At 33.7% G+C, this 51,693-nt stretch overlaps 3 protein-coding genes and 1 long non-coding RNA gene across 6 annotated transcripts; 3 read left to right on the top strand and 1 right to left on the bottom strand.

The window, feature by feature from the left end:
* Positions 1–10,285: 10,285 nt before the first annotated feature.
* On the top strand, positions 10,286–13,473 carry LOC110274485 (uncharacterized). Its single transcript, XR_002366498.2, has 4 exons — positions 10,286–10,670; positions 11,196–13,031; positions 13,132–13,202; positions 13,296–13,473. It is a non-coding gene; the product is annotated as an uncharacterized LOC110274485 (long non-coding RNA).
* Positions 13,474–20,350: 6,877 nt separating this feature from the next.
* Positions 20,351–30,802, top strand: LOC107460800 (probable beta-D-xylosidase 7). Its single transcript, XM_016079200.3, has 6 exons — positions 20,351–20,848; positions 21,145–21,444; positions 21,914–22,083; positions 22,164–22,261; positions 29,145–29,918; positions 30,009–30,802. The coding sequence occupies exons 1-6, from the start codon at positions 20,435–20,437 to the stop codon at positions 30,599–30,601; spliced, it is 2,349 nt and encodes a 782-aa protein (XP_015934686.1). The 5' UTR covers positions 20,351–20,434; the 3' UTR covers positions 30,602–30,802.
* A 1,359-nt stretch (positions 30,803–32,161) lies between these two features.
* LOC107460806 (uncharacterized) lies at positions 32,162–34,964 on the top strand. 2 transcript variants are annotated; one of them, XM_016079210.2, is made up of 6 exons: positions 32,162–32,475; positions 33,123–33,222; positions 33,346–33,522; positions 33,903–34,001; positions 34,150–34,395; positions 34,492–34,964. In XM_016079210.2, exons 2-6 carry the CDS (start codon positions 33,136–33,138, stop codon positions 34,798–34,800), a joined length of 918 nt encoding a protein of 305 aa, XP_015934696.1. In that variant the 5' UTR covers positions 32,162–32,475; positions 33,123–33,135; the 3' UTR covers positions 34,801–34,964. The 2 variants fall into 2 exon arrangements, with proteins under 2 accessions (XP_015934696.1, XP_015934695.1); XM_016079209.3 differs by having other exon boundaries at positions 32,163–32,475; positions 33,136–33,222.
* A 433-nt stretch (positions 34,965–35,397) lies between these two features.
* Positions 35,398–39,155, bottom strand: LOC107460805 (2,3-bisphosphoglycerate-dependent phosphoglycerate mutase 1). 2 transcript variants are annotated; one of them, XR_008002254.1, is made up of 10 exons: positions 38,783–39,155; positions 38,280–38,559; positions 37,921–38,144; positions 37,523–37,641; positions 37,266–37,422; positions 36,993–37,094; positions 36,774–36,893; positions 35,812–35,868; positions 35,657–35,725; positions 35,398–35,622 (listed from the first exon to the last, which is right to left on the bottom strand). XR_008002254.1 is itself a non-coding variant. In XM_016079208.3 (9 exons), the coding sequence occupies exons 2-8, from the start codon at positions 38,554–38,556 to the stop codon at positions 35,827–35,829; spliced, it is 1,041 nt and encodes a 346-aa protein (XP_015934694.1). In that variant the 5' UTR covers positions 38,557–38,559; positions 38,783–39,155; the 3' UTR covers positions 35,398–35,725; positions 35,812–35,826. The 2 variants fall into 2 exon arrangements, 1 of the variants encoding a protein (XP_015934694.1); XM_016079208.3 differs by having other exon boundaries at positions 35,398–35,725.
* Between the last annotated feature and the right edge of the window lie 12,538 nt (positions 39,156–51,693).

Below are 51,693 nucleotides of genomic sequence, written 5' to 3'. Positions count from 1 at the left end.
CAATCTTATTTGTAGATCAATCTATTCCACTCTCAATCTAACTCAATGTATATTAAATTATTAATTATATTTAAATAAATAATAATATTTCACATCCATATAAAATATCTATTCAAGTCATACAAGCACTTTTTTGTTAACGTACTTTTCTCTTCCCTCAGTTATGTGAAATATACGCGCGCTCTTTTCTACCTCCTATTAACATAACAGATAAATCTTTTCTTTAACGTAAACATTCTTTTTTTTTTCTCTTCTTCAACGTTAATGATTTGCATTATAATTTTTGAATCTGTAATCTCTGCTGCTCGTTCTTCTTCTTTTTTTTTCTTTTACTCGTTGTTCTTTTTTATTGCTCATTCTTCTTCTTCCTATTCTTCTTCATTTTCTTTTTTGATTTTGTGAATTTATCTTCTTCGTTTTCAAATTTCAATATTCTATTAAAATAATGAATGATTCAACTTCAAATAAGCTGAATAAGAGCGTTTTGGATTATTCTTTTGAAACGAATCAAGCGGACGTGGTTTGAATTTTTTTAATTAAATTGAATAGAATGTAATTGTTAAATTGAATTGCTCTTGAATTAAATGTATGCATATGTTTTGAATTGAATTGAATTGAATTGATATACTCTTAATTGTAGACATACATATTTTAAATTTATATAATGGATAATGTTTCGTTCATGTAGTACTATACAATTGTTTCACCATAATAACGTGTTCGGTTCATTCTACAAAAAGCTATTTGAATTTGATTTTATATAATGGATAATGTTCCATTCATTTAGTACTATACATTTATTTCACTATAATGACGTATTCGGTTTATTATGCAAAACAGCAGAAACCTGTTTGAATTTAATTTTATATAATGGATAATGTTCCATTCATTTAATACTATACAATTATTTTACCATAATGACGTGTTCAGTTACATTTTTCAAATGTTTGAGATATGAAGAGTTTAAGTATTATTTAGAATATATTAGTATATATTTTTAGAATATTTTAATTTAATTTAATGTATTTTTATTTTATTTATTTAATTATTAGATTGGGCTTTATGTTTATGGGTTTAGAATTTTCTATATTTTAACCCAATAAGAGGTTATAAATACCTCATAAACTAGGGTAGTCGTAGTATAGAATAATTTAAAGGTTTAAAAGCCACTTTTTGGTTTCGTGATGAAACTATGGTGTGGACAATTGAGATTGGGGAGTCCCTCTCTTGTTGCATCGGAGAATCGGCTAGAAGGTTGGGGAGTCCCTTCGATTCAATTCCCAAACTATGGCGTTGACAAGTTAGATTGAGGAGTCCCTTTCTTGTTGAGTCAAGAAATTGAGTAGAAAGTATAATGATTCTCTTTGTATTCAATTTCAACATATCCTTTTTGTTTTTTATTTCAATTACAATTTATCTTTTCCAATCAATTTCAATTCTTGTCTTGTTTATCTTTTATTTCTTTATCATTATTCTCATTGAATTTCATTGTGTTGCTATTCTTTTCTAAGCTTTCCAATAAGTAAAATTCTTTAACATCTCCAGATGAAATATTAAAGGCCCAGTCTTTTGTATTAGATTCATAAATTTATTTTTCTCAAAGTCTATCTAAGCACTCTTTTAGATTATTTTTTCAATCGAATTAAATGGAATGCAAATGCTAAATTGAATTGAATTGAATGTACGCAGGTGTTCTGAATTAAATTAAATTGACAATCTCTAAATTGTAGACACAAGTGTTTTGAATTTGATTTCATATAATGGATAATGTTCCGTTCATTTAGTATTATATAGTTGATTCAACTTAATAATGTCTTCAGTTCATTATGCAGAAAGCGTGTTTTGAATTTGATTTTATATAATAGATAATATTCCTTTCATTTAGTACTATACAATTGATTCATCTTAATGACATGTTCAGTTCATTATACAAAAAGCTGTTTTGAATTTGATTTTATATAATGGATAATGTTCCATTCATTTAATACTATACAGTTGATTCACTTTAATAACGTGTTTGGTTCATTATGCAGAAAACTGTTTTGAAACTGAATACTGATAGAAACATTTTTTTAATAATATATGCACTTTTTCGGTCCATCCAATGTATTAATTTCAGTTTATTTAGATTTTTAGGGCTATTAATGTTTGATAAATACCTTGATTTTCATTCACTGTGAACCTGGAACATAACAGTAGCCAGACAGTTTCAATAGGTATATACATTAACATCTCAGACCGACAAAACAAGGACTAATCCATCTTAAATTAGATATATACATTAACATTAGATTTTCAATAACATTTACATTAATATTAACATATCTACATTCAAAAAAGTATTGTTTGCTTTTTTAAACAAGTTAAAAAAAATAATGTTAACTACAACCAGTCAAACAAAGTATATTTTATTTACTATCTAAATTCTCAGATGTGAATTTACAATAAGGGTTGGAGAGGATAGCAGATGGCTACAGGAGTCTTATTGCTTCAGATGTCTGAATCACTTGGTCTCTCATTTTGTATGTACATATGCTTATGCTATAGCGCGGCTTCTCCTTCTTTGTCACCATTGTCTTCTTCATTTTTGTTGTAAGGACAAAAAAATTTGGTCAATAATTCACTCAATACACTGACAAACACAAGCATGTACATTTTAATCAAGTGAATCAAAATGAGCAATTCCACTAAACCGAACAATTTTTATGTTCTGAATAAAACGTGATAAACATTCAATCATCAAGAAAAATATTTCTGCATGTACAAGGACTCAACTGAACACACTAACAATCAAGTGAATCAAAATGAGCAACTCAACTGAACCGAACAACATTCACGTGTTGAATAAAACGTGATAAATATTCAATCACCAAGAAAAATATTTCTGCATGCACAATAACTCAAATGAACACATTAACAATCAAGTGAATCAAAATGAGCAACCCCACTAAACCAAACAACATTCATGTGCTGAATAAAATGTGATAAACATTTAATCATCAAGAAAAATTTTTCTGCATGCACAATGATTCAACTGAACACACTTGAATCAAAATGACCAATACCAATGAACCGATCAATATATCACAGAAAGAAAATAACAACACATTTTCCATTCGTATGCCCTAGTTACGCAATAAAAATGGATTTGGAATAAGCCGATATGCTAAACGAAACAACTCAATCTGCTAAACATTAAATCGAACTAGGAGAAATGCGAGTTTTGAGAGAAATTAAATGAACATAATAACGACAGTTTTTCTCGTACTTTGCGGAATTTCTGTTCTTATTTTTGTTTATTTTTTCTTCTTCCTTTCGAAAGTTTGAGGCGATTATGGAGTAGGAGCAGTTTTTGCAGAAAACACGGAAGAAAATACGAAAGTTTGGGAGATTTTGAAAAAGAATTGAATTTTTTCAATAGCAATTTCGAAGTTGAAAAAAAAATTGTTGTTTCATAATAAAAGCGCAAATGAATGTTAAACATTTTAGGAATTTGGACACGTAAATATATGCTCATTTAATGAAATTGAGTTTTTTTTTTTTTTCTGTTGGACCAACTTAAATAAATTTAGATAAAAAATTACATAAATATATAATGTAACCATAAATAAATTAGATCAAATTAAATATTCATAGATAAAATTAGTATTGTGAGACCTAACTACATTTGAAAGAAGGCTTTTTTATCACACGTTCAGATAAACGTGTATATGAATTATGGTTGCTTTAGCAAGTGTCAATGCATAAAGTAACATAAAAGTAATTTAAACATGGGGTTTGTTAGGATAGCTTTTTTAAATGATATGATGGATTATCTTGAGCTGTATGTGATTCAATTATATAAATAGTCAAGAATCCTAAGCCGTGCCGATACCCACAATACATTAAGTATTCATTAAAAATTACTTTCTGGAGAGTTCTATTAATTATTTATGTATATGGTAAAACATTAATTTACTTGGCCAAAAAATCACAAATAATAAACAAAAATATATGCTTAATAATATATTTATTTATAAGAGAGTATAATTTTTTTAGTTAATTGAAAAACTAAATAAATAATAACAAATTAATTTTAATTCGTAGATTATGAATGTTGTATATTTGTAATTATAAATTTTATACATATAAAATTATAAATATTAAATTAAAAATATTTTAATAATTTAATTATACAACTCATATTTTACATATACATTATATACTATAAAATAAAAAATATAAATGAAATATGAAAAAAATTATGAAATAAATTTTTAAATGTAATTATTAACTTATCAAATTAAGATCAATAAATAAATACATATGAATATCAACTACAAAATATTAAAAAAAAATTAAAATTATGATTTATTTATGTACAGATAATTTAAAAAAATATATATCTTAAAATTAGATAATATTATACGTATAAAATTATGAATGTTATGAATATAAAATTATAAATATTATTTGTGTGAATATTATGTATATAAAATTATGAATGTTAAGTTAAATATATTTTCATAAATTTTATTATGTAACTTATATTTTTACCTACCGATTCTTATAAATAAAAAATATAAAAATTATAAAACAAAATTTTAAATAATGTGGTCGAATTCATATTTTCATAGTAAAGTATTCATTAGTTAAACATGAATCCAATCGAGCGGGAAACCCTAGTACGAGAATCATGACAATTTGCAAATTGAAAATTAAGGTTTTAGCTAATTAGTGTTCGCTGATGAACGGTTTTATATATAAATAATATAAAATTATAGTTTACCTAGCTAATTAGTGCTCGCTGATTAAGGGTTTAATTTTATAAAACGAAGATTTTACACTGAATATAGTTTAAATATATAGCTTAAAGTACATTGTCATGGTCTTAGACACACTCTAACGCTACCGTACTGGCACTCAGACTTATTCAACCTTTTGAGCTAAGACCAAGTCAACCTAACCCTCAATATTCAGCAAGAAAGTTAAGAACACAAGAGAACATAAGAGAAAGGAAGCTTGGTGAAAAGAACACTTTATTAGTCAAGTGTTGGTTACAAATGATTCACACACCCAAACTCTAACTCTCATTCCTTATTTATAGCTATCCACTTCCTCAATGGATAGTTAGGATTAAATTTAATCAACGTTCTAGATTAATCATCCAGAACCTTTTTTACAAATATCTATCCTACCACAATTTTCTAAATATTTTTAGATTGTTCCATACCACTCTTTATACTTTTATATACATCTCCACTTTTCTAGAATACTCTATGACCTTCCAGAGTCTTCTAGAACCTTCTAAAATATTCCGAAATCTTCTAGGACATTCTAGAATATTCCAAAACCATCTAGAGTATTCTCAAACACTCCAAAAAATTATACAAACACTATTACATTTAACCTTCTAAAATTTATCGTGATAACATATTATGTATTACCTTTCAAAAATCTTATCAGAAATCGTCCATTAATATATAATAATTAATCGTTATTTGACTCAACCACACATATATATATAAAATTAGTCCATCTAATTAAGCAGATTAAAAATATCGTGCTTAGAGCTACATGATGAAAGGCGAGCCTATATCATCAAATATGAATTGACAAGAAGATATGTCAAAGTGTTTTAACTGTTTATCATCGATGCGCTTTTTTCTTTCACCGTATCTTCCAATTCGACTAATCAATTAATCGGTCGTAAATCTGAATTTTATTTAAAGATTTGTTATTGGCTAATAAATTACTACATATACAAAACAGGATTTAAACTTCTAACATTTACTTAAATAAACGAGTGAACTAATCACTCGACTAATCTAAATTAATTATCATCGATGCTCTTTAGTGATAAAGGTTTATGCATGCGTGTTGGCATTTGGAGGAGAAGCAACATTATTACATGCGTTGTTAATATTTCTCTGTGATTTGAAACACTTGTCCATTTTTGGTGGCTAGCTTTTGTCTCATTATTTTCTTTATGTCAATTGGGATTAATACTTTGATGGATAAGCAAAGGGGCGACGGAAGCTTTATTTTCTTTATTATTAAATAGAATTTTTCTAACGGTGTAAAATGGCGAGTATATGCCAAAAAAATATATTATTATTTATTATTGGAACAGTAGTACTGCACACAATTAACCGACTCTTGGCTAAGTTGGCCTCGGCCCATATCAGACCAACCAAATTTCATTAAGTCTAGGAGCTAATAAATTTTTTTATTTTATATTAATATTTTTAGTTTATACTTTTAAATATTATTAATTAATTATTAAATAAAAATAATAAATTTTATTAATTTTTTACATTTTTTTAATTTTGAATATCTTATTCATATATTTTTAATAATTATTGTCTAATTTTTCATTAATTGGCTGAATTAATGTTAGATTTTGAGTTTTTTTCTCTTTTAAAAATATTTGTATAAGTATTATGCAAATTTTTAATAAATTTAAGTTGATTCAATATTTATATTCTATGAGTGAAACCTTTTTTTTTTTTTGTGGATACTAATTTAGAAAAGATACACCAAAAATTTCACTTTCAATGAAATAAAAGAGTACAAACAAATGAAACGTAAACTGGAATTAAATTACTTGAATTTGAAACTATAAAAAATAAAATAAATGACTTTAATTTAAAAAATAATAATAAACGCTTTTAACACAATTGAAAGATTTTGAAATGAAAAATGATAATGCAAAATTTAAAGATGAAATGAAACTTTACAGAAATAGAATAAATTGCAACAAGAAAAAGTACAAACAACTTTAAAAAAAAATATAAAGACATAAATTGAAAGACATAAAAATCTTACAGAATAAATTCAAGACAGATTCAAAAATTTGTTAAAATTTGAGTGTGTGAGAATATTTTATAAAAATGAATTCTAACCCTTTATTTCTTTTGAGTCTCGTTTATTTATAAATCAATTCGATTAATCTTATCCTGTCAAATGTTATTTTTACAAAGTTCGAATTATTTTGTAAGTTCGACTAACACCATTTCAATTTGCAAAATTCTTCAACTAACAATAAGTAAATATGATATTTATTTGAAAAACAAAATCCATACACGTGGGAGTCATGCAGGAAATTTTTTTTATTTACTATTGTTGAATTATGGCTAAAAAATGCATCTGACGAAGCGTTGAAAGATAACGGGCCTAAGTTAATTAAGCACAAACAAACAAAATGATCGGAATATGATATTGACAAACTTTAACCGTGTATGAAATTAATTAATGAAAAGAAAAGAAAACAGATAAAAAGAAAAGCAAAATCACCAGAAAATAAATTATATACACATGCAATCATGCATCATCATTAGGGCATACCCCTTTTTTTTTTGGGATATAAATTATGGTGAGTTATAATGTTTTTTACTATAATGTCTAAATTGTCTAACTTGTATTTTTAAAAATAAAAAATAAAATATTTGAAATAAAAAATAAAATATTTAAAATTATATATCGTTCAACGCAGGACAAATTAACATCAACGTTGCATGTGTTATTCAAACAGTGGTGATTGATTGAGACGTCAAATTACGATGGTTACATAGTCTATCACCCATGGCACTCCGTTTACAAATTCAATTCAGAATTAGGCATAATATTCTGGATAACGCTACGTTATCTAAAATTTCAGCTTGAAAACGATGCTTTGGGATTGTAAGGTTGAAATATTAACTTATTTACGTTGATAGTTGAAATTTTGGTTAAGAATGAGCAAGCATAAATTCAATTTCCTCAACATCTGTCCGTACGCCACTGGTGTTACTGAAGTTGACTACTATTACTTTGTGACCCACCGACCAAAACGAATTTCAGTTATTATGTTTTGAATTCTACACGCGCTTTTAGGTTTATTATCGTTAATATAATTAAGGTTTCTTGCTACCATTATTTACAATTTTCAATAACCGACACTGGAAACAACTGCCAACTGCCTGCTTAGTTATATTAATTAATACTGAATTAGAGATAAGGTTTTTTACTTAAATTTAGTTTTTGATGATGGGACAAATTGCACGCACAAAGGCAGGGTTATTTATTTATTTATTAATTTTCTTTTTTAAGAGATTTTAGGGAAGATACTTTTGATTTTTCAGATGTACGGTTAGATGCAACGGTCTTGATCAAACTGTTGATTTGTTTGAATTTTGAACAAATTAAAGTGTCGCTTTGGTTCCGTCGTGGGCTTTAATTCAATTGATTAAGTTGGATATTTTAACCATATTAGTATATTACTAATTAAGGATTATAAGTGGATAACAATGCGTGTCATTATTTCGTTTGGTGCTTTAGCCTTTCCCCTTTAGGCAAAGAAATTCAACTTGCTAGCAACCTCTCATTTGTAGGCAATAATTTGATTCGATTTGAGCATATGCTAAATTAAAAAAAAATAAATATCTATTTTTTTTCATACACACCCTCATTTACTTACATGCATATATTAAAAAGTTTTTTTTTTTTCAACTACAACTCGGCTATTGCTAGGAACCAAACTTGGTATAATTGTCTAGGAGGCAAATAACTTAGTCACTAGTATACAGAAGTTTTATCCACATGACCACATCTAATTGTTTTTAATCGAGATACTAAGCCTTACACATGATAAAGTTATAATTTTAATAATGATTAAATTTTTACATTTTTATTTTATTTATCTCTTTATTTTATTTTTTTAATTAATTAATTATTTTGGATAAAAAAAGAGAAAATAATGAGATAAAAACATTTTACTTTTTAAATTTTTTTTTTCTTCTTTCCATGTTCTTCCCAAACCACAACTCCACAAGCATGCCAATATAATCCAGTACATATAAAACCGTTTAATGATAAAGTTAAACATTTAGTAATCAGTTTATAACGATAAATCATGTAATTATATTATCTTGTTCTGACAACAAAATGCAGAAGGTATTTTTTTTTTCTTATGTTAATATTTATTGTTCGGCCCAGGATCAATTCCATAATTGAAATGAAGTGAACCTCCCATCAAATTCAATCAAATCTTATTATCTTTAGTGAGTCACGGGCCCATTTTACTCTTGACGTACCGCAATTAAAACAACAAAAGATTTCTAGACTAAAACACCTTATGGGGTAGATCGGGTTTCTGGGTTATGGGCTTTGCACTCGGCCTGTACAGGGCCTGGTCCGAAAAGAAAACCCAATGGATTGCACTCTTTGTTTGTTCTTATTTGATAATCCAGTAGCAGATATTCTTTCGTATTTTTTCAAAGTTAATGGAGGGGGAAGATAACTCTATTCGATTTAATAATAGTATAATTGATATCTAAATGAGAATTTAATTTTGATAGACACGTATATCTAATCACGTGGAAATTAAATTTATGTAAATAATTACCATTTTTTTTTAATTTTAAAGTACTAGGAAGATAATTCTACTTTATCACCACCATCAACTCTTGTCAACGGCTACCACACCACCCCCGCTGCCATTGCCATTGCCATCACACATAATTCACCAATAAAAATTAGAACTTTCGATAAAGAGGGCACAACACATTTACATCAACATTCACCAAGGCTTAGATAAAGACCCATGTCTCGAAAAAGAGAAACCGAAAGTGAGAATGTTTATTGGGTTGGAGTTTGAATTTGCAAAAGGCATGGAGAAGAAGGGACAGAGTTGGTGAATATGGGGAGCATCTCGAGCTTCTGTCTATAGTGAAGAGTTCATCGCACCTGTCTCAACTCTCTCAATGCTAATGTAGGCGCTACTTGGACGATTGAAGTAGAAATTGAGCTACTATGGTGAGGCTCCACAACCAAAGATTCAGATTTCAAAGTTTGGGTTTGGGATTGGCATGTTCTTGATCCAATTAGAGCAGTTTTTGCAGTGACGAGCTAAACCCAAGAGTCAAGTTTTTCTTGTCATCCTCGTCTTCAGTTTGATACCACCAGTGTGACGGTCGTGGTGGTAGTGGTAAAGAAAAAGAGGAGAAAGAAGCAGTGGCGGTACATGGTAATGAGAGCTGGATAAGAAAGGTTTTTGGTGGTAGTGGTGGTGGTGAAAGACTAGAGTTTAAAGGGGTAGTAAAGATTATATTAAGGAAATGACTAAATTTCTAAAATGATCCTTTAGATTGGGCTCTTATATCAATTTCACTTTTGAGTTTTCAATTGTACTATTTTATAGGAGTGTTCAAAATCGATCTGGATCGAATTAAACCGATGAACCGAACCGAAATAATCAAGAACTGAATTAACCGAAAACAAAAAAAATAAAAAAAATCTATTTTGTTGTTTTTTGTGCAGTCCGTTCTTGACCTAACCCCCCAAATCCCCAATCATTAACTTGCGACTGCGCTCTCTATTCTCTAACCCCTACTACTCAGTCGCTCTCGCTCTCTCTTCTCCAAATCCCCAAAGCACGACGCCACCCACAGCACCACGTCAAAGCCTTCCTCTTCGCGGAGACGCCACCCACAGCACGACGCCGTCGCCCACGCACAACACCATGCCGTCGCCCACGCACAGCACTACGCTGTCGCCGTTGAGACGCCACCACCCAGCACCAGCAGTGTTTCTGGGTTCTCCCACTCAGCGCCACTATCATCAGTTCAACCTACTCCCAGCACGGCAGCACCTCCGAGTCTCCCAGTCAGCCTTCCTCCCAAGTCAACATGGAGCCCGAGCCACCGATTCAGGTAATTTGCTATTTATTGTTATTTACTGGTTGTTTATTGGTGGTTGTTTACTGTCAATATGGAGCCAGAGTCAATATGAACCATTTGCTGTTTACTGGTGGTTGCTGTTTAGTGTTTATTGTTGTTTATGGTTGTTATTTATTGCTGTTTAATTTGAACCATTCCAAGTCAATATGGTTGCTGTTTATTGCTGTTTAATTTGCTGGTTATTGAATTATTGTTCAGTGTATTGAGATCAGTGTATTGTTCAGTTTATTGTTGATAATTTGGTATTGTTGGATTACTGGTTATAGATTTATTTTTCAGTTTATTGCTTGATGCTGGTAATTGATTTATTGTTGAATGTTGATAACTTGGTAATTGGTATTGCTGGATTGCTGCTGGTTTATGGCATTGCTGGATTGCTGCTGGTTGATAACTTGTTGTGTTTCTGGCCTTGATAACTGGCTTATTGTATTGCTGGATTGCTGCTGGTTAATAACTTGTTGTGTTTCTGGCCTTGATTTATTGTATTTATTTATGTAGTTTGACGTTAGTTCAAATGAGAATATGGGTGAATCCGGATTGTTGCCAGTTCCTCTTTTGAATGAATCAACAAGCATCAGATCTCCGACTGCATTGCCTCCTGTCCCAACTCCTCATTGAAACACAACAAAGCTTGCTAGTAGAGGCCGAGAAAAAAGGCGGGCTATTGAAGAAGCTCCCGTTGATGACTCCGCTGAAACTGAGACTGACGAAGGTAAGAGAAAACCTTGTAGGCCTAGGTCATGGACATGGGATCACTTCACTAAAGATGAAACTAGTAATCCACAATATCCTAGAGCTAAATGCAATTGGTGTGGGGCTAGTTATGCTTGTGATACACATAAAAAAGGCACTATTAACATGAAAAATCACTTGTTGTCGCAATGCAAAAAATTTCCGAAGGAAGCATTAGATCCTATCCAAAAGATTTTTTGTTTTCAATATGTGATAAAAGATGATAGGAAAGGAATAGGTAGTTCACTTTCTGCCGTGTCATTTGATGTTGATCGTTGTAGACAAGCACTTGCTAGAATGATTATTGTAGATGAATTGCCTTTTTTGCATGTTGAGGGGGAGAGTTTTCGTTATTATACGAGTTGTTTGCAACCCAAGTTTCCAATTCCTGGAAGGCTCACGGTTGCTAGGGATTGTTGGAGGATTGGAACTCACATCCATTAAGGGGAGAGTTTTTACATGTTAGATGTTGTGTTCATATTTTAAATCTTGTTGTGAATAATGGGTTGAGAGAAATGCATGAGTCAATTTTAAAGATTAGAAATGCAGTTCGGCATGTGCGTGCATCACCGGGTCGTACTGAGAGGTTTAAAACTAGGATTAAGGAAGCTAGAATTATGGAAAAAGGCACTGTCCATTTAGATGTTCCTACCAGGTGGAACTCTACCTTTTTAATGTTTGAAAGTGCTTTGAAGTTTCAAAAGGCATTTAAACGTTTGGGAGAGAGAGATTCTGAATATGCTATGCTGGCTGGTGGGATTCCTAAGTCTGAGGATTGGGAGAATACAAGACATTTTGTCAAGTTTTTAAAAATATTTTATGAGGTTACTAACAAAGTTTCTGGTTCAACGTTTGTGACATCTTCTCAACACTTTAATGACTTTTGTAAAATATTGTCACCACTTAAGCATTGGATGGGAAGCTTGGATATGGTACTTTCAGGCATGGCTGAGAAAATGAAGTCCAAGTATGATAAGTATTGGGGAAATATCAAAAACACAAACATAATGATTTTCATTGCAGTTGTTCTTGATCCTAGGTATAAGCTTCAATTGATTAAGTGGAGTTTTGAAAAGTTGTATGAAAAAGAAGATGCTGAATTCTTAACTTCAAAGGTGAAGGATACACTTTTCAAGGTGTTTGATAGCTATAGGCTATTTGGTGGTAACTATAAAAGATCTACTCGGCAAGATCCTCCTGAAATAAGCACACACGAGCTTGAGGCACATAAAACTTCTTTTGCTATGGAATTTGAAAAGGAAATGCAATTCAATGAGAGTGCTAACAAGAATGAGGTGGAGTTATATCTTATGGAGGCATTAAAAAAGACTGGCGTGCAGTTTGACATTCTAAATTGGTAGAAAGTGAATTCCACTAAATATCCAATTCTTGGGCAGATTGCAAGAGACGTCTTAGCCATGCCAGTTTTCACAGTTGCTTCAGAATCGGCATTTAGTACTGGAGGAAGGGTGTTGAATAATTATAGGAGTTCTCTAACTCCGATGATAGCTGAAGCGTTAATTTGTACACAAAATTGGCTCCGAAACTCTCCAAAACTTGTCCTTGAGGAACTCATCGAGGAATTGGAGAAGTTGGAATTAGGTATGGTTAAGTTTGTACTTATAATTTTCTTTACTTTAATCTGGTTTTTATTAATATATATTATTTGTTATGATTGTTTCTTGATTTATATATTTTGTAGAAGTTGCACCCACTCCTGATCCCAATGAAGAAGATTCTGGTGTTGAGTGTGATTGAATACATCTTGTTATGGTAGGAATTATTCTCCTTATATTATTGTTATTATTATTATAATTATTATTGTTGTTGTTATTCTTATTATGTAACTGTTTTTTTTTATTTCAGGTTGGTTTGCATTAAGAAGTTTAACTATTTTATTGGAGAAGACACCATAACTTTGCTATCAGTTTAATGACAATTTATTTTTATTTTCAGTTGTGTTGACTGTTGAACTATTGAACTTCTTTAATTATCGTATTTGAATTCTGTTGTCGTTAAATTTCATTAGATCAAGACTTTGTTAGCTATTGTGTATTTCGATTTGTCGATTTCAATGTTACGACTTTGCATAATAGTATGGTAGAATTTTTTTTATTTGATTGAAAAAATCAAACAAACCGAACCAAACCAAATCGATTTTAATTGGTTTGATTTGGTTCGGAAGACCTTAACAAAAAAACCGAACCAAACCGAACCACACTTTAATTAGACAATCGAATCGGATGGCTTTTCCCTCAAAAACCAAACCAAACCGCACTGCGAACACCCTTGCTATTTTAATCTTCGAAATTGAATTTTGAGCTCTATAAAAGTCCCAAAGCCTATTTCTGGCCTGAGTCAGTAAATCAGAGTGCTGATCTGGCAAGTGGCTACCATGGTAGATGTGGAAACGGTTATATAACGTGGATATTTGGTGAATTTTCTCTAATATAGTCCTTATCCTTATTTATAAACCCTAAACCCAATGTGAACCCTATCTTTTTCGTATTCTTCTTTCACTTCTGTCTTCTACTTCTATTATGGCTTTTCTCCATATTCTTTTTGCAAGTGTAGTACTGCTCCCAACGAAACTTGTGACAAATTATGGGTGGTGCTAGCCACGCAGTAGGGAGTTCGAGCCGCTCTTCTTAAACCAGGAACTAGACAAGAACATCAGTCCGACCCAGGCCTGAAAAGGTGTCGGAGTGGTGTGGATGTGGATGTCGCCCCATCCTTAGGTGGTCAGGGACTAAAAGGCATCCTAACAAGTCCTTTTTTGGGTGTCCTAATTATAATGTAAGTGGGTTAAGCTCATATATGTATGGTTGCTGTGTCTGTGTTCCAAATTGGTATGACCATTTTCTGAATTATTACAGACAAGCGAAAAGAGATGGTGTGAGTTATTTGTTTGGGCAGATTCTAAACAAGAAGATGTGGTTTAGAAAGCTGATATTGAGGAGGGTGAACTGAAAATGAACTTGGTCTGGAGGCTAGGAAAAGTGGAAGCAATTGTGAGAACTCAGAAAGTGTTAATCCAAACCATATGTTTAGTGTGGTTTTTAGTTGTTATTTTTGTGTTAATGTTGTTGTTCAAAGTTTGAGCATGACATGAATTATACAAGTGTATTCCTGATTATAACTATCATGAATGAAAAAATTTGGAGATAATTGGATAAAAAGATTTGGCCTATTGTATTCTAACATTTGATGTGAATACATTTGATATGAATACTTACAAAATAAAAATTGAAAACAGGATAACCATATAGTCAATAATTAAAGCACTACCATATATATAATTTATCAAAATACCATAGTATGCATATCTTTAAGGTCTTGAGTATTTTCCAAATTTGCAGAAATTGTTGGAGGAGATTATCTTCTTCTAGTTGCTAGCTTTGTAGGTCTTGTTAGAAACATCTGATTTGATTTAGGTAGCAGCAATGTAATGCAATAAGTAAATAAATAAATACTGATACACATGAGCACTATAAAGCAAATAGTAAATAAATAAATTATGATATACATGAAGATGTTGGAGAAGATGTGGTCCCACATTTTGAGTGTCTTCGAGTTTAGAGTATGTTGGCTGAGAGAGATCAATCTCAACAGGTTGGACTTCAATTTCAATTAAGCCAGCACCTACCTCAGCTTGCGAATCTTTGACAATAGGAGTGGGATCAGCATTATTAGCACCCTTAGTAGCAGCAAGATTAACATCTTCAGTATTAGCAGTAGGATGATCATTAGTGGCATTAGTAGAGCTTAGTTCAGCACCCTTAGCATCTTATGCGGCCTTTGTTGCTGCTGCAGCAGCAGCTTTAACATCTGCAGCTCTTTTCTTGTCACATCTTCTCTTTGTATGACCTTTTTGTAGACAGTATTTGCAAGTAAATAGCCTTAATTGTCTTTTTAATGTAGTGCTTGCCTTGGACTTCTTGTTAGATGCACTACCTTCATCTGCATCTTTCCTCCTTTTTGTTTGAAGCTTCCCTGCCTTCCTTTTCACCATAGGTGCCAATGGCCTATTATAATCAGAATGTTCCCATAAAGGTTGGCCAAGAATAGAATTTATATGGTGGCTGTAGGTGATCTTGTAAGACTCTATAGTTAACCATTTATGGCAAAAGTCCTCTGGGTACTTGTTCACTCTAGCAAGGACAGCATAAGCGTGTATACAGGAAATACCTAAATAAATAACACAAACACACTCAAATTAATAAATCAAGCAAGTGCATTTGAAATCAATTATGACTTGTTAGCATCTAGAACTGACAAGTGCAGAGTGTTTTTCCCAAATTAACAACATGGTTTGTAGGATGACCATGCACTTCGAATTTCTCATAACCATTATCACCAGCCTAAATTGGATGTCAGTTTTTAGACTCCTTCCTAACCTTCTCAAACCTACCTTTGATAATTGGTGGTAGTATTCCTACGTGATTTTTCAGCTTCACCTTATTCTTAGCCATTGTGCGCATTACAAATATTCTGACTTCCTCGAGCAGTGTGATGATTGGCTTTCTTCGTGCTTCCTTTATCAAATACTTCACATGCGTTGTTGCAAATAGAGTCTAACTTAACTGTGGCTTGTGACTGAACTTTAACCTTGTCCCTGAATTTCCTGGTCATTTTTCCAGATATGCTCAGGCATCCTTGTTAAGCCTCTTAATCTTATCCATTAACTCCTTGAACTCCTGGTACGTAATGGCTCGTGCACAATCCCACAACAATCCCCTTAGTTCCAAATATTTCTATTGTTTGTTGAAATTACGCTCTAAATGCCACACACAAAAACGGTGATGCACATTAGGCAACACCTCCCTCATGGTTGGAATCAGACCCTGCAACAAAAATTGAGAAAGCATAGCTATGTTGAGTGAGAACACATAATGATCCTATAAAATACACATAATGACCCCTATAATTTCACCCCGTGCACCATAATAAATTCTGAGTTTTAAAAAAATACACCATAACAGTCTCTAACTCTCACAATGATTCACCATAATAGACCCTAACATTTACATCGTGCTATAACATAATTCTATTCCAATTTTGCATAATCAGTTCATATTCAGCTCAAATAAAATTCACCAAACTGATTTCAAGAATAACTCATAAACGTTTACTTATGCTATTATGCAGACTTCCTGAATTCAAGAATCAATAATCAATATATCATCATCATTAACCAATGTTATTCACACACATACAAAATCAAATCATAATCATTATTTTAATAATCAAATCAAATCAATAAATCAATAAACATAACATCAGAAGTACAATCATTAGGCTTTTTGCATCAATATATTTAAAAGTATAAATCTAGCATCAGATTGAAAACAGCACAAGCATAAAAAATAATAATCAGTATTTCAATAATCAAATCAAATCAATAAATCAATAAGCATAACATTAGAATTACAACCATTAGGTTTTTTGCATCAATGTATTTAATAAGTATAAGCCTAGCATCATATTAAAAACAGTACAAGCATGAAAAGTATAGAGGGAATAAATAATTTTTTATTATGAAAAATTTGGGTGTCGATAAAATTGATTATGGAATAATTAAATAAATTTTATATTCATAAAAGATAAACTATGTTTGACAAAAATATTTAATCGTTAAATTTTTATTGACTCAGTTTAAAAAATATGTTAAATTTTAAAATTAATTCTACCATTAATCATTTTCAACCTTTAATTTTCTGCTATGTCTTGCTTTGAGCAAACAAAAATTTATCAGTGCTATGCTGCCAAACACAAACAAACTTATTCCAACCATTGTTAGTTTTTAAATCTTCAACAAGAAAACTCATATTACTGCCGACAACAAATGCTGTGTGATGATAATACCAGCTCACAAGCTACCGCATCTTCCACTATAAAATTCCAAATACAAACCGTCATATCATAAGAGTAAGTCACTATCAAATTTTCACACGTGCGATGAAAATCTCACCTTCCTCATTGCATATCCGTGCCCATATATAATTGCAATTGAAATTCTAAAATTTCTCATATCTCAAATCTTGATGCCTTTATCCACCAAAATAGTCGCAATTATGCAATCGTTGTATTTGTTCCAATCACAAGTTAACACCTCAAATTTATGGGGAGGGAACACCACGGTGGACAAAGATTCACGAACATCCCACATGCAGAGGATGCAGTCGTTAGAGACAGACTCAAAGATGTTGGCATGGTGGGAGTTTCATACGGCAAAGTAGACGCGGTAGGAGAACTCTAAAAATGCAGAGGAAAGAGGGGCGGTCGAGGGTCCAAAACTTATAATATCGTCTAGGAGGTGGTGAGGAGAGAGATATAGTAGGATGTTAAAGGTTAAAAATGATTACTAATAGGATTAACTTTAAGATTTAAAGTGTTTTTTAGTCAATAAAAATCTAATAATTGANTATATATAAAATTTATTTAATGTTTTTGTGATTAATTTTTTTAGTTTTAATTTTTTTATAATAAAAAATAACTAATTATTTTTTTATAAATATAAAATTAATTTTATTTATTATTAATAATTTGTGTTTTGAATATTTATAGAGAAAAATAATAGTTTATTTTTTATTAATTATACAAACAATAATATGGAAAGAAGAGAGGGGGTAGGGGTAAGATTTTATCAAACCACTAAACGAGGGCGACAAAGGCAGCAGATCACCTAATCACGTTGCTTGAACCGCCTGCTAATTTGCCAGAGTTATCCTCGGGTCGGGAAAAGAGCAAAAGACCATCTTTGGAAAAATGATTAATATCTTTGAAGAGAATTGAAGTCATGTATCTATTTATTAGGAAACGACATTTCTATTATTTTTGTTTGTATATTTTAAAGCATAGTTTTTAGTATTAAAAAAATCTTTTCGCACCATGTTCTGGATACTAAAATAATTGCTAGCTATATTATTAAAATGTACGAAAAAAGTGATAAATATTTCTTATGTCCGTTTGTATTTTCCACTAGAAACCCTATTCATATTTTGTTTGACTAAAATTTCTACTATGGAAAACCATGTTGGATTCTTAAGTTCTTCTGTATATATCTGTAAATAAGTTTTTTCTACTATATAATAGCGTTTGTTTGTTTGGTTTCCAATAATGTGCTTGTTAGTTGTTAATTTTTTCTAATCTAGAGATATAATATTTTTATATTGACCGCTTAAGAAATGTTTTAGCTCCATTCTTGGTAATAAGATGATAAAATTCTAAATAAATACACAAAAAATAATCATCATAAAAATATTTTTTTTGGTGACTATCATCACAAAAATATTTAAAATTTAACTAACATATATCTTAAAAATAAATTAAGATAATTGATTAAAATTTTTTAAAAAAAATACAAAATTTAATTTTCAATAAATTTATTGTATATATTTATTAAAATAAAAAAATAAACAAAATTTAAAAGTAATAACCTTAACATGTACTTTTAGAGATATGATAATTAAACTAAATATTTATATATCTAGAGAATCATCATATTTTAATAATTTTGATTATCATTTGACAATCATAAATATTAAATTGTCATCTAAATATATAAATTCTAAAAAATATGGGTATAAATTATATATTTTTTGTATACAAACATATATAAATATAAATGTAAATTATTGTTGTCAAGTATTAACAAAAAATTATAAATACACATTAAAAATAAATTAAATTACACATATATTTATATACAAATAAATTAGTGACTGATTTTAATATTCGAATAATATTCTTATTTTCTTTATTTTCATTTACCTAAACGGAGTTTTGCCAACCAATAAAAACTAGGTGAATTAGATGGTAAAGATGTAAGTTTACAGATTTTTTCTTTAATAAAATGAAAGAGAGATTAATAAAAGTAGGATTCATATTTTAAATAATAATAAAATAATAAAAAATAACTATAAAAGAAATTATACTCTCTCTCTATATCACTCCAATCTGTACACTAGGGGTGCACAGATCCGGCCCGGCCCGAAGGTCCGGCCCGGTTCCGAACACTTTAGGAACTAATTTGGTGTGATTTCATTGGGTTTAGGGCCGGGTAAGGGTCTCAAAAATAGACCCGGTCATTATTTTGGGTCGGGTCCGGGTCATAGCTCGGGTCACCCGAAGTTGGCCCGGTCATCATACACAATTAATATTTTGTGTTATTAGTGATGGATCATGACTATTCTTATGTGGAATTTAAGTATTGTAAACCTTAATATTTTGTGTTATTAGTCATTATAAGACTATAATTTAATGTTTTATGTTTAGAATGCATAAGACTTTAGACTAATGCATAATATTATGTTATTTGTATTGATTTAAATATTTGGTATTATTAGACAATATTAGTATTGATTGTGGTTTTGCTTTAGTATTGATTGTGGTTATGCTTTAATTTTAAAGAAGGATTGGTTCTTGTTATATTTTTCTAAGTGAATTTTACCATGTTAAATAATGGTTAGAGTCTTAAAAATTTAAATATTTTTACATGCTATTTTACAAGAAGGTATCAACGTAATGTAATATTAACGGTCCAGTTTTTATCCGATATAATTATGGCCTGAAAGTGTATTGGTTTTGGTTTCATCAGATCTAGGATCGGATTTGGATCTAATAAATAGACCTAGAGTATATTTTGAATCGAGTCTAAATCCCATCAAATCTGACTTCACCTCGCCCATGTACACCCCTGCTATACACTAGAGTGCCCCTAAAAACTAAAGGATAAGGATTCGCCAAACCGGGTATACAAATGGTTAAGTTTTTCTTAGTAACATTCAATCATCAATTCTTATCTCTTTTTATTTTTTTTTATCTTTTTTGTCGGTTGATAAAAAAAACTTAATTGAAAAGTATAGATTATTTGTTTTGATTGGATTGAATAAAAAAGCATGGAATTATTATTGTTTGTTGACATGGACACACACTGAACAGAGTTGTTTTTCACTTTTATATAAACTGGATACCACTCTGTTTCTGAGTGAGTGTGAGTTCACATGACACTTTACAGTGACAGCATGGCCCTCTCACCACTACTCTTCACCATAATCTCCTTCTTGCTCCTTTTCCAACTCCAGGCAACACCACCACCATTTGCTTGTGACTTTTCAGACCCTTCCACAAGATCCTACCCATTCTGCAATCCAAAGCTTCCAATCGCTCAGCGAGTCAGAGACCTCGTCTCAAGACTCACATTGGACGAGAAACTCTCCCAACTCGTCAACAAGGCCCCTCCCATTCCTCGCCTCGGTATCCCCCGTTACCAGTGGTGGAGCGAGGCACTCCATGGCGTTGCCGGCATTGGCGGCGGCATCTTCTTCAACGGCACTATCACTTCCGCCACCAGCTTCCCCCAAGTCATTCTCACCGCTGCCACTTTTGACTCCCACCTCTGGTACCGAATCGGTCACGTGAGTCACTTTACTAAACAATATGAAAAATAAATATATCAGATATACATTTTATTAAATGTGCGCATTCTTATTCTAATATTAAAATTTAGGTGGATAATTTAAAAGTACAATGTGTTTTAATTTAATTGGTGGTTATTCATGTTGTTCAAAAACATTATCAGTTTACTAGTATTATCCTATATCAAATCATAATTTTTATCATTTAACAAGTCTAACTCTCAACTTTACTAATTGCACGTGAGTTTTCACGATTTGTTTTTGTAACAAACTAATGGGGGCGCGTGTGAATGAAGGCGATCGGGATAGAAGCAAGAGCAATATACAATGCAGGGCAAGCAATAGGGATGACATTTTGGGCACCAAACATAAACATTTTTAGGGACCCGAGATGGGGCAGAGGACAAGAGACAGCTGGTGAAGACCCACTCATGACTTCTAACTATGCTGTCTCCTACGTTAGAGGCCTTCAAGGTGACTCCTTTCAGGGTGGAACACTCAGAGGCCACTTACAAGCTTCTGCTTGTTGCAAGCATTTCACTGCTTATGATTTGGACAACTGGAAGGGCGTTAATCGCTTTGTCTTTGATGCTCGTGTATGTCTTCTTCTCTTTATTTTCTGCATTGGATTCTCTACTTGTCATAACATATTTTATTGTTTAATTAATTAATTATGTTATGTGAAGAAGAAACAAACATATATGGTCTCTGATAGCCTAATTGATTTTTCACTTTATCCATGATTCCTCATTAATTAACTAGTCTTTACTTTTTAAGGTGTTATTCTTTACACTTTAGTTTGAGGATCAGTGAAGAATTATGTATATAACGATGGGGAGGATGTGAATATGCTCTATGATGGTACACTTTACCTACTTGAATTTAATTTTTATTAATTCTTAAAAAAAGTATATCTATAAAAAACAACACTTTTTTAAGTCATGATTTCGGTGAATTTTATACATACATTATTTTGAATAAAAAAGGAAGCAATAAAATAATCAATTCTACGGACACAATAATTGAAATTTTGATATTAGAAAGTTATTATAATGAATGGTTCAGGTAAGTTTGCAAGATCTAGCGGACACATACCAGCCTCCATTTAAGAGTTGCATAGAAGAAGGACATGCAAGTGGGATAATGTGTGCGTACAACCGTGTCAATGGGGTTCCAAATTGTGCTGATTACAATCTCTTAACCAACATTGCAAGAAAACAATGGGATTTCGATGGGTACCTAATTAATTCTTCCTTATTTTTGGGAGCTTCTATATCTGCCTTCAACGCCCTTGATTAATTTATATATGTAACAGGTATATTACATCTGATTGTGGAGCAGTGAGCCTCTTACATGATGAACAAGGATATGCAAAATCGCCAGAGGATGCTGTTTCCGATGTCCTTCGGGCAGGTAATTATTCCATACTCATAATAATTCTGGCATATAAACTGTCAAAATGTTGGTTATAATTGGAATGTCAAAGTGGAAAATGGAAAGTTTAATTAATTATGTTATTAACTAATTCTATATGCATGAATTCAATTTTGATTGTATTGTCACTATTGAGTTTTGTCGGCTTACGTGCTATATAGCAGTAGCTTTTTAATAATATCAACTATTAAGGCTACCAATTAGGGTATGAAAGTCATAGTGCTTTGGCCCATAGGACATGGTCATTGGTCCATACCACCACCTCACACTTCACATTCATCATTTCTTATTCTATTATTGTTGTTCGGATTTGGTTTAACAAGTGGAGATGTGTTATAGAAAAAAAAATTTTATATATTTAATTAAGATTATTATAAGTTTCAAAAATGTAATTTTTTTTTCTTGCATAAAACATTTCTACTTGTATATGTGCTTGCTTGTATATGTGCTTGTTAGTAAAATTCCTTTCCTTTTATTATTAGTTGTAGTTATTTATTATATATGTGGAATATAAATCTGTTTATAATTTTTCTGTTATATATCTGTCAATTTTAAATTGTGGTCCCATTTATTATTGTCCCAATGCGGCTATGCCATTGTCTCTGTTAACCAATCAAGTGTGAAATACACCAAGTTAGAGATTATTTTAGGAAGTAAAGTGTGTTATATCAACAGTTAACAAAATAATTAACACTACAGATAATTTTTTGTATAAGATAAGCGGTAGAAACTTTTTTATATTGGAAATGTGGAACAGTTGCACTCGAATCAAGATCTCTTTTAAATAAAGAAGTTAGTAAAATAATAAAATAAAGAATTAATTATTTTTAAATAAGATAATAGAATATATATTTTATAAAAATTATAAAATTAATAATAAATAATTCTTTAATTTATTAGTTCTGGCTTTAGAGGATTCAAATTTGCTGCACTCAATCCTCAACTGTGACTCTGTGAGCCTTCACTCCAGAGAAGACTTTCTTATTTCTTTGAATGTTGGCTTTTCATAGTGTGCCAGCCGTACCACAGTGGCTTTTGGTCCTGCAAGTGGCAATATTGATTAATTCCTTATACAACATCGTGTATGTATGTTTTAGCAATGAAAAAAAATATAGAGAAATAACGCATATTCTAAGTAACACAAACAACAAATTAATGTATATACTAAATAACACAAATAACGTATATATTAAATAACACAAACAAAAAATATAGACAAATAACGTATAATACTAAATTAACACAAACAGCCGATGAGAGCTTTGATGCGAGGTGTTTATCCGTCTAAGAGTGTTGCTGTTCTGCGATACTTGTGCAATCGTAGTCACTGCTGTGCTGTTTCGTGATTCTATGTTTTTATCGTCGTTGTTGTTTACGACTCTTATCAACTAAGTCGAATGTTCATTTTATTATGTATATAGATGGTTTTTTTTATTTTAAAGTGAATGTTTATTTGGGTATATCATTGATATTTTACTTGATTTGTTTGATTCCGCATGCATATACTCTGCAGAATGTTCATTTTACTATGTATGCGAATGATTTTTTTTTACTAAGATGTGAATATTTATTTGGGTCATACCATCTGAGTGAACGAAGTAAAGTGGCACGCAATGGAAGTGACAAAGACACGACGCAGCAGCATAGAAGCAAGAACAAAGGTGCAGGGGGTGCGATGCAGGGAAGAAGAAGGTGCAACAGTGGCGTCGGTTGCAGGGAGCACAGGAGCGACGCGACGCATAGGAGAAGAAGGTACATCGGTAGTGCGGTGCGTTGCTTCTTCAGATGGTGGCGGCGGTCAGGTGCATTGGTGACGGCGCAACAGACAAGGAGGAGTGAAGCGGCTATAGTAAAAGGGGAGAAAGGTAGAAGGTGAGAAGTTAGGACAGTGGTGGATAAATGGAGTAGAATGTTTTTGTTTTAGTGGACCCGAAGTGCAGTCCATTGTTCACATTGTTCGCACCTCCCATTATCTACCTAGTAAAACTCTCTAGCAATTAATAGGAGTTAAGTCTCAAAGTAGTCCCTAAAGTTGTCCTTGAGCTTCAAAGTGGTCGTTGAAGTTAATAATTACTCAAATTTGTCCTCGAACTTGCACTCCGGGACTCATACGAGTCCCTAATGCGCTTTCCGTTTATCGGAACACTAAAACGACGTCGTTTTATATTTATATAAAAAAAAGAAAACTTGAGCCTCCCCTTCCCTAACCCAAACCCTTTCCCCTTCCCCTTCCCTTCTCCTTTCTCTTTGTTGCCACTTCTCGCCGGCCTCCGTCACGGTGCCTCGCCGCGCCGCACTCCCCCCTTTCCCAACCTTGTCTCTTACACTCTTGTCTTCTCTCTATCTCTTTCTGCCTCTCCCTCTTCTCTTGTCTCCTCTCAATCTCCCTCTGCCTCTTTGATCTTAAAATTAATTCCTCCATTACTTTATTTTGTTTTTACTTCATACACAACCAACCATCAATTTCCATAGATGAATTAACTAAATATTCTTATTACTCATCAATACACACCATTTCAACAAACTCAATTCAAAGTCATCTTTTACTTAAACTACAAAATTCATTTATTAAGTTCAAAATTTTATGCAACCAGTGATAGAACAAACTCCATTACAATAAAAAATTAAAAAAAAATCATACAAAAAAAGACAGAGAAGAGAGACTAAGTTGAAAAAGGCAGCGAGCAGCATAGCGCCGTGACAGAAGCCGACGTGAGGTGGTGGCAGAGGCCTCGAATTGGAGAAAGGGAGGAAAAGGGTCTTAGATTGGGAAAGGAGAAGGGCCTCAAATTAGGGAAGGGACTGGGAAAGGGTTGGAGAAGAGGAGTGTAAAAGGAAAAGGAAAAAGGGAAATGGGGAAGGGTTGGAAAAGGAAAAAGGGAGTGTGGGAGGGAAAAGAAAAGGGAAACTAGGAAAGGGTTGGGAAAAGGAAAGAGAAGTCTATTTTTCTTCTTCTCTTTTTTAATAAATAAAATCGACGTCGTTTTTATTGTTTCGATAAACAAAAAGCGCCTTAGGAACTAGTATGAGTCTTAGAGTGTAAGTTCAAAGATAAAATTGAATAACTATTAATTTCAAAGACCATTTTAAAGTTTAAGTGTAATTTCAGGAACCAATTTAAGACTTGACTCCAATTAATAGTGTTTCATAGACCTAAGTTTAAGATATTTTTTGGGCCTAACCAAATGGCTTTACCCTAATCTCCCGGGTTAAAATATTTAGCCTCATTCGGTCTGGGAAAACCAAAATGGCATGTTCTTCCATAATTTGGTGAAAGTCCATTCATGTAACGTTGTCAAGAAAAAATTTCGGACCACCGCGATATCTATACTTCCTTAGCATCAAGACAAGCAAGAAATTGGTTAAACTGGGTTTGCATGATATGCAATGATTTGTCTCCTATGATTATATTGCACCAACTCACTCCTATTCCATTAAATTAAATAAGAGTAAAGGACAAATAGGTCCCTAACTTTTTTTATCGCAGACATTTTCATCCTCAAGGAACGAAAAATATATTCAAGTCCCTCACTCCCGAAAAATGTGGACATTTCAACCCTTCTGTTTAATTCAGGCGTTTGAGCTGGACAGAAAACGTTGACCTGGCAGAGGTGGCGCTGACCTGGCCGTTATGGAGCCCACGTGGCAGGGAGCTTTTCGAAACAGGACACGTAAGTCCCTGGAGACAAAAACGATCCCGTTTTGTTACCTCTTCCAATCTTTCAAATTTTTCTGCCCTAATCCCTGTCTGCACAGAAACGGCGAAGTGGGTATTGTGGGGAGTGGAGGAAGAAAGGAAATTCTTCCTTCCATAGCATCTGAAGGAGTATTATCAAGTTGGAGAAGAAGTAGAATCTGTGTTTTGTGTGAGTGATGAAGACAAGGGTGTGTTGGAATCTGTGTTGGGTGCAGAAGCTGTTGCATACTTTGTTTATGCGGTTTCCAATAATCTCTTCTCCAGCGTGGTTGCTTCTGCTTTGGCTTTGGCCGAAACTGATGCTGGCCTCCGGCGGCGGCTATGCCAGGTTCTAGAGGGTTTCAAGTGGAATTATGTTATTTTTTGGCAGGTTGCTGGGCTGAAATCTAGTGGCTCCGCCTTGATTTGGGGCGACGGCCAATGCTGTGATCCCAAAGGGGGCGGAGCTGGTGAGGAAGGATCTGAAGGGGATTGGAGTGGAGTTAGTAAGGGTGATGAAGAGGAGCTACAAAAGAAGGTGCTGCAGAAGCTTGATGCATACTTTGCTTGCTCTGTGTCGAAAGAGGCGAATTATGCAAGATTAGATAGGGTTTCGGATTTGCATGTTTTACTTGGCCTCAGTATTATATATTTGGTTTTGATTCGCCCCTGGTGGCTCTTTCAAGTCTAGCAAATCAATTTGGGTTTCTGATTCAGCTAACTGTTCAAACCAACTAGAATCAAGATCATTTCTTGGGAGATCAACTGGTCTTCAAACGGTTGTTTTTGTGGCTCTTAAAGCCGGAGTTGTTGAGCTTGGTTCCGTGAAAACAATGCCAGAAGACCAGGGTGTTTTGGATTTGATTAGGACAGCATTTGGTGCGAGTAAGTTGCCCCTTGGATCTCCACCCGGTTTCCAGAGTCATTAAGACATTACAGGAGCATCAAATCATGGTTCCAGAGTCAGGTGTTTCAACATCGGAGGAAAAGATGATTCATACATTCTCCATAAGAGCGCAAGACAACAAGGCTGCTGCAATACAATTGAAGAAAAAGCTTGAAGCATCCTTATCCAAAAACTGATAAGTTTTCAGAAAAGATTGTATATTTATCATGTGGCATGTTAATGCAATGCAACAATGTTATTGTTAGGTATACATGATAGTGTTCTTAGTGTACTTATATTAATCAGATTTTAAGTTAAAATCATCTTGTAAGTTAAGTCCTAAGATGTGGTTCTTGTGACTCTCTTTGAACTGATTTGTAATCAATGACTTGAATTATGTATTTACTTAAGATAAATAGCATGGATTGAATTAAATTGAATCTTCCCTTTATTTTTCACTTGTTCAGCTAAAAAATTTTGGACTAAATGTTGTTTGTGGTCAGTGTTTCGCTCAGTCACGGAGGTGATTCGCTTTTCTCTATCATTGGATTTGGTGGAGTAAGTAATTCAAATCTGATTTTCGCTTTTTTTTGCTTTGGTCTTGTTTCCATGGAAGTAATTCATTGAAGACCATCAATCCTCCAAGTTGGAAAGTCACTGTCGTTGCCGTCATGGTAGAGGGTGGTGCTCTCCATTCCCGAGTAGAACTCAGGGCTCAACCTGATAACGGATTGGAGCACTCTGAACCCGGATTCACTCTGTTTTTTCAAGCTTGTGTTCAATCTTTTCTAATAAAAGCACTTAGTGTTGGATGAGGAGTTCTTTTCTCTTTTCCCACCTCCGCTTTTTCTCCAACTTGATGATACTCTTTCAGATGCTATGGAAGGAAGAATTTCCTTTCTTCCTCCACTCCCCACAACACCCACTTCACCATTTCTGTGCAGACGAGGAATTAGAGCAGAAAAATTTAAAAGATTGGGAGAGGTAACAAAACGGCGTCGTTTTTGTCTCCAGGGACTTATGTGTCCTGTTTCGAAAAGCTTCGTGCCACGTGGGCTCCGTAACGGCCAGGTCAGTGCCACCTCTGTCAGGTTAGCGTTTTCCGTCCAGCCCAAATGCCTGAATTAAACGGAAGGGTTGAAATGTCCACATTTTTCAGGGGCGAGGGACTTGAATGTATTTTCGTTCCTTAAGGACGAAAATGTCCGAAAAAAAAAAAGTTAGCGACCTATTTGTCCTTTACTCATTAAATAAAATCAATACATCAACAATTACGCTCCCCAAATAGTAATAGCCACATAGGACGATATTTTATTGATTAAACATTAAATTAAGCATTCTGTTTCTTTGAGTAATTAATATTCAACTATGCTATATGTATATTAAAATCAGCTACTAATATATAATATATATTAAAATATAAAATACATCAAAGTTAGTTAAATAACATATATACTTATACATAAATATATATTGCTGATTTTAGTGGTTAATTTAAATATATAAATAATATTTTTGTTAAACTACAACTATATAATTAATGAATGAATATTTTTATATAAAGATAATAATTAAAAATTGTTAAATATTTAATATATTTAAATATTTGACTAACATAATACGTTTTAATATTTTAATTACTATCTTTATATGAAGAATTCTTTACATGAGTATAGGGGTGGCAAACGAGCATAAATTCGTCGCACCGGCTCGCGTAACCTGCAAAAAAAAAATGAGTTGGGTTGAAAAATTGGGAGTGCCAAATAATAAAAGTCTGCCTAATCTGCACCGCTTAAACTGCAGGCTTTGGTAGGGCGAGACGGGCTTTCCCGCCAAGCTTAGTGTTTTTGTGGCAAGGAGGTATTTTTGTAATTTTTTTTTGCTAAAACCGAACTTCCCCCCAACCCAACTTACAAGAGAATGAAGATGAAAATTAAGTGTTTTGGATTATGTTTATTTTGCTTTGGAGACAATATTTATAATTATGTTTTGGATAAATTTGGCTGGTTAACCCATAATTAGACAGAATAGGATAGAATTTTAGAACTGCCTCACTAGGTGGGGCGGGACGAGCCAACCCACCAAAAAGTGGACTTTCGACGGGGTAGGACGGATTTCCCCACTTGCCACCCCTACATGAGTAATCATCTAATTAATAATAAAGAGATAGATAAATACACAAATATCCTGCATTAAAACAAAATTGAGACTGTACCAAAAAAATGCAATGTAAATAATCTAAATGATCTGATTCCATGGCTTGAGCCCATAACTTTAAAATAAGAGCTGAAAATTTTCAGGTATGGATGTGGAATGTGGAAGCTATTTGACAGAGCATGCTAAATCAGCAGTATTGAAGAAAAAGTTAGCTACATCTGAAATAGACCGCGCCCTTCACAATCTGTTCTCAATCAGAATGAGGTTAGGACTATTTGATGGAGATCCAATCAAGCTCCCATTTGGCTTCATTGGACCCAACAACGTGTGTTCCAAGGAACACCGCTACTTAGCCCTGGAGGCAGCAAGAAACGGCATTGTCCTCTTGAAGAACCAACACTCCCTCCTCCCACTTCCTAAGACAAACCCTCCTATCTCCCTCGCCGTCATCGGCCCCAACGCCAATGCTTCCCCTCTAACCCTTCTTGGAAACTATGCTGGCCCTCCCTGCAACCAACTCACTTTGTTGCAGGGCTTCCAGCATTATGTTAAGGACACTCTCTACCACCCCGGATGCGACGGCGGCGCCAAGTGCCCTTTTGCCCACATAGACCAGGCTGTTCAACTTGCCAGCAAAGTGGATTATGTTGTCATGGTTATGGGGTTGGATCAGAGCCAGGAGAAGGAGGAGCGCGATCGCGTTCACCTTGACTTGCCCGGCAAGCAACTTGAACTCATCAATGCCGTCGCTAAAGCTTCTAAGAAGCCCGTTATTTTGGTGCTTCTCTGCGGAGGCCCGGTGGATATCTCTTCCGCCAAGTATAATAACAAAGTTGGAGGAATTCTATGGGCTGGTTATCCCGGGGAACTTGGCGCCATTGCACTTGCTCAGATCATCTTTGGTGACCATAACCCAGGTTAGTTAATATCAGCGTTCTGATATCATGTCATGAAACTATTTCTGTTGATTTCAACTTAACAATATTTATGTGTTCAATGCAATGCAGGAGGAAGATTACCAATAACTTGGTACCCAAAAGATTACATAAAAGTACCAATGACAGACATGAGGATGCGTGCTGATCCTTCATCAGGCTACCCTGGTAGAACATATAGATTCTACACAGGTCCTAAGGTCTATGAATTCGGCTTTGGCCTAAGCTACACCAAATACTCCTATGAATTTGTTTCCGTCACGCACGACAAGCTCCACTTCAGCCATTCATCCACTCATTTCATGCTACAAAACTCGTCAGAAACCTTGAGGTACAAGTTAGTCTCAGAGTTGAGCGAAGAAGCTTGCAAAAGCATGGCGGTTTCGGTGACTGTGGGAGTTCAGAACCATGGAAGCATGGTTGGGAAACATCCTGTGTTGCTGTTCTTGAAACATGGGAGACAGGGGAATGGGAATCCTATGAAACAGTTGGTTGGTTTTGAGAGTGTGTTGTTGGATGCAGGGGAAAAGGTTCATGTTGGATTTGAACTAAGTCCTTGTGAGCATATGAGTAGAGCAAATGAGGAAGGTTCATTGGTAATTGAAGAAGGATCTCATTTGTTGCTTGTAGGTGATGTTGAGTACCCAATTCATGTCATTGTTTGAACTCTAAATGCCAAAGATTCATAATTCTTCAATAAGGTCAAACCTAAGTTGGTGCCAAAGTGAAGTGGTTATTTATAGACTACTAAACTAAATGCATCACAATTCATAATTTGATCTGCTTCTTAATTATATCATTATGGTCAAAGAAGAAGTCTCTTTTTTGTGAAGCAAGTTGTTGAGATGTTTAATTAACTTCTTAGAAGTTTGTTCTAATTATTTATGTATCATTATTTGAATAGAATGTGTTGCATTACACTAAAATCAATCATTAATATAAAATATACATTGAAATATAAATATATATTAAAAATAAATTAAACTACATATATTTATATATAAATACACTGATAGTTAGGGTCTGATTTTATTATTTTAGTGTATAAATAATATTTTTATTATTTTTTAGCTATAAAAATAATTTTAGATGGATTATATATCTAAACCCGAATTAATATTTCAATGGTAAATATTATTTTGTAACAAATGGAATATATATGTTTGATGCGAATCTTAATAATTGATAAAGTCGACCAAGGAATGTCCCACATGACTAAATGTCTTATTCAGAATTCGTATGGTTGATATTTTAGGAAGAATTAGTATGATGAAGCTTATAAGAAAAAACAATTGACCACTCACCTTTCACATAAGAAGCCATGGATAAATTGACAGCTTGCATCAAACATTCTTACAATAATTTGCATGATAGGTTTCACTAATATTAGGGCAGTGACTACGATGACTATGGGATTTTAAAAAGTAGGTTAAAATTAAAGTAATATTAATAAATATTATTTAAAAAAAGATATTATCAAATTATAAAAAAATATATTTTTTTTATTTGTATTAGAGTATCTATCAAGTCAAAAGTCTAATAACTAATTTTTTGGATAGAATGGTGAAAATTCAGGTGTAGTCGACTTCACATGAAGTTAATAACTGAAAGTCGTTAGATGAAAATTTAGTCAAATCAGTCAAATCATCAAACGGCTCTCAATTATCAACTTCACATAAAGTCAAATTTCCACCAAAAATTAATTAAGAGACACAAACTTTCATCTATTTTTTGCTAACTAGACTTTAATTTTAATAATATTTATATAATCACCGTAAGCCATAATCACCGTAGTTTAATCATACTAAAATCTACCTTTATATTGTATAAACTTTCATTCTTCTTTTGAAAATGAATGAGTATTTTAGGATCTTAAATTGCTTTCTCGCTTGCTAAATGTTTATCCACGTAGCAAAACAAGAATCAAGTGTTCTCTAAAATCCAAATTTGATTTACACAGAAGTATTTAAAAAAAAATGCAATCATCAACCACCCCAACATAACTATTTAAAGTTGGTAGATGGAGTATTAATGTGCATCCAGTGAACGTGTCCTTTTCTCGTTTATAGTTTCAGAAAAGTAAACCCAAAACTTAAAAGCGTATGGTTGGTTGTTGCTATCTTATAACATGTATGTTACACTTACACATGCATCAATTTTCTAAATAGAGTTCTTTGAATATTTTGAAGCTACTAGTAACAAAAACTGCCAAGACTTTAAATTAATATCAAGCCAGAATGTTAACTTCAATTTCTTATGATAATATGACATGTGAATAGTTGATTGAATAATGGAGGATGATATATGTTGTTCCATGAGCCAGAAATAGCTATTATATGGGGTGGCAACGCAACCGTGTCACTATTTATTTTAATGCATGATTGAGTTTGTGACAGTGATAGTGAGTGACATACTAAATATAAGTACAAGAACCCATACATTGATACATACATAGTTCTCCATCCACAGTTTAAGGGAGGGATAAGGTTGTGTTTTTTCTTGTTTCTTGCATTTTGGAATCCAGCTTCTTGGTCCCCAGGTACCATTTTTCATTGTGTGTATATATTTCTCTCTGCTTCTTCTTTCTTTGCTTTCCATTCTTCACTTTCATGTTAGTCATATCTACTTTTGTACATACCTTAAAAAAGAAGTGAAATGTTAATGATATGTATTCTAATATGATAGAACTATAGGAGGGTAAAAAAATTATATATAATATATAGTTTATTGTATAATCACATAGAACTTATTAATTCCTTAATATGTTTATGTTTTCTTAAATCGTGGGTTTTGCTTTCTTATTTGTATGTATCTTCAAATTTGTTCAGATCTAAATGTATGGTAATACGGTATGAATTGTTTACTAGGTAAGTAAGGTTTATACGTACAAGAAAGGTTATAACTTATAACTACTCTTAAGTCTTAACGGATGAAACTAACTTGCTAACTAAGTCTACATAGAACATACTAGTACTGTGAAATCACGTTTTGTTAATTAACCACATACTAAGGTAATTTGACTTAAGTGGCTATAAATATAAACCTATATTTCAACGAACAAATCATAGGCAAAGCAAAATAAACTACACCTAAATTGTTCATTGTTAATTTATACCAAAAAATCATAGTTTGCTTTATATGTTACTGACCTTTGCATTGTTCATTAATCATTGTTATAACCTTTAGAAAGTCTTTTCAGATGATGAGTAGTGTGGATCATAGAAACAGTAGTACCGTCTATAAAGGCCATGAGAAGATATCAATATCACAAGAAGAGCAAGAAAAGGTACGTTAGCTTTAAAAAATCGCTTTCTGCTTTTATTTTTAGTAATTTTGCGAAGAAAAAAAAAATAGAAATACAACCGAATAGGTCGATAAAGTTTGAATATAATAACTTGGTTGCTTGCAGATCAATGAGGTGAGAAGGTTGATAGGTCCATTATCAGCAAAGGCATCTGTTTATTGCAGTGATTTATCCATATCAAGGTATTTGAGATCCAAAAACTGGAATGTGAAGAAGGCAACACAAATGCTGCAGCGGAGCCTGAAATGGAGAGAAGAATACAAACCTGAAGAGATACGTTGGGTGAGTCACTTCTATCTCGTGGTTTCTTATATGCCAATATTGCTAGTATTGCTTTGTTTATAAATTTGCTGCATTCCCAACATAAAGACTGTTACTATGGTACAAAGAATTTAGAAAAAAAAAAACGAAGAATTATTTAAAAAAATATTATTTTTATTATTCATAGTTTTTATTTATGATTATAAAATTCTTATCAATATATAGACTAAGAGTACGCTAAAAATACACTCATTATGGGATAATATCATAATAAATTATATTGATTTTTTTTCTAATCCTTTCTAATATTTTCTTGATTTTGTTCCCTAATTATGATATTCTAATAGAGACTTGGGTCAATATTCATTATTCAACCCTTTCTATTTTCCTTCTTGGTGCAGGAAGATGTTGCTAATGATGCAGAGACTGGGAAGATTTATATGCCAGGTTACTATGACAGGCATGGTAGGACAGTCCTAGTAATGAGGCCTAGTCGCCAGGTTAAACTTCACTAAGAGTCAATTACTTTCTTTTTACTGAAGTTGATAATTAAGAACTGTTAGATAATTTGATATATTTGACTAAATTTTCATCTAACGATTTTATGCATTTCTTATTTCTCTAATATACTTGTGTTTATTTGGACAGAGAAGCACACATGATATAAAAGAACAGATTATGTATTTTGTATACTGCATAGAGAATGCCATATTCAATCTTCCACCAAATCAAGAAGAGATAGTTTGGCTGGTTGATTTCCAGGGTTACACTTTGGCAAACCTTTCATTCAAGATCACACGTGAAACTGCTTTTATATTACAAGAATATTATCCAGAGCGCCTTGGTTTGGGATTTATGTATAATGCACCTAGGATCTTTCGGCCATTCTACGCGGTAACTAACTAACTAACTAACTAACAGGTTTTGATAGTTATGGTCATAAATATAGTAACATCTTGTGATGTCAAAGCTAACAGTGAATTGCTGCAGATGGTGAAGCCTCTGTTAGAGTCCAAGACTTACAACAGAATTAAGTTCGGTTACTCAAACGATCACAACACCAAGAAGATGATAGAGGATTTGTTCGATATGGATCAACTCGATTCTGCATTTGGTGGGAACAATGACACTGGATTTGATATAGTAAAATATGCTGAGAGAATGAAAGAGCAGGATAAGAAGGTTGCCTCTTTCTGGGCACTGGTAAAGACTCCATCATCATCAGTGTCACACAGTGCAAGTTCTTCAGACTCAACCAGTTTAGATCCAGATTCTGATGGTTCTAACACAGAGAATTGAATGTTCCTAATATCTTGGTTAATGAAGGTAAAAAACTGTTACACTATACCTGTAGTCTTTTAAGAAGTTCTGAGTCAACTGTAATATGTGGCAAGATGCCAAAACGTTACTTTATGTTGGATATTATAAGCTTAATGTGAACTTTATGTTGGATTTCATGAGTTTATCAGACTAACAAAAATGTAATTTTACATGGTAGTTTAAGTGCCCTCTTTTCTTTTTTTTTTTAAAAAATAAAAATAAAAACAAAAAAATATTTGGGATAGCAAGCTTCGACCCTTTTTTTTTTGGGCTTGGAGCTTCTTTTTTTCCTGATTATGTAGTATTGATGATTGAATGCGTAGCAAATGTTTCATGGAAAAAAAAATACAAAGTATAGACCATGAAACACTAAGATATAGATAACCTGCAAAGTGTTTTGCTAGAAAAGAAATGAAAAAGTTCTATTCGAGTTATTTTACATTGTTCAAAATTTTCAATATTCTTCAATAAAACAGGCACAAAACAGCTTTGTGTAAAACCGGAAATAGCGTTTAATCCTCAACTGCATGAGAAATGAGTTAAAATGATGTTCTAAGAGTACTTTGGAATAACTAGTTTCAAACTTTCAATAATGAAACATTAATTATATATCCAATAGAAGTCCACATTACAACTCATTTACAATTATATAAGAATGAATCCGAACTGAAAATATTACATGACTATCATACTCATACTACAACAGTCACATGGAAACAATTGCTAACCATACGATATAAATATACCTAAGAATGAGAGAGTTTCTCCCAAATACACGGCTTCAAAACTTTACTAAAAAAAATCCAAAACAACCTTGTTTTAGGGCAAGTGAAAATATTCACGCTACCCCCTTTGTATGTGATTCAACTGCTATAATGCTGATTAATGGTGAATATTGTATCTCCTGAAATAGTCAAAAGAGAATTGGATTTAGTATATGGAGAGAGACGAATGAAAATATGAAATTGAAAAGAAGTATTGAGTGTTTACCAAGAAAACATATCATTAGAACATCTCATCCAACTTCTGTCTGTAAAGAGCCAATCGCTGTGACCAAAATATAAAGTTAGAATTAGTTAAAGATGAAGGATAGAAGAATGAATAGAACAAACAATAGAGCTTCATCCTTGGGGAAGGAAAATTGAAGAACGAATAATGGAACTCATAATAGGGGATCAATCAAAATAGCAGATGACTCACAAGTAATCACTAACAATAGATTACAGAAGCAAGACAACAAAATCCAGTCAGAAGTTTGACGAAGCCACCTTTTTTATGCGTTGCAAAAAAGCAGTAAATATTACTGTATTTACTATTATAAGAGTTTCTTCACTGATAGTTGTCAACTATTAACTACGTTTTGTTAATAACAAAGTATCAAACACACTGATTGAAGAAAAATGAAATATTTTAACCAGGAATATCATTGCAACTTCCTTATCAGAATTAGATTTGTCTATGGACTTCCTAAAAATAAAGGTGAAGCTTAAAATTACTCACAAAATGTAGCAGGGCTCAAACTGGAAGAATATAACCTGATACTACTTATATACACAAAAACTTGTAAGATTCAAATGAAAGGCATCAATAATGAAATTCAACTTTCATCCCACTAAGAAATCCATATTTAATCTTAGATTTGGTTGCTGGGTACAATTATAACAGCAAAGTTTACTTACTTTGGCAATTAGGACATCTGTCATTTGTCAATATCAATCGTTATAGCATAGCACATAAAGACAAGAAAAATAACATCAACAATTCACAAGCCAAACTATATGGATTTATAGATGTTATATTCTTTATATTTCTTGTGTAATACAAGTGACATTGCACTTGCGGCATTCTAGGCGACTGATATCTATCTTTAAATCAAATCCTCTATGATGAAGAAATTTTTTTTTAGAAGATTAAAAAAGGTTGAAATATAAAAGCTGATATGAACTAGATACCTTGGTGTAAGCATAAACCCCAGCTTCCTGTGGTCCTATGGGACTCCCCCTCCTAATGAATCTTCCCTCTTTGAAAATATACAGCATGGGAATTCCAGTTGACAGTTCCAAACTAATGACCTATAGAAAGGTTAGAAGGAAAACACTAAATAAATAAATAATCACCATTTAGTGTGATATATGAACCTGAGGCACCATAACTCAGCATACTCCAATTACCTCTTGGGAAGTTAACTTGTCCAGATACATGATAATGGATCTCAGGGAGTTTCCGTGGGCAGCAATCATAACATTCTTTCCAGATAAAAGTTGAGGTTCAATCTGCAGCACAAAGTCAATGGAACAATCCCTTGTCAATGTCAAATGATCACTTCTGCCACAGCAGAAATTCAACCATACAATGTATCAAACCAAATACTTCTTGTCTAGCACATATAGTGTTGAAGTTACTTGGTATAGCACATATAACATCAAAACTAAACTTTCACTTACTTGGTCTCTAAAATAGGCAACTGCTCTTTCAGCACACATTTCCAAACTTTCTCCATTGGGAGGAGGTGTGTCATAGCTTCTGCGCCACTCATGGACTTGCTCTTTTCCATATCTGTCAGCTGTTTCTTGTTTATTGAGACCCTGTAATTCCCCATACCTGAAATGATAACGATTACAAAATGCTGATTAGATCTCAACAATATTCTCGACATTGTAAAGGAGGAACTAAAAGCAAAAATAAGGAAAAAGATTACTACATTCTTTCATTTAATTGCCATGATGCTATGACTGGTATAGACTGTTTTTTAGTGTCTTCACTAAAAACTTGACTCCATTGCCTTGCTTGTTCACTTTCATTATGAATGATGATAGGCACCTGAAGGAATTTTTATGGTTAACAGCTTATAAATTGAACTTTAAATAGTTCTTCAAATTGTGTAAACAACAAAAGTTCAGTATGCCAGTATATGCATAATGAGCAATAACCAGAGCATTACATGTCAATTTATCGATTACCTAACTTTCTCAGTTAGTTTCAGCTTAGCAGTGATTTTGGAGCATGCCATTGCCATGCTTCCTAGTTCCTAATATGCCCTAAGCCTTCTAATAATGAGATATTTTTGACACCATAAGATAGTTTTCCATTCTTTTTTACCTTCTTACGACGATGCTGGGTCATGGCCAGCATGGCTGTCATTTGTGCCCGAATCAAAGCAGATGTAAATATCACATCAACTGGAATGCTGCTAATTCTTTTGCCAGCTTCTATTGCCTCATCTATGCCCTTCTTGCTTAGTGGAACATCAACACAACCTGTGAATAAGTTCTTTTCATTCCACAGCGACTCACCATGCCTAATGAGGATCAAAGCCGCTTCATCTGAAATAGAAACATATTGAACATCAATTAGTTAACTTTAGACCCTAAAATTCTTGAATGTTTCACTGTTTTGCACACATGAATGTCTAGTAATAGATATAGATTTCAAATTACCAAAAGGAGTATCTATCTTACTTGATTTCTTGTTAGTGTCAGTGGTGGGGGTTCTCGAAGGGGATAATGAAACTGGATCTGCCACCGATGTTTGAGAAGCCGAAGATCGAATAACACTGCGACGGTTACTGCAGCTAGAATACCTAGCTCCTCTGCTTGACAAGACATTGTTACTCACAGAATCGTTATTCACCAATCTCACGAAATTGTTCCTGAGCCTCTGCTTATGATTAACATTGTTGGCATAAGAATGAGACTGAAAAGTCCCAATAGCATGGCGATACACTTCAGCAGCCATTATCTGAAGCATTGAAAATAAAGCAATACCAATTAAACCCTGCTATCCTACACAAATAATCCAAAGCAGTTTCTCGATTCATCCACAAACACGTATGATTCAAATGAAACAAGAAAACGCACAAACGCATAGGAAGAAAATATCCATAAAAAAAAACCTTAGATATCAAAAAAATAAAAAAACAAGTAATCAAACTTAGATCTATGCAGAGATGAAATGAGCGTACCGGAGATGGAATGAATACGGAAGAAGAGAGAAATGATTGATATATAGAAGCGGAAATTAGGCGGGCGAGAAAAACGAGGTGGCAATGCAACGAAGGTAGCGTAAAGCTTTAATTACAGAGAGAATCTTAATTCTAATGCAAGGGAGAAAAGATGGCGGAGTTATACAAGGTGAGGTGGTGGTTACAGCCGTACAGGTGTCGATTTTTGGTGGCAGCCAAAAAAGAAAAAAAAAACCTGACAAAATTGTTAGTTATAGAAGAAATCGCAGCTTGGTGTTGGGTTGGTGAAGGTGACGTTATTTAATATTTATATTACAAGTTCCATCAAAGCATGAACGCAACAGTGCTTGAAATGTTGGTTGGTTTGAATAAATCCCACCAACACTGTAATGCCAAATTTGAAACTTTGTAATACCGAACTTTATTTTTGTGCTGATATATATATACTCGTTTATTTTCCTCCCTTGCGTCAATAAAACGAATAAATCCTTGCGAATATGCTTAAAAATTCCAACTGTTGGTTTTATGATTAATATTAATTATTTTTATTTTATCGGAGAATTAGCTTTTTATTATCAATAATCAATTAATAAAGTAATAGATGAGCAAAAATAAAGAGGATAAAATAATATAAAAAATGTTGATTTATTGTTTGTTAAAAAAATTAATTTTTTTTAAATAATGATGTGGATTTATTTTTTTTAAACCTAAGTAGAAAAAGCATGCACACAACACACAAAGATATCCTAAAACCCTTATCCAAAAAATGGCATTTTTAATTTTTGTTTACGGCCCACAAAGGGCCAGAAAAAGTCAAGTATCAACCGCCACCACGAAAACAAATAAATAAAATTTGTTTAAAAACGGGGGACCCACAGGCCGGGCCCCCATATAGCCACAAAATTAGTTGGAATAAGGAAGGTCACCACTACCAAGAGAAGAGCCATCGCCACCAGAGCCAGGGAGAGCAGTCGGAGCACCATCAGGACCAGAGAGAGAAGTCGGAGCAGCACCAATGGAAGACGGAGTAAGTTGATCAGGACCATTCTCAGGAGCCTTTGAAGAACTTAGGGCATCTCCTGATCGGGGTGGGGGGAGATTCCACTATCCTTTGACCCCGAGTCTTCAACTCAGATTCAGAAACAAGTCGGAGAGGGGAAATAATGGCCCCGTCAACCACGATCTTATCAGAATCCAAAGGTGAAAGATCCAGGTCGGGAGCAATAACCCTGACCTGTTCCTTGAAGATCCTCCACGCCTCTTCGGCTCCCTCAGCGATGGAGTCCTCCAGCTCCAAGTAGGCTTCCCGACATCTCGCTAAATCCTACTTCACGTCCACATGGGCCTCGAACAAACTCATATAACTCCGCTTCGCCTTCTTCCTCAGACCCTCCGCCATGGCACACTGACCCAGCAACTTCTTCTCCCTCTCCCGAAGACGATCCCTCTCATTCTTCAACTCGGCGACCTCCACCTTCAACCTCTTTTCCTCTTCTTGATATAAGAAAATCCTCCCCTCTAGCTCCTCAACCCTCATGGACGAACCCAAAGAGCTGAGGGGTGTCTTTTCAAAATTATCCAGAAGTCTCGTACATACCCCCGCCACCCTAACATTCCCCTGAACCATAACATTAAGGTGGTTTCGAACGGAAGCATCATCCATACTTATACGAGTATGAGGATAGATATGATTCCAAACGAACTGAGGCGCATTAGACTTGGCCTCACCCTTAAAAGAAGAACTAGACTCTAAAATCTTGCGCTTCATCTTCTCTGGCTCAGGGGAAGATCGGGGAGGAGGGGATGGAAGAGAAGAGGCTGAAGAGGATATGACAATAGGCCGGGAGGGGGTCCCCAAGTTGTGAGGAAGAGGAGGAGGGGGAGGAGGAGGAGGGCCAGCAGCTCTGGTACCACCAACCCTGGTGCAAAACCTCGACTTGGCCTCCTGAACTCTCTGATAAGACTCTCTGGAATTCTTTTTCGCCATTTCTGAAAAAACCATCAGATAGTAGGAAAGTCAGCATAGAAGCCAGAGGAAACAACTCGAAAAACTATCAGGTCAGAAAACAAAATAAACAAACATAACGTTACCTAATTGGGCCTGCACAAAGGTCGGGGACCCCTGGAGGAACTTTTTTGTCTCTAAATAAGGGGCTTTCCCCCATACTTCTTGAAAGAATCCCAAAATGGCCACCTCCACCTCATCCAGGTCATCCAAACCATATTTTTCACAGGGAGAGGCCTCTAACCAGTACAGGGGAAAGCGAGGAGAAGAATTTTGGTCCAGAAAAAAGGGGTGGTGACCCTCTACAGATTGCACTTTGAAAAAGAAATTTTTAAAATCATGGAAGGATTCGTCAAAAAGGGTAAAAACTCTCCAGCCTTCTATGGCCCGGAAAGACACCCATTGCTGTTTGTTATTTTGCCCACTAAAGGGCTTGGTCATGTGAAAAAGAAAAAAGAAGATCTTTAAAGAGGTCAAAAAATCTAGTGCATGGCTGACGAACTGATAAATTTTCAGAAATCTCCAAGAGTTAGGGTGAAGTTGGGTTGGACCGACACGACAATGAGATAAAACGGCTATCTCAAAGTCGGAAAAGGAAAGAAAAATGCCCAAATGGGTAAACAGACTTTCATACATAAAGAAAAAATGAGGGTCTGCATCAGATGCCCTCCCAAAACAAACCCGATCTTCCGGACCTGGGGCAACTGGTGCAGAATTTATAACCCACAAACTAACCGGCAAGTGCACCGGGTCGTACCAAGTAATACCTCAAGTGAGTGAGGGTCGATCCCACGAGGATTGATGGATCAAGCAACAATGATTGAGTGATTGGCTTAGTAAGACAAACAGAAAAGAGTGTTTTGGTTGTTCAAAAGCATTAAACAGTAATTAAGAGAATATCAGAAAGCATGTAGTAAATAATATGGGAGAAACAATATGAAGCAGGCAGTTAAGGTTTCAGAGTTATCTATTTTCCGAATTGACTTTTCTTACTAACTATTTTAATCATGCAGGATTTAATTCATGGCAAATTATATGTGACTAGACCCTAATTCCTTAGACCTTTCTAGTCTCCTCTAAAATTTATCAACTGCTAATTCCTTGGTCAATTAATTCCAATTAGGGGATAAAGATCAAATTCTAGTTTATATGCCACAAAAATCCTAATTATCCAAATATAAGAGGATTATATGTCACGTATCCCGTTAAGTTCAGATAATTAGAATTTAGGAGAAATTATTTTCAAGTTGTTGTTCAAGTAATGAGCTTTTCCAAGTTATACAAGAACTCAATTAGAAAGAGGGTCTTACTTCCGTTCCACTCAAATTCATAAGATAAAGAACGAAAATAATTCTTGAAATATAAATCAAAACATGAATTAAAATAGAAAAATAATAGTATCAATCTATACAATAGACAGAGCTCCTAACCTTAACAGTGGAGGTTTAGTTGCTCATGGTTCAGAGAGAAAACTAGGATTGTAAATTGGACTGAGGTGGAATGAAAAGTTAACTAATGGAATTCCCTAAAAAGGAAGTTTCTTTTCCCTTTTATATCTAATCCTAATAAATTTAAAATCTAGTTTCTAAAAACTAAAATAATATCTTTTCCTAATTTAAAGATAAAAATAAAATTTTAAATCAGAATTAACTAAATAATCAGCAAGCCTTCAATTGATGGATGGGAACCACTTGCTTTGTAGGGTCCACGCTTAACTTGGAAAGTAATAGGAAGTGTTCGCCTGAGTCCTCCATTCTGCAGCCTCTAATATGTGTTTCCTGGACTGAAAACTGGGTCAAAAATAGCCCAGAAATTGCCCCCAGCATTTTCTGCGTTTTCTGCATGTGGCGCATGTAACGCGTACGCATCAGTCACGCGTACGTGTCGATGGTTTTCTTCGCGTGGCACGCGTACGCGTCAAGTACGCGCACGCATCGCTGTGCAACTTTGCTTTTCACACGTACGCATCAAGGACGCCCACGCGTCGCCATGGAAAGCTCCAAATCACGAGCACGCATCGCTCTTCGCTGTCATATCCTTTAATTCTTGTGCTGTAGAAACTCCATCAAATCGAGCCGAATGCTACCTAAAATAAACAGAATTGCACGAGACTCAAAGTAGCATCCATAGTAGCTAAAAGACAATTAATTATTGATTAAACTTAACAAATTAGATGCAAATTTACTAGGAAAAAATAAGAAAGATGCTCACGCATCAGCAACCAGTTCGTACTTCAGCTCGTACTCATCAAGAGCACAGATTCTATGATGAGCGCACAGATCGGAAAGGTAATCAGTATCTACCAGGGGGCTCTCCCAAAACACAGTGTCATCAACCCATAATGAAAGAGACTCTAGAGTAGACATCTTGTTCCTAAAAAGATAACGAATCCTACAAAGAAAAAGGAAAAAGAATCAAAACGGGGTCTCTAAGGGTTTGAGGCAAGTCTTTTCAAACCAGCAGAAAACGCTAGGACTACAGTCAACACTCCTCCAAACAAGACATGCAAGTAAAAAACACTCTATAAAGAAAGAGTAAGGAAAAATAACTGACCTTTTTGTCACGCAGAAGGCAGATGCGGCAGCACTCGAAATAAGAGGAGTTTTCTTCTCTCGGTAAAGGGTGCAAGTGAGAAAGTTTTCAGAAACGAAACAAGAAAAGTGAGGAAAAAGTATTTATAAACACGTTAGGGGTATAAAGGTTAAATGACGCAACCATTTAAGAGAGGCACCATTACCGATGTAACCGCCCCCCGCGTGTAAATGCTCAAAACCCTTGAAGAGACGCAACGTTTGATTAGACACGACGATTGAAAAATTTAAATCACGTCGACTCTTGAAAGTCACGTCAGTTCTTCACCACGTCGGCTACAACCCCGAGGTGAATACTCAAGCCCCACTTGCAACAGAACTTGGGCTCGAGTTGGGGCACTGTTCATATCCTGGCCCAATGACAAAGCTCAGATCCAAATAGTACATAAAGGTCTGACCCATAAGATTGGCCTTCCCCCGCAACTGACCTCCTCGTAAGAGGTCGGGTTCAACATAGGCTCCGCCACGAGGAAGTCGGAAGAGAAGATTAGCAGGCAGATAACACTCATTCAAATAAATAACTGCCCCTAAAATCTCTCAACTCACTTCTAGGAGTCAAATCTCAACCTCCCTAAGATAAAGAGACGGTTATCCTCCATGAAAGATGGAACCACTCCAACGGTGGTTATGGGTTCACCACTATAAGTACACTGACATCCCTCAGGTACCACCCCCCATTCACTCATACACACAAGTCGGATGGAAGCCCTCAAACGAGAACTAAATTCTACCACTTACTTAAAAAAAAATAATTTTAAAACAAAAAAATCTACTTTCCTTCTTGATTCTATGAAAAATACTAACCCTTCATCACCATTTTCACACCAGGTCTGCTAGAAGCACTGGCCTTCCACCATCATTCTTACGTAATGTTCCAAAGTCTCACCATTTTTACGTAATGAAACATCTGATGGAAGTATTGATCCTCCACCACATTTTCAGACAATATTACATCTGAACAACGTACTGCATATATTCCTTCTAAGTATTTTTTTATCATTTTATCACTATTTTTTATTATTAAATTTGTATTCAAGTGTGGTATGAAATTTCAGTTTTAATTTTATTTTTTTCATATGTAATTTTATAGCTTATTATTATTTTCATAGTTAATTATAACAAGTTCTTGACCTCAATAAAAGAGAAGAAAATTCTAATAGGAGTAAAAATAAAAAATGAAAAAAGCAATAAAATATACATTGACACACATTTTATATTTATTTTTTATTTTCACCTACTATATCATACACAATATTAGTGATTAGTTATCATCGTTATTTTAATATTCATTCTCTTTTGTAAAGCTGCTATTAATAAAAGTCCTTATGTTTTAAGCTCCTTTTCCAAAAAAAACTTATTTAAATTATTTACCTAAACTGGACCTAAATATAAAAATATTAAATGATTTTAACTTTGAATTTCTTGTAAAATAATTTCTATTATTATTATTATTATTATTATTATTATTATTATTATTATTAAGTGAATATATATATATATATATAAAAGAATTTAATGAATAAATTTATTATTATTTTTGTTCAAAAAATACAAAAAACATAGTATAATATTATTGTGCAATTAATAATAATAATTATTTTATTTTATTTTATTTTTGGATTGTGGACTATTATGTCTATCAAAGAAAAACATTGGGGATTGATTTGTACATTAGTTTTTTTTGAAGACTAAAATATCCATTTTTAAAATTGTTAGGGACTGATCTAGATAATTACTCTACCAAAAAATAAACTGAAAACTGATCTATCTACTAAAATAAAACTTTAAAAATTTGTGTATTAATTTTTTAAAAAAATTAGAATGTCCAATTCTAATATCTAAGGAAGTAATTTGGATAATTACTCTTAAAATAATAAAATTCACATATTATTTTATCATTTTATTAAGAATTTTTTTCTCAAACAAAAGGGCTAGTGAAGTTCTCACTAGATGATAAACTACATTTGAGGGCTATTAAAAAATATCGCATAAAAGTAAAATAAATAAATAACTAAAAGATTTAGCATGCTTTTATTCTACATGCAAAACGTGCCATCTGCGACTGTGCTTCAAAATTACAAAAGACAGAGAACTATATATTTTATTCATGTCATGCCATTTAAAAAGAAATCTATGGTTTTACCCAAAATGTTTTTTTTTTTCAAATAATTTTATTGTTATCTACCAAACTAAAAAGTTTCGCACCTATTTCTAGCTTAAATATCATTAAAGAGAAATCCATGACATGACAGGGTTCTTACTTCCTTCATCAAACAATTTCAAAAAGGCCACTATTCAAATAAAGATGACAAAAATATTTTTTTATAAAAATATTTTGTTTGAAAATATAACTTATTTATTTAATTACATTTTAAATAAAATAATACTTTTATAAATATAAAAATTTAATTATATAATTTATTATTCAAAAGTCAAAAAAATACTTTTACATAAAATAATTATAAAATTTTTATTATAATATCTATTTTTAAAAAATAATAATATTTTATTTATAATAATGTTTTAAAATATTATTTTCTTTGACAAATTTTTTTTCACTTAAAATTATTAATTTTAATTATAATTTAGTTTTACTTTCGTATCTAAACATTAAAAAAAAGTCTTTTTTTTAATTTTTTCAAACATGTTCAATGTATACCAATTATTTTATAAAAATTAGAAAAAAATTCAACATTCACCACAATTTATTATTTTTATCAATATTTTTATTTATTAATTTAATTCTTTTATTATAATAATTTAACAATATATTTTTAATTTATATTTTTAAACATTATTAATTAATTAATCATTTTTTAACATTCTTCTAAAAATAATTTATTAGACCTGATAAATACATTAGGGTGATGCTGAATTAGTGTAAAAAGAATTAGTTAGCATGTGATCAATTTGTTAGTTAGTCGGTTGTCACATGTCAATTAGTTGGCCATAGATTACTTACTCCCCATTTTATGGAGGAATACCATTAACCCATTTAAAAATATTTACAAATTAAACCCTGTTTTTTTATTTTTGAAAAAATTGATAATTAAAATTTTGCCTCCCTAGTTTTACTTTTTACATCTTTTTCCTTTCCTTTTAATCATAATTCCAGAAATGAGAGAGATGTCTCTGCTAGGGCTTTTTTTCTAGTGATTCATGTTCTTGCTGCTGCAGCTACCATCGTTCGCTGTTGCTGCTTGTACTTAGCACCGCCACCACTCCTTCTACTGCCACCACACCACATTTCCGGTCCTTCTGCGTTGTTGTGCTTTGTCTTTTCCCCTGCGAACTACTCAGATTTCATTTTAATCGTAATTTCAGAGATGAAAGAGATGTCTCTGCTAGGTCCTCTCCACTAACATTCATGTTCTTGTCACATCTCTATAGTTACCACTGTCATTGTTGCTGCATGCACTCAGCACTGCCACTACTCCTTCTTCTGCCGCAACACCACACTTTCCAGTCCCTCTGTGTTATTGTGTGCTTTGTCTCTGCTTCTGCAAACTACTCAGGTTTTATTTTACTTTATTTTGTTTTATTACTTTTTCTATGACAATTTTTGTGTATTTGGAGATTTTTCTACTGTCTTCGCACCGCAGTGTTTATTTTAAGGGTGGAAAAGAAAATAAAACAACTACTTCACTTTAATGGCAGATTTAAGTGTGGAAAAGAAAATACATTGCCTTAACTGAGCATTGCAATTGGCAACAAGTACAATGCATTTTTCTTTACAAATTTGTGATTATTAATTGGTGTCTGATTGTGTGAAGATTTCGAATCTGACTTGACTTGGAAAATTTATTCTGAAAAAAAAAAAAGACTTGTTCCTTTGATTTAACTAAACCAACACAATTCGAATAAGAAGTACAATTTTTCCTTTCCTTTGTTTTTAATTGAATCAGAACTTTGCATCATATCATATGTTAATAATAGTCAAATCTGTTAATGCCCAGAATTTATCCAAAGTACTACTGCCGCAACCTAGAAATTCAGCTTTACAATTTATTAGAATTTATCCAAAGTACTACTGCGGAGTACAGAATCTACACGTGCATATATTGAGTTCCTTTGATGTACTCCGATGCCGCATGGTTAGCATGAGATTTTGTACGTTGGGTGTGCATTTGGAGTAGGTTGTTTGAGATCCTCCATACGGATGTAAGATGCACCACGACAATACTCGCATTCGTATAGAAGTTGCCTACCTGAAGTTTCCGCCATGAACAAAGATGAGAGGAGAAGGACAGAAGTAACACCTGGCAAATGGTCAGCTCATACATCAACTGCTTGAATGCCTGGAAAATGGTCAGGGTTCCACCGCTTCAATACGTTGAGACGCATGCTTCCGTTGTTGACAATATTTGGGTGTGTTATATCGAAAATAATATTTTCGTATAGGATGTCATTAAATTCTTTGATAAGCCAATGTTCCATAAATTTAGACTTCGATCATTGCCAAGTGCCAAAATAATATTTCGATCAATCTCCAAATACATGTTACAATTAACTTTGGATTTGGGCCAATTAGGTACTTCGTGTGTACTCTCTATTAGTCGATTGACTTAAGTGTGGAAATCGAAGAGGCAGACTTGACAGAGGTCAACTATATCGAAGAAGAGGTCAGCAGTGCGATTTGTTAGTAAAAAAATAACAAAGTTGTGAACTTCGAGGTGGAGTCATCAAGGATGGTCAATCGATAAAGGAGAGAATGTTTGAAATTCGAGGTGGAGTCATCGAGGATGGTCAATCGATGAAGGAGAGAATGTTGATCGACTAGGACTTATCGAAAAGGAGTGAAGCAATCGAAGAAGTGAAAAAGTTAATAAGTGAAAATGATTAATGGCAGTTACAGATGGCACTCAAAGAGAGCGGGAACAGTTATTCAAGGATTGACGCACGTGGAAGTTATATCTGAATTTGATTGGTCGAACACTTCCATAAATACATGAAAGATCGAAGAAACAAAGGTTGGAATCTTTTCGGAGAAAACACTCACACTCACTCACATCCCCAGCAACTTTCTGAGTCAGTCTTTCTTCTTTGAAGAGTTGGTTCCATGTCTTTACTTTTCATTTAAATTCCCTCCAACCTTCCTTTTCATGCAATTTATCTTCTTTGCAATGTCATTTCAATTCCTTTAAATTCAGCAACTTTTATCCTTTTCAGTCTTTACCTTTTAATTTGTCATTTATTTTTCCAAACACTTTTCCTTTATTTAATTTGATTTCTGCAAAGCTTAGTTCCTTCTTCTTTGTCATTGTCAAAGGCATGGATTTTGATGCAAAATAAAACTGATACTCACAAAGAGGAGTAGGTTTCGCTCCCAGACCATTAGATATCGAACCACCACCGATTTACAAAAAATCGACAAAAGAGGGTGAAATATCTCTGTCTTGAAAAGTGACTTTGAAAGCACCTCCACTATATGGAATGCCTCCAAGACCCATGATTATTTCTGTATGGGAAAGCATACCCTCTTCTTTAACCTTCTCTAGATAGGTTTGTCTTTGTTTTCCCACCCTTCGCTCGATGTGTGGCCTATTTTCATCCCAATGGCGACACTCGCATTTGTGCTATGAAAGCGACGGTCTCTTTTTAAATAATTGATGCTTTATCTTCAGTAGGAGAACCAATGTGTGAAAGTGATATGTAAACGCTATTCTGAATGGATTAAACGAAGAGTATAGCTCAGTAATCACCTCAGTAGTGGCAAGACCAGTGAGCATCTCGGTTGGAGAATTAAAGGCTTTGCTATTAACTCATGAAAGTATGTTGGAGATGTTTTGAAAATCAGAGTCATTTATACAAGCAAATGTGGCACAAAGTTCACTAGGTTACTCTCAGAACTTTAACTCAAAAGGTGGCTGGTGCGGTGTTTTACAACTACAGACTAACCGGCAAGTGCAACGGGTCGTACCAAGTAATACCTTACGTGAGTAAGGATCGATCCCACGAGGATTGATGGATCAAGCAACAATGATTGATTGATTGGCTTAGTTAGGCAAGCAGAAAAGGGTTTTAAGATATTCAAAAGGTTTAAGTTTGAACTCAGAATATCAAAAGGATAGACAAATAAATAAGTTGGGAATAAAATATGGAGAAAAAGTTAAGGCTTCAGAGTTATCTATTTTTCCGGATTGATTTTTCTTACTAACTATTTTAATCATGCAAGATTTAATTCATGGCAAACTATATGTGACTAGACCCTAATTCCTTAGACCTTCCTAGTCTCCTCTAAAATTCATTAACTGCCAATTCCTTGGTCAATTAATTCCAATTAGAAGGTGATGATCAAATTCCAGTTTATATGCCACAAGAATCCTAATTATCCAAAAATAAGGGGATTATATATCACGTATCTTGTTAAATACAAACAATTAGAAATTCAGGATAATATGTTTTTAAGTTGTTGTTCAAGTAAAGAGCTTTTCCAAGTTTTACAAGAACTCAATTAGAACATGGGTCATACTTCCGTTCCACCCAAATTCTTAAAATAAAGAACGAAAACAATTATTGAAATATAAATCAAAACATGGATTAAATTAGAAAGATCAAACGAATCAATCCATACAAATAGACAGAGCTCCTAACCTTAACAATGAAGGATTAGTTGCTCATAGTTCAGAGAAGAAAACCAGAATTCTGGTAAAAATGTACCGAGTTCCGATCTGATGGCATCAGATCCCTTTTTATAACTAATCCTAATAAATTTAAAATCTAATTATCTAAAATTAAAAATAATATCTTTTCCTAAAAAATAAGATTTGAATTTAAATTCGACTTAATTAACAAGTCTTCAGCTGATGGGTGGGGACCACTTGATTTGTCCATTCTGTAGTTTCTAATATGTGTTTTCTGGGCTGGAAACTGGGTCAAAACAACCTGAAAATCGCCCCCAGCATTTTCCTACGTTTTTCTGCACATGGCGCATGTCACGCGTACGCGTCGATGGTCTTTTCTGCGAGTCACGCGAACGCGTCGGTCACGCGCACGCGTCGCTGAGCAAATCTTCAATTCACGCGTACGCGTCAGTCACGCGCACGCGTCGCCATGGATACCTCCAAATCACGCGCACGCGTGCGCGTCGCTCCTCGCAGCCATCTCCTTTGATTCTCGTGCTGCAGAAACTCCATCAAATTTCGCCGAATGCTACCTAAAATAAACAAAATTGCAAAAGACTCAAAGTAGCATCCATAGTGGCTAAAATATAATTAATTCTTGATTAAACATAACAAATTAGATGCAAATTAACTAGGAAAATATAGAAAAGATGCTCACGCATCAGTGGCTTCAGAGGAGGTTTCAAAGGAGATTACAGAAGTAGAGGTGGTGGCAGACAGATGAGAGGTGGTAGAAACTTCTATAATAATGGTCAATCTAGCGACAACAATTCCAGATTTGGAACTCAGGCTTACAATAATCCAAGTTTTGGTGGTGTTGAAGGGGCAAGAATGTTCAACAATGAAAAGCAGCAACAATATAATGGTTCAAGAATGTTCAATGGTGATAGGTCTATTTGCCAAGTGTGTGACAAGTCTGGACATACTACCAAGACATGCTGATATAGGTATGATCCATCAGAAGGCTCCAGATTTCAATATGAAGGCACAAACTCACAGACTCTGCAAGCATCACAAGCCAACTTGAGCAATGTATTGGCCACACCTGCAACATTACAAGATCAAGGCTGATTTCCAGACTCAAGTGCTACACCCCATATGACTTCAGACCAACAAAATCTAATTGAAAGGGAGAAGTATGAAGGTGCAGACCAAGTGATCATAGGTAATGGATCAGGTTTGCATATCAACCTTGTTGAAAAGTCTTTCTTTAAAATTGATTTGAGCAATAGAGAATTCTTGTTAAGTGGTGCATGAATTTGTGATTCGCACAACTAACCAGCAAGTGCACTGGGTCGTCCAAGTAATACCTTACGTGAGTAAGGGTCGATCCCACGGAGATTATTGGTTTGAAGCAATCAATGTTTATTTTATTGATCTTAGTCAGGAGGTCAATAAGGTTATTTGGATTTAATTGTAAGAAGTCAAAGTATTTAAAATTATTAGAAAGATAAATTAGATTTGATTGGAAAGATAAACAATGATGAGAAATATGTTGGAGTTTTGGAGATGCTTTGTCCTCTGAATTCCTGCAATGTAATATTTAACTCAATTGTTTGTAAATCACGTCTACGGCAAGCTGTATGTAGGGCGTCACCATTGTCAGTGGCTACTTCCCATCCTCTCAGTGAAAACGTTCCTATGCTCTGTCATAGCACGGCTAATCATCTGTCGGTTCTCAATCAGGCTGGA

Source organism: Arachis duranensis, chromosome 8 (assembly GCF_000817695.3).
Source record: "Arachis duranensis cultivar V14167 chromosome 8, aradu.V14167.gnm2.J7QH, whole genome shotgun sequence".
In the NCBI taxonomy this organism is placed as follows: domain Eukaryota; kingdom Viridiplantae; phylum Streptophyta; class Magnoliopsida; order Fabales; family Fabaceae; genus Arachis; species Arachis duranensis.
The sequence above is the reverse complement of the archived record's forward strand: the minus strand, read 5'-3'. Positions and strand labels throughout refer to the sequence as shown.

What these genes read in the sequence shown, in the direction of transcription:
- LOC107460800 (XM_016079200.3), top strand. Translation starts at nt 20,435, where the DNA reads ATGACACTTTACAGTGACAGCATGGCCCTCTCACCACTACTCTTCACC. An exon ending in TTCCGATGTCCTTCGGGCAG is followed by an intron (nt 22,262 to 29,144) that starts GTAATTATTCCA and finishes GAAAATTTTCAG; the next exon opens with GTATGGATGTGGAATGTGGA. An exon ending in CTTTGGTGACCATAACCCAG is followed by an intron (nt 29,919 to 30,008) that starts GTTAGTTAATAT and finishes AATGCAATGCAG; the next exon opens with GAGGAAGATTACCAATAACT.
- LOC107460806 (XM_016079210.2), top strand. Translation starts at nt 33,136, where the DNA reads ATGATGAGTAGTGTGGATCATAGAAACAGTAGTACCGTCTATAAAGGC. An exon ending in CACAAGAAGAGCAAGAAAAG is followed by an intron (nt 33,223 to 33,345) that starts GTACGTTAGCTT and finishes GGTTGCTTGCAG; the next exon opens with ATCAATGAGGTGAGAAGGTT. An exon ending in TAATGAGGCCTAGTCGCCAG is followed by an intron (nt 34,002 to 34,149) that starts GTTAAACTTCAC and finishes TTATTTGGACAG; the next exon opens with AGAAGCACACATGATATAAA.
- LOC107460805 (XM_016079208.3), bottom strand. Translation starts at nt 38,556, where the DNA reads ATGGCTGCTGAAGTGTATCGCCATGCTATTGGGACTTTTCAGTCTCAT. An exon ending in TGACACTAACAAGAAATCAA is followed by an intron (nt 38,145 to 38,279) that starts GTAAGATAGATA and finishes TTTCTATTTCAG; the next exon opens with ATGAAGCGGCTTTGATCCTC. An exon ending in CCCAGCATCGTCGTAAGAAG is followed by an intron (nt 37,642 to 37,920) that starts GTAAAAAAGAAT and finishes AAATTCCTTCAG; the next exon opens with GTGCCTATCATCATTCATAA.